The sequence below is a fragment of the Lathyrus oleraceus genome, chromosome 7 (assembly GCF_024323335.1).
Source record: "Lathyrus oleraceus cultivar Zhongwan6 chromosome 7, CAAS_Psat_ZW6_1.0, whole genome shotgun sequence".
NCBI lineage: Eukaryota > Viridiplantae > Streptophyta > Magnoliopsida > Fabales > Fabaceae > Lathyrus > Lathyrus oleraceus.
The window spans coordinates 68,737,910-68,809,998 of NC_066585.1; positions in this window are offsets into that span (position 1 = coordinate 68,737,910).

A 72,089-nucleotide genomic window follows, 5' to 3' on the forward strand; every position below is an offset into this window, starting at 1 on the left:
CTCTCAAGAAGAAAGTGTGTCTGAAGGTCATGAAAGAAGAACTTGAGCTTCTGAAGAGATTTGAGCTATTGAATTGTAAGGTTGTTGTCACATCTGCAGAAATAAATCACAAATTAAATTCTGATTCTGAAGATGATGATGTAGATGCCATAACTTTCAAGCAGTTGGTTGGCTCTATGAGGTATTTGTGTAATACCAGATCTGATATTTGTTATGCAGTTGGAATGGTTAGTAGGTTCATGAGTAAACCGAAGTGGTCTCATTATCAAATTGTTGTAAGGATTCAGAGGTATATAAAGGGGACTTTGAAATATGGCATTTTTCTCTCTTCTGGTGAAAAGGCTAATTCAGAGCTGGTGTGTTACTCATTCTCTGATTGGTGTGGAGACAGTATTGACAAAAGAAGTACTTATGGATATTTGTTTAAGTATCCAGGAAGTCTTATTTCTTGGTGTTCCAAGAAGCAACCAGTTGTTGCTTTGTCAATCTGTGAAGCTGAATATATTGCAGGTGTTGTAGATGCATGTCAAGTTGTTTGACTTCTGAATTTACTATAGGATCTGAAGATCAAGGTAAACAAGCCTCTGAAGTTGATGATTGATAACAAGTCTGCAATCAATCTTGCCAAGAAGCATGTACTGCATGGGAGAAGCAAGCATATTGAGACTAAGTATCATTTTCTGAGAAGTCAGTTTCAAAATGGGGTGCTAGAAGTTATGCAATGTAACATCCAGAAGCAGCTAGCAGATGAACTGGTCAATTTCTCCACTTAAGGGATGAAATTGGTTATTAGTTTTGATCAATTAAATCTTGAATTAAGGGATAATGATGAAGGGTAATTTAGTATTTTGGTATTTCGTCTGCGTGATATTATTATTTGTGTATATATAGTACTGTAACTATCAATAGTTGTATCCACTTAGTATTGTAGTGCAGTGTATGTGCAATCATTTTGTTGGAACCATTTTAACATAGTAGTAAAAGTTTGTTCTTCTATCTTCTCTCTTCTTCCATCTTCATCTTCTTCTACACCAAAATATAATCCATTTTAAATGTGTAAACATGATTCTAATATATTTTTCTTATTTCGGACAGAATTGATTTTATTTTTATAATTAAATTTTAAATATAATTCTTTTTTAATAAAAATATATTCAAACATAAATCTCTTTAAAATAAATTCACTTTTAGTTAGAATTATTTTGAAATAATAAATCACTCAAAACTAACTGCTATCATTGCAACACCAATAATACACTATTTATATGTATTGAATAATATAAAAATAACAAATGATAACATTGATTACCGACAAATTTATAAAATTAACGTGACAAATATATTTAGTAATACATTAAAAAAAGCCACGATACAAATATTAATCATTTATATAGACAAAAATAAAAAATGTAGGACAAATATTTAAACCAAACAATCAAATCAACTTCAAATTTACAAAATTCAATTTTAAGAATTTAGTGTAATTATTCAAAATCAACTTGTGAGAAACATAATATATCATTTCATTTCAACTTGTCTAACTATTCAAAGAAAATATTGTTTTCTCATAGAATTTGCAACTAAACCTAACTTTTCATTACAAAACTTATTTATAATATAATTATTGTCTTCACTTATAAACCTAATTTTTAACACTTTCATCATTCCTAATATTATTAGAATTGATTCATTGGATATAACTTGATAGTAAATAATCAATCAAATCTTAAACAAGCCCCTACTATATCATCTTATATTTTGTGGTTGATCTTATCTCCACTTTAAAAAAATGAATTGATAAAGTATAAATTACCCTCACTTATAAATATATAAATATAGGTTTAGACTATGATGTCTGAGGTGAGACTCTAATATCTTCTACTACATTTTTTTAAATTCAGCTATATATGTTTAATTTTATGTTATATTTTCTTTAATTTATCAAATACATTACTAATTCTATATTACAATCTCTTAACATTAAATGAGTATGTCGTTCACTTTAGTTTGTCCTATAATCTTTAAAATTAAAAAAAAAAAATAGATGTGGATTAACCGAAGTAGAATTTTTTACCCAAATATCTTATTTTTTAAAAAAAAAAAACAAAATTCAGTTTTCAATTTTTTTTCAAACTATCCCAATTTCAAAATAAAATAAAACACATAAGGCATAAGCGTCAGATTAATTGGCGATTACCCTTAAATTTTAACTGGGGGCGCCAATTGGATTGGCTACAGCACATGATGCTGCCAATCCAATATGCGTCCATGTGTAATTTGGAAGAGGAGACGTCAATTGGTCTGCCGCCTCAGTGTAATATGATTTTTTTTTATAAATAGATGTGTTGTGTGATTCATTTTTCCACATCTCATTTCGTCATATTGCAAACATGTTTGGTGTTCGTCGCCGCTATGGAGAAGTGATTTATTCGAGAGACAAACCTCAGATTTTGATGCTCTTCTGGAACATTTGTGGTTTCGATCAATTGAAGAGGGAGTTGGTTCGTTGATTAGATGGAAAAATATCCGAAGGGAAAAAATTAGAAGTCTTGAGAGACTTGATAGTATATTTGGTTGGGTGCGAGTAAAAACTGATAAGGATGCTAGGGAAATGATGTTTGGACGAGATGACATCAGTTTGATTGTTGTAATCAGTTACAAATGTTTTGTTTTAAGTTTTCTTATGTTGTAGTGATGTTTGTTGTTAACCTTGTTGTAACAAAAAGATAGTGATATATAAAATGCAAAGTTACAAAAATTGAAAGGAGATACTAAATTATGATGCAGATGTTGCTCCTATATTGGGATATTTTTTCTTATTGTGTTCTGGTTGACGACATATACTACATAATATTATCATTTTATCAGTCGTATCCATTTCTGTTCTAATACGCGTGCTGTTTGGCCGTCATTTTTTCTTTCTTCGTATCTCATTGTTGTGCCAAACTATGTCGCCTTCATATGGAGGTCAGTATTCCTCCATTGGTAGCACTGAAAAGCTTTTGTTATACACATTCATGACGGTAATAGCCTTGTAAACATCAGATAGATGGCTATAAGCGTCCTGGTGAGTATGTGCGCATGCCGCAATGACATGGGAGCAAGGAATACGGAAGGCCTGGAACTTTTCATAATCGCACCAACTTTTTTTTAGTTTGACATGATAGGATAAATTTGGCCTCCCCTCATTGTGGTCCAGTGTTTCCTGTACACTAAAATTTTGCCTATGACGGTCAAAGACTGTAACCGCGTGTGTGCTAGCTTTGATACTTTCCTCTTTCATAACTTTCATACAATATTCACTGGATATTTGACCCGACATTAACACTGCACTCTATCTTTCACCTCTGGTTGTGAAGGTAGAAGCCAACCTAAAATAGGTTGTTCTGACCAATGCGGTTAGTAGCGAGAAATTCATGATCATCAAGCTATTGACAAGGTAGATATCAATTAACAAGAGTCGCCACCGCGCTTTTATTATTTCCAAGGGAAAAGGGAAAAAGTACGAACAAAACCCAAAAAGTAAGAATTTTTCAAATAAAAACTAATAAAAGTCAGAGATCAAAGGTAAGGGGGTTGGTTACACAAAGGGAAGGTGTAAGCACCCAAAGTCTCCTAGGTACTCCTAGGGAGCCTTTTTTGTGTGCATATGTATTTTGTACAAAGTGATGTTTACAAACAAATAGAATGGGGGGATGAGAAAAGAATTCATTAATTATATTTTTGTGTTTGACAAGACCTTCGGACTTGTGCCTACGTACCAACATAAAAATGAGGGATCAAAACCTCGTAGTTCGTGATACAAATCTCAAAATGGATGCATTGCTTTTAAAAAAATTTAAGTTTGAAAGGCACAAAGGCCTAAAATGATTTGAATGAGTTAATTCTTTTTGGCTTTTTGAAAGTTTAAGTCAAGTATAATTAAGTTTATTTACAAGTTTGATTTAAGAAAAGAAGTTTGAAAATGCAATGGCATAAGGCCAGAGTTTCTATCTTTTTGCAAAAATGGTCAATGTTTAGAACAAAAATAGTTCATACAAAGAAGATTTTGAAAATGGAGGGAGAGATTTTGAAATTAAAGAAATGGGGAGAAGATGAAGAGACTACCCTATGTGCAAAATTTAAAAGTTTAAAGTTGAAAAGATCTGACCAAATGGGTAGCAATCCAATAGACAAAAATGTCAATAGAAACCCAGAATTCCCTTGGACTTTTAGAATCAAGCAACACACAAATGCATAATTATATTCTCTTGAAGAGCAAGGCATCAAATAAAGATGGCCTCATCCAAGCTTATCCATTCCATGATCTTCTTCAAAATAACCCATGTAACAGATGAATTCCACAAGTCACAGGTTCAAAATAACAGTTTCACAATGATCATGTTGTAGATGAATCCTAGAGAGGTCTTCAAAGATGTATCAGATGAAGTTCAAATTGCAAGCACTTGGTTCTTCAACAAATTGGCATTGGCCAAGTCCATTAGCATAGGAAGGTTGCCTAGATTCTAAGTCCATTTGCTCAAGATCAAGCCAACAGTCCACTCAAAAGTTTTTTAGGGTTTTTTATGATTATTATGGACATTAATGGTTAAATACCACACAAACAAGCAAAATATACACAAATAAAATATATCACACAATATGGTCCAAATGGACAAAGTGAAAATTGCATTAATATAAACAATTAAAATGATATGAACAATGGCAAATGAAATAAAGTGCTAAAAGTAAATTGCATTAAAGTAAAAGCTTGAAATTAAAAGTTAATATTTAGTAAGTTAGAGGTTAGTTTTGTTTTACTTTTCAAGACATTCTTTGGAGAACATTCAACCCATTTATCACGAGCATGGATCCTTGAACCAAAACAGCTTCCAAAGGAAGGAAAGAAGGCCAAGTTTCCACACAATACCATGAAAGAGGGGAGATTTACAATCTCACTAACTAGAATGCTTATGCCTTTTATTTCACAAATTTAGCGCTATGTTAAGCAATCGTAATTGGACTTATGTAGAAGTCACAACTATTTGAGGTCGGGCAATAGAATTTTGGTGTTAATGCATGTTAGAGACATAGTATAATGGACTATGCTCATAAAACATACCACACACAAAAAAGAACATGCAAAAGGTGTGATCTAGTCTCATCCATACTCATGTCAATTTTTCAATTAACTATTATTAGGACTTTGAGATGTCATAGGCCAAATGAAATGAATGAATTAAGAAGAGAAACGAAATGAAGTGGGAAGGGGATGAATGAGATCACAAATTGGTCAAAGGAGGACTTTTATTAAATTAATATCATTCATTCATTTTGGGAGATGGAATGTACATTCCATCAATCCCCTAAATCCAATGATATTAATTTGACAAAGTCAAATAAACCTTGACCAAGGCCTAACAACAATAAGCAAACCCAAGTAAGTCAATACAAATGGTCAACAAAATTTAATTGGCATTTATTCAATTAAAAATAATAAAATAATGCATTTAAATCAAATATGTTTTGTCCAATTCCTAAATTCTCATCAAAACACCAAAGAAATGGCCATGAGATTTATCATAGGTCAAACAAGGTCAAAGGACCTTGGAGAAAAAATTTCATAATTTTTGGATATTTAAAAATATTTTTAAACAATTAAAAACAAATGCAAAATCAATTAATTCATGAAAAATATAAATAATGATCTAAAAAATAATTTTAATTCAGAATGTGAAAGAGAAAAATATTTGAATTTTTTTTGTGAAAGTCCCATATTTTTTGGATCAATATTGAATTTAATATGAATTATTGAAGAAAATGCAATTAAAATAAAAATTCAGAAAATCTAAATTACGTGGACCATCAGATCTCCCTCATTAATTAAGATGGCAGATCAGATGGCCCCTAGCGCGCTATCCACCATAGACCTTAGTCAGCGCGTGGCAAATGTGGTATTCAAAAGGGACGCACGAGATTAAAACAAAACATATGGATCATGTGGTTCTCAGCCTTGCCAAGTCATCGCCGGAGCCAGGGCTCCGGTCATCTTCTCCGGTGGACCTCACCGGGCTGGTCCACCATGAACCATCACCATAATGAAAAACAAGGACATGATCTTGAAGAAAAAAATGGCCCTGAGCTCGAATCTGACCTCCATTTACTCCAACTCCAAATATATTGAGAGATATGTGGAGTTGAAATTTGAGGTACATGAACTGAGTTGCTTCGATTTGACCTCAAAGCAACTCAATCTTCTTGCCTACATTGGTAGGACTTCAGACAACCAAAGAATCAATAGAATTGAGCAAGAATTTGAATGAATCGAAGAGTTCAAAATTTCTGAAAAATACCTTCAATGGAGGTCTGGATTCACTTGATCTTGATCTTGCTTGTGCTTGAACTCACTCCACTTGCTTGCAGGAAGAGGATTGAATGGTTAAAAAGCTATGGATTCCTGGAGAATTGAATTCCAAAACAGTGGAGATTCAAGCTCAAATTCAAGAGAATTTTTCAGGCTTATTCTTTGAGAATTGAGGGTTTGAAGTGGGGGATCAAAGCTGGCGTGATTGTGTATAAATTTCTGAGCAATTGAAGCTCTATTTATAGCTGAATTGGTTAATAATTACACACTCTCTTTCACTTTCCAATTTTGGCAAATGGTGATGTAATGGTGCATGGGCGTGCATAGGCCCATGAAATGATTTCTAGGGGTCCAAAAATGCACATCAGATGTTCTAAGTAAGCTTGGGTTGCAAGGCAAATTCACATTGATGTTTGAAGTTTGATGCATGCCAAGTGATGTCACCCTGTTTAAGCCATGCGCACCCTATTCATTTCTCATCCAAAATGAATGAATTTTAGCTCTTTGGAAAGGTGAGATCAAGAGGAACAACTTTAATCTTCAACAATTTTTAATTTGGATCTTAGAACTTGGAGAAATTTGAGGTGGAAGTTTGGAAATTTTTGACATATCAAAATTTTTCTAAGTGTCAAGCCATATGTCTCAATATTCCGCCTTGCTTAACTTTTTATAGGAGCTTCAAATGAGAAACGTGTCTTAATCAAAGTTGTATCTCTCTCAAATAGCTTCAAAATGGTCACCAATTTCATTTCATTTGGATTTGAAATGATAGAGTTATGTATTTTTGAAGTTTGGAAAAATCACTTGATCAATGGTATATAGGTCAAAAGTGACCTATAATGTAGCCTCATATCACATGCTCAAAAATGTTGAATTAACTTCCACTACAAACATCAAAGTTGAATTAGACACATTTAACTTGATTGTAAAACTTGGAAATCTTTCATCTCATAAAAAATGAGAAAGTTATGGCCTTGGGAAGTTGACTTTCAAATTAGGGTTTAGACAAAATGACCTATAATGTTTCAACATAGAAAATGATTTTCCAAGGAAAACTAGCTCTAGGTATCAACATGAAAGTTGTTTGGAATGTCATTTAGAGTAAGTTTTCTCTTGGAATAATTTTCATTTGGTGAAAATTGTAGGAGATAGGGTCTAGGGAGACCCAGTTTTGATCAGATGAATTCATCTGGCCAACCACCATCAACCAACTTGCTAACTTCCAATTCTCTTGACTTTATTGGCTCATGGTATATAACATATGCATAAGACGATGAATTTTGAAGTGTCCCTTGAGAAATTTGATCAATTGATGAGATAGCTTGTTGGAGAAGTTACTTAAGATACCTAGTCAAATTAGGGTTTCCAAGGCAAATCACCCTCAAACTCTTGAAGAAAGCTTGATCAAAATAACATGTAGAGAACATTGGGACTCATATATGATGTTCATAAGCATTCTTGAATCAATTCTTGGTTGTGCTTTTTATTCATGAGGGTCTCAAACCCTAGATATGAACTTGATGAATCAATGAGATCATGCCCTTCCTACAAAAGAGTTAGGTAAATGCAAAGACATATTTTTGGTATTTTAGTTAGTAAAATGATAATATACAAGTATGATATAATCACAAAGTGCTTGGTGATCTCTCCTAAAACAAACTCAATGAAAAAAAGGGTAAGGAGGATGCCAAGACATGATCCCAATGCTAATGCTTATGATGGAATTACATGAGGGATCTTAGGATCAAAATTGGGGTCTTACACGGTTATTGGTAGATTTCTAATGCCTTTGAATACGCCATTCATGCATTCCACAAGGTTTGTTGTAATGTGACCCCATCGACAGCCTCTGTCAAATGCCCTTGTCCACTGCTCTACTAGTATGTTATCCACTGCTCTACTAGTATGTTATCCACCTATCTTCCTACATCTATATTAGACAATCTATCTTCATCACGGTAATGTTGAAATGACGGCTGAGTTAGAGCATACCCTGCATTCATCGCTTTTTTGCGAAGGTTCTTGTCTTTGATTGCACGCATAAGGTTTTGTGCGATATGTATAATGCAATAGACATGGATAGAAGAAGGATCATGCCATATGTTATCATGGTTATTGTAAGCACTCTCAATGGCAGCATGTCTATCTGAAATCAAACAGAGATTAGCCTGTGGAGCGACATGTGTTCTGAGATGTCGAAGGAAGAAAACCCAACCACCAGCGGTTTCACCTTCAACCAGAGCAAAGGCAATGGGAAAGACATTATTGTTGTCATCTTATGCAACAGTCATAAGCCAAGTACCCTTGTATTTTTCGTATAACCATGTTCCATCAATTTGAATAATAGGTTTAAAGAGTGCAAAACCTTTGATGCACGGTTCAAACTCCCAAAAGAGGCGGTGAAAGATTCTATTTCCAGCAACACAGGTTCCGTTTGGCGTAAATGCTGGCAATGTCTCCATAATTGCAACAGTTCCTGGTACGTATGTTTTTAGTGCCAGTAAAAACCATTGCAATTCTTTGTATGAACCCTCCCGGTTTTCGAATACCTGTTCAACAACCCTTGTCCTTGCAATCCATGCTTTCTTGTAAGATGGAGTATAATTATATCTTGTGACGATATGAGATATTATAATGCTCACCTTCACTGATGGGTCTTTCTTAACAAGCGGAAAAATATCTTGACATATTAATGCAACGCTTAATTTACGGTGATCTTGTTCAACATTAGTTGCAATGCAACTGTGAGGTGGGTCTATAGAATCTATCTCCCAAGAGTCGCTTCTCTTTTTGTGAGACGCAGCCAACCGAAACTTGCAAAGGATATTACGACATTCGATGACATACCTTCTCGAATCAGTGCCTTTCATAGTGAAATCAGCACAGTTATTCATGTGAAATTTTTGGATAGCTCGCACACATTCTTATTTAGTGCGGAACATGTCTCCCACTTTTAACTCACCCTCTGATCGTGGATACGTGTTATAAAAAACACTGTTGGATGTTTCATCGTCATGCAGATCCATGTTTTTCATATGTTGAGGCATATTATATACATGACTTAGAGGTAATGGCATTGGATGATCGTCATCTTTAATGTTGTTGTTCAACATATGATCGACCTGTGTCTCGGTCTCTTCTTCTTCATCATCAACGATGTTGACTTCTGCTTCTGCTTCTGGGTCGGCCTCATCTGAGTTTTCTGAATCAAATTCATCAGATTCAACTTGATTAGTTATTTGAGATTGTTGAGATGGTATACTTGGTTGAAGATTAATATATAACTCAATAGAGTTGCAACCAGAATGTTCGTGACTAACAAACATATATTCAACATCTTCATCGTCCCATACCTTTAGCGGGAAAATTTTGCATTGACTGTTCTCGAAAAAAAATGGATTTTGATACGTGATTTGTGACACAAGACCATATCCTATGCAGGATTCAATTCATTTTTTCAAATGCAAGAAATCCAAATTTCTCTTGATCGTAAGTCGGATAGTATCAGTGTTTCAAAAACAAAACTCGTATAGATCACACTCATATGTCTCACCGTTGCAGTGAGCATTGATAGTATATTTTGGTGCAGATGACATTGTAATATTTTTTGTGCAAATGAAAAGTAATATTTTTTTGGTGCAGATGAATTTGTGTTGATTGTAGGATGTAGATAGTAAGACACTTAAATAGACAAGTGATGTGGCAAGCATGCAAGCCCTAGTTTCATTCCAATTAGCGATATCATGTACTCCTTGTACATGGGCGACAGTCCATGTGGCGCCTTACATACCTCGTAACTCAGCATGCAGATAGCCATGCAAGCGTCAGGCTATGTGAAGACCACACATGTATGCAAGCCTAGGAGGCGCTAGTTTGATTAGTTCTAGCATGCAACATTTGCATGCGTAAGCCAAACCATTTGGCGCTATCATGCAAGCACTATTATCCATGCATTCAAACTTTGCATGTGTTTGCATGTCACTCATTATAAAGAGCCATGCAAGTCTCACATTTTTTCCTCACCAACAATCACTTCTTCCTCTACAACAACAACACTTTCATCTACAACAACCATTGTTTCAAATATTTACTCCGACAAGATGTCTCTCTTCACTATGGGCGAATCGCACAGAGGCACAGTTTCAAACATAGCAACTTATGTAAGCGTTTAATTCTTGTATTATTTTTCTAGAATAATTTTTAATAACGATACTTAATTTGTTGTTTATCTTTTATAAAGTAACGTATTTTGTTGTTTCTATTTTAGGATGTTTCTAGGTTTTGAACTCGGGTCCACGAATTTATACACATGGACCCGATGATTCAACTGTATGTCGAACTCGTCGGTTTTGGACATATAAGAAAAATAATGTCTTGGTCGGTGGATAATAAATTTATTCTTGCATTATGTGAAAGATCACGTCTCGAGACACACACATTCTGGTTTCCAACCGGTGAATGTACCGTGACGTTAGAAGACGTCTACATGTTATTGGGACTGCCTATCGAAGGTAAGGCGGTAAATGGTAAAACCAACTATACGAATTCAATTTGCATGGACCTCTTGGATGCTGATTTGTTAGATGATAACTCGATAGGTCAAGGTATACTCCTTTCACGCCTTAAGGCATATTATAACAGTTTACAATTAGATGAGAATTCTACCGAAGAGGCTCGAATAATAAAAACTAGGTGTTACATTATGTTTTTAATTGGTTTACTTTTATTTCCCGAAGGTAGTGGTTCTAGTATGCATGTTATGTATTTACCTTTACTAAGACATGTAGATAGAATAGGAAGTTACAGTTGGGGGTCCGCTTGTTTGGCTTATCTTTATAGCTCTTTGTGTAAAAATGTACACAAAGACAGATCTACATTTTCTGGATGTTCTATTTTGCTCTAAGCATGGGGTTGGTCCAGACTACCGTCCCTAGCACCCGTCAACAACAACCCATTCACATTCCCGTACGCACAAAAGTAAGTTCTTAAAAATGGACTATATTTACTTACTTTACCGATTATTATCTCTAAATAATATTTTTACTTTTATGGTGCAGATGGTCGGCACGTGGTATGAGTTATAACAGATATCCTTGACACTGTATTACCCAATACTGCAACCTCTTGGATCACCTTCGATCGACTGATGTATTGCCATTAACCTAATTATTTCGTAAAAATTTGTTAATTTCTTCTACCAAATTTATAATCTAATATATGTCCAGATTCAGTTCATTTGGCGTCCATATCTAAATTTGGGTCATGACCATGAAATCAACGAACAAGACGCAGTCGTTTGGACTGCATGCGCCCGATCATAAGATTCGCCAATGTGGAGATGCACAATAGTGATTGTGTTAAATTATAGTTCGGTATGCTTCAACACATCCCAGATCCCCCGACAAACCTAGGAGAATGGCATCTACGCAAAGTTAACGACCAATGGAACTTTAACCCATGGCAAAGCTTCGCTAGATCTGAGTGTCGAAAATGGAAGCACCGCCAAGACCATGTCTTAACTGACGTTGTGATGCCAACTGAAGAAAAACCAAGTTGTAATTATATGGCTTGGTACATATCGGTTGGATTTGAGTTCATCGCCGAGGATATGTACCTATACGACCCACGCCAGACAACTTACACACCAGAAGACTCAATATCTAACCCCCAACAACATTGTCAGACCGGCAACTCACAACCCCATATCCATCAAAATTTCTGATCCACAAACACACAAACCTACAACCCTAACATGCCAAACACTCAACCACAATACCAAGAGCATACCCCGTACCACCACCACCAACTAGATCATCATCAAGACATCCAACATCACTATGCACCCAACACATCATCCTATCATAGCCGCCTTAGCCAAAACACTCAACGATCATTTAACACCAATCGTCCCTCCTCCTACCATATCCAAGAAGCCCAAACATCTCAAAACCAAAACCTTCAACAACCATATGTCTACCAAACACCACAACAATCACTTAAATCTTTCCTCGACGCATCATTCACACCACTGTCTCCCTTCAATTGTCCCGGTCTCCCTCCAACAACTCAAACACAACCCAACTACTCTGGCGTGGGTCATGAACTCAACTATGGCGGTACCCCTTCGATGCATACACAAGACTAGCTGATTTGTGTGACTATCTCAGAAAATCTCCTGCAGTTGGTGGTGATATTATTGGGCCCTTAGATACTCAAACACCTAGGGTGAATCATCAACGTGGATTAGGGCCACGAGTTCGGGTAGCTAGGGGATGTGGGACCGGAGGTCAGTTAGGTGATCCCGATCATCGACACTAGTCTTTTTTTAGTAAACGAGTATTAATATTAATATGAATTGGTCTGATTTCGACTTTATCTATCATGTACAATGTTTTTCAAAAAAAATTACGAAACACACACAGGTGTCAGACCAATTGGCGGCTCCTTTAAAATTTAACACACAAACGCCAATTGGATTGGCAACACAAGGTGCAATAGTCAATTCAATTGGCACCTCCTCTCTAAGTTTAAGAGCAGGCGCCAATTTATCTGACGCCTCCTCTTCAAAGTGGGGTATTTTGAGAAATAATCTGAAAAATGAGTTATTTTGAGAATCTTTTTGAAAAATTGGATTATTTGGGTAAAAATTTCACCGGAGTATCCGTGAGAAAAAAGATGATTGTGAATTCTTTTAACTAACTCATATAAAACACTAAAGATATTAGATGTTCAATCATACGGATATATAGGAGAAAAATATATATGTATAGGTTTAATATGTGTTTTTTCACTAGTAAGACCGAGGATGAGAGGTTTTAAAGTGAGATAGACAATTCTCAAATTCACTTCAAATAAAATGGTCAAATATGATATAACGTGTTCTCTTTGAGATAACAATGTTGTATAACTCTCATATCAAAATAGATGTAATTAAAAAAAATTGACTTTATCATTTAAAAACAAGTAGCAGTTCAGCTTGTTGGTTTGACTTATATTTTAATATAAATTGTATTATATATGACTATTATTTTATATAAATTTTTTAATTTTCATCAAATTATATTAAAATAATTTCAATCCAACTTATTTTCAAACTTATATGAATTGATAAGGTATTTATGGGTGAAATAAAATTTATTTAGAATGGGACAAACAACCCTTAATAAAAAACAATTGTGGATTTTTTAATTAACTCACATGAAGAAAATCGACACATGAAAGATCAACCCTTAAGACATTAGATATTCTATTGTACGGATGTAGAAGAGAAAAATATATATGTCTAAATTTGATATGCATTTCTTCACTTGGTGAGATTGAAGACTCAAAGTTTTAGGATGACACAAACCGCCTTTAAAATCGCTTCAAATAAAATGGTCAAATATGAGACAATGTATCCTCACAATCAACATGTTCTATTTATCTTTGATATTATTATTTCCTAATATCATAAGCATTAGATCTTTTAAAAAAAAAATTCAAATTAACCATGTTGTATATCTCTTAGATCAATAAATAGATGTAAATTTAAATAAAATTGAATATATTATTTAAAAATAAGTATCGTTTGACTTCTATTTCAATATAAACTTTATTATACATGACTATTATTTTATATAAAAAAAAATTAATTTTCATCAAATTGTATTAAAATTCAATCCAACTTATTTTCAAACTTATATGAATGGATAAGGTATTTATGGTCGAAATAATTCTTTTTTATAAAAATTTGCATAAATGTTAAGATGCAAAGTCATTATTGTACTTAGAGCATATCATAAGAAAATAAGAGCTACCACTTTACTTAGAAAGTAGGAAAATAATAACATGTCAAGAACATGTGGCTGCTGTACCTACTTGGCATTAACCAAATATTTCAAATTGTGATAACCTTTTCCAAGAACTGACAGTACCTTGTTATGGAATCATTGTAAGGGGAGGCCCATAACAAAGTTCAAAAGAAAAAGAAAAGACATTTATTAATAATGTACTACAAAAACAAAGAAAATACTTTCAAAATTTTAATTTATCCCAAAAAAATAAAGACAGACAGTTATACACGGATTTAAAAATTTTAATTTATCCCGAAAAAATAAAGACATATAGTCATACGCGGATTTAAAAATTTTAATAAATAAAGACAGACAGTCATATAATTTTACATTTTTAAAAAAGTGAAAAATTATAAAAGTTAATGTTAAAGTACACACTTGCAAAAGCTAAAAAAATATGATAGAAATGCGAGTGTAAAATCTTGATTCTTAAAAAAAGATGCATAGATATGTTTGACAAACCGAATCCGTTTTAGAACTTCTTGATAGATTTATATTACTTTTAATAACAGTAAATATCCATTTAGGTCAAAAATTCAGAATTACTAAATGATCAAGGAAAAAAAAAGATGAACAAGAAAATCATATGATTACAGAAGAGTTAGAATTAGGACCATTATGGTTGAGTACATGTACATGAATATATGATATCTCTATGTTTAATGTCACATGGTTTGATCAGAAAAAGTTTGTACTTTCAAACAAAAAATGAGAAATGAGAGATAAATCATACTGTGACTCTGAGTGGGGTGTGTCTTTGTGGGGCAATCTTAATTATATTCCATTACAAGAAAAACTTTGAATCACCACCAAACAAAGGGAGATACAATCATCAATTATTTAGTGTCACATGTCTTATCAGAATTTGGTTGGATGAGATTAATGATATTGCCAAGGCAACTGGGAGCTTACAGAGTGATAATTGATTATTGGAAAATTGCTTTTATTAATTGCTTATTTTTTGTTTGGTTGGAATAAATTTCATTGCTTTTATTGATTACACTTTTTGAATAAATGGTGGATTTTAAATGGTCTTCTTCATTTTTTTGTTGACAACTTGGTAAAGCTGGTGGATGTTTAAGTTTTTTTTGGTATGCAATTAGTAAAGAAGAAACACTTTAAAATTTAATATAAAGTTGAAGTAACACATATCTATATGGAAAATTTCTTCTGATAAATAGAACTCTTTTTTCTTAAAAATAAATAATATTATGCATTTTGTTTTATCTCTTTTTGGTTTAGTTGCAACTTTTCTCCTTCTATTTTTTTTTTCTTTCTAATTTTAAAAATTTTGATTTTGATTTTTTTTAATTTTATATTAAATTTTAAATAGAGAATTAAAATTGCAATTAAGCTTTTTTTTATTAACAATATTTTATTTTATTTTTTAATAAAAAATAGAACTCTACATTTGTTGATAGAAATGATTCATAGAGATTTGGATCAGGGGAATCCTACAGGCATTCACTATTCTTAAGTCATTGGATTGTATTTTAAAGGTTCAGATTTAATGATGAACAAATAAATTAAAAATATAATAATTTAATGTTAGGATATGCTGCCGTCACTATTTGACGGTAAGGAATTCATCTTTTATTTATAGGAGGAGTTAAACCTGATACTCCTAATTTTTTAATATTTTTAAAATACTCTTATTAATATTTATATTTTATATTTTACTTTTCTTCAATAATTTTTATTTTTTAAAATTTATTAAAACGAAATTTTTGATTGTTAATTTGAAATACATTCATATCGGAAATTTGAAAAAATCCGATAAAAAATTATGGAAATTTCAAAAAATTCGAATACTGAAAATTCTTGAAATTTCCGTGGACAAACAACAAATATTATAAATTTCCAAATTTTTACTATACCAAAAATTTTGAGTATATTTGAAATTTTCGGTAACAGAGGAGAAATTTCAAAAAATGTTTTATTTATGTGGTGCAGAGTCGGCAGAGTCATCTACAGATTCGTATAGCGATTGTACGCAATTCTTCACCACATACAAAATATATTTTTCCATGTAATAAGTTTAAATTAAATATTTTCTCGTCCTTATATGGTATTGATAGTATACTTTTTTTGTGGTGTAAATGACAGATATTTGAGTCTCGGTCTGAAGTATTAGTTTGAGCACAAAATATTGACAAACAACATGGTATTATAGTTGTGATTGTTCATTCTGATACTGCAAATAACCAGCGAGGTAGGAAAGATAAATTGATTTTGGGTTGCGAGAGAAAAAGGTAATTATAAAAAGAAGAATACATTTGAAAGCAGTACATCAAAGGACACTTATAGTATGAAAGTGAAATGTCCTTTTAGGCTGAGATCTGCATCGAGTGGTATTGGTTAGAAGGTGATGGTTAGGTATGGGTTTCACAATCATAAACTATCTGAGGATTTATATGACCATGACATATTGGATCGTCTAAAAGCTCATGAGAGACAGTTTGTGAATGACATGACGAAGTACAATATGGCTCCACGGTACATTATTTCTGCCTTGAAAGACAAAGATCCAGGAAACCTCACTAGCGTTACCCAAGTGTATAAAGCTAGAACTACATGCAATGGGAGCAAGAGAGGTTCATTGACGAAAATGCAAATGTTGTTGAGTCTTATTCATAGAGAGAAATATATGTGCTGGACAAGAAATAGGGAAGACTCAAATACTGTTGCTGATATCTTCTGGGCATATCCTGATTCAGTGAAGTTGTTGAATATGTTTCATTTGATATTGATTTTTTATTGTACATACAAGACAAATAGGTAATGTGAATAGTGGTCATGCCTTGATATCATTTCAACATACTTTGATTTATCAGACTTTTGATTATTTGCATCGTAATCATACAGGTACCGGCTACCACTGCTTGGGATTGTTGGTGTTACGTCAACAAAATTGACGTTTTCGGCAGACTTTGCCTATTTGGAGCATGAAAGGGAGGAAAACTTCAAATGGACACTGGAGAAGCTCAAAGAGTTGTTCTCTTCAGAGAAATTTCTACCAAATGTTGTCGTGACGAATCGAGAACTTGTATTGATGAATGCAATTGAAGTTGTGTTTCCAAACTCAAATCATCTGTTATGTTCGTTCCATATTTCAAAAAATGTTAGCATGAAATGTAAAGAGTATATTAAATCATAAAGACATGAGTATGTCATGGATCGATGGAACAACATCATGTATGCTAATAGAGAAACTGGGTTTGTCGCACACTTGGAGCACTTTGAGACTGTTTGTGTTGATATTCCATTGTTTGTTAAGTATGTGATTGAAACATGGTTGACATCTTATAAAGAAAGGTTTGTTGCACCTTGGACTAACAAAGTCACTCATTTAGGTAACACAATAACGAACAGGGTGGATTATGCTTATTGGATACTAAAAAACATGTTGACTACAAGTTAGGGAGATTTATGCCAAAGTTGGGATGCTGTGAACACGATGTTGAAGTTGCAACTTGGTTCAATCAGGGTCTCGTTCCAAAAAGTATTGCCAACATTGACAATCGTTATAACACTCTATTCTATACGAACTTGTACAGTTTTGTTTCAAGGCAATGTATACATCATATAGGGAAGGAACTAGAAAAGGTAAAATTTGTTGGTACAAGCAAAGACGTTTGTGGTTACTTCACTAGAACAACACATAAGTTACCTTATGCGTGTCAACTTGTTGGTTTCCAAATACAAGGAAAACCTGATCCTTTAGACCCAATTCATGTTTTTTTGGAAGAAATTACACATTGAAGAGCATGGTGTCAATCATGAAGATACTGGTACAAAGTTGGATTTAGAGGTAGAGTGTGAAGAGTTGAAGACATATTTCAATTATTTGGATATTGTAGGCCAGAGTGTGTTGAAGAAAAAGGTTAGGGAACTAACACATCCATCCACAACTTTGATGTGTCCATAACCGGTGAAGTACAAGCCAAAAAAGGGAGTTAAGAAGAGCAAAAAGGGTGAAGACAATGATGTGCATCGTGATCCTTCACAATGGGAGTATGGAAAAGGCTCGCAGAGGAGTCAAACTACAGAGAGATCATGCACGAAACCAACAGGAAGTCAACCTTCAAGTCTTCCAGGTCAAAGTCAACCTTCAAGTCTGACAAGTTAAAGTCAACCGGCCACTGCATCTTCGAGACATCTTTACTTGTCTCAATTTCCTAGTTTCTTGCATCCATACATTGATGACATTATTGATTTGGGTGATGATGGAAATTATGGTTTTTGGGTTATTGCAGCTTTACTTGGATGGGGAGAAGAGTCATGGTCGTTGGTTTGGACATAATTATATACTCAAGTTCATCAACACCCTAATATGTTTTCCAGATTGTTCTATGACACGGTCTCTGAAGTTAGAAATGCCTTAAAAGTAGAACACTTAGGTGTGCGGGGTTGATAAAAATGGATGATGATTCCTTATATGGGTTACCCTATTACTAGTAGGTACAATGTCTTATTTGTCTCCCTGCCAAAGAGACTTAACATTATCGTTCCCCCTCTTACATTGGCTCCACTTAGGTATACGAGCAGACACAAAATCATTGTTGTTGGTTTTGTCAATGACAATCATTGTGCTCGGGTAAAATTGAAACTTGATAGTCCATTGCCACACGTCACTGACTGTTGGAGACAGAACTGTATTGAAGATGCAAAAGCATGGGAATCGGCATATGTAGGACGAATTAGGCACTGGGAAGATGAAGTTAGGAAATCATCCTAAAAGTATTGTAATCTTGTACGTAGAACAACTTTTATGGTAAATATATATCTATTATATGTGATGACATTTTTAATCGAACCATTTATGGAGGTCGTTGCACCAAAAAAATTGAAATTTCATATTTTTGAGAATTCTAGGAGTATTACCGAAAATTTGGCATAATTTGAAATTTATGGTATACCGGAAATTTAAAATTTCTGGGACTTTTAACCATTTTACACAAAAGTCATGATTTTCGGTATAACTCTTCCGAAATTTTTTAAAATTTTGATACATGCCTTTCGGAAATTTGAAATTTCCGATACATGTCTTACAACAGTGGTAAAAACATGTAAACTCACAAAATTTCTGGTATCCGCTTAAAATTTCCGGTACGAAGCTCGAAATTTCAAATTTTCCGGAATTTTTACAAGGGTACCATGGTCATTTTGCTCCAAATGGGGGGGGGAGGGGGTGTCAGGTTTAATTGGGGGGGGGGGGGTGTCAAGTTAAATGCTTTCATAGGAGGTAGCAATATTGAATTATGAAAAACATAACATGAGGCAAAATCAACATGTATGGAAGAAATTGATTGGATAAAGAAGAAGGAAAAGGTTGTGAGATGGATACATCTCCGTCTATTAAACAAGATGATGTATTATATTATGAATTTGTAATTGTTGAAAGAGGTTTATGATATATTGGAGAGTCGGTATATGTTTAAGATGATAACAAATAGCTTGTTCGGGAAGAAATGAATATACATGTAGAAGATGCAAGAAGGGTTTGACTTGCAGCAACATATCAACACCTTCAACAAAATAATCATTTATCCAATGAAGCTTGGGATTTGATAATTTTGATACACTCTTGTATCCATCATAAGGGAGACAAAGTTTATAGGAATGATGTATGAGAAGACATGTATATAAAAGAGATTCAAAATCGTGTGAGGAGCAAAGGTAAAGAAAGTTATAACAAGAAGACATTTAAATCCAAGAACAAGTAAACTATTGAGTGATTTAATTGAAAACAAATAGTGTGAAATATGCAAATAGTATCTAGAGTGCAAGCGGAACCAGACTCTATTACTAAAACAGATCATTAACATAAAAACTCATGTATAATACATGATTATTCTTTTGTACATGATAGAGTGTGTCTTTAGATCACACCACCTAAAAGATATGGGTATGAAGACTTGACATGACAACATATGCATTTCTTACTAGTTTTAGAGATATGTCCACCTTTCGTAAGGCTATACCTAGTCATACAAAAAATCAGTAGATGGATACTAGGGTGGAGATGGTTGATAGTAGCTTCTGATGTAGTGGAGTGGGTTGGGGGGGGGGGGGGGGGGGGAGGGGGGGAGTTGGGACCTGCAAAATTAGCACTCTAACGCTCAAGTTAATATGTGAGAAAGAATAATGAAATGAATTTGAATTTGAAAGCTCATACCTCAATTTGACTCCTCTTATATATATATATATATATATATATATATATATATATATATATATATATATATATATATATATATATATATATATATATATATATATATATATATATATATATATATATATATATATATATATATATATATATAGGTGATGTCGATGTATAGATAGGTGATGGCTTGATACTTCTGCCTGGGATGTCGACCACTCCTTGATCATTTTTGGGACAAGCAAAGGAGAAACATTTGATTTCTTTTTAGGGAACCATGCAATTAATGCACCATATTTCAAACGTATTTTTAGTGGTATCATTACGGCTCTTAGGAAATTAAAATACTTGAGTGTTACATGCAAATTATTAGACTTATTTGGAAAAGTATCTTTGTGCACTAGTTTACAGTCTCCTTTAATAGGGTAAGTCTCATTTCCTTCTCAATCATTCTTTTATCAAGTATATCAGTTACCTTCTTCTGTAGCATTTCATATTCCTGCAACCGTAACGTTAGTGCAACATGGGCAAAAAATTAGATAAAAGTATTCTTGAGTTCCATAAGGATACTCCACCTTCTTGGGTGGATCTTATCTATTCTTTTATTGTGTCTAGTTTTCCTAAGAGGGTGGTCTTGACAAATCTTTTATGGAAGTTGGTCCGTCTTTCGATTGGGGAATATTTAGTCCTTATGAGGATGAAAGAATATGTGACATGTATGGCGCTTCGCCATTCCTTTCTATGAATGCGCTTTTTCCACCATGGGCCTTTATCCCCCCCCCCCCTTCACTGTTTTTGATATAGAGGTTCTGAAATACTTGGTCATGGATCCTTCGCAACTTCATTCTACTACTGGGCATATACAAAATTGTACCATTATTGGTGAGAATATTTTAATGGAGATCCTTTTGTGGTCTTTTTCTTTCATCTCTTCAGATGTTTTCGTGACCCAACGACCCGGACGAAGGGTAGCAGATTAGTGTACTCATAGTCGACTATCCATGACTTTGGACCCCTTCTAAAGCATCAATACTTTAAGGACCGATTCTTTTTTATAAACCCAGTTAGCCCTGAAACTTATGCTACTATTTGCAACATCGACATCGGAGTGAAGGGAAGATGTGCCGATTTATTCTCTAAGTATTGGACTGAGGGCCACTTTCTACTTAAGAACCATATTTACGTAAATAAGGAAAGGGGTTTCCCCAATGAGGCTTGATATCAGACGGGTCGGTTAATGAAATTTATCAACAATATGGGATATATAGAAGGAGGTACTTTGGTGGAGGAGGTTGATAAGAAATGCTTGAAGCGTCTTATTGACGTCCAATTACTTATAGAAGATCTCTCTTGAGAAGAGAGAAAAACCATCTTTGGTAAGCTACGGAACCTTCGGTATTTTAAAATTTTTGATCTGCATATCTTTGATGTATTTACTTTACCCATAATTGTATTAGATTATATGGATAATGAAGTACAACATTGGATTGTACGACACGGAATACAGTCGGTCAAAGTGACGTTGTTGCGGAGGTTATGCCGACTTTACCGAAAGTTCTGGATTGACTACCTGCCCACTATTAACGAGATCTCTCTCGCTCTGCTAAGGGTCATCAACCTCCTACTTTGGATGATGATTGCTCTTACTTGGGGGAGACGTATATTCTTAGTGGGATTAAATCTTATAAATATGGTGGAATTAGTGTACATAGTAATAATTAAAGGAAACAATTGAAAAATCATAATCATTTCTACATTGAAAAGTGAGAATGACTCTAGATGAAGAACTGATTGCTCTAGATCGATATACCCAGTGTGCCTAGGGTCTTGGTGCATCCGGTCACTAGGAGGCTTTTTGGACCGACTGACACCATGTTGAAAAGTAATCGATGAAGAATTGGATTCACGACCTGAAGCTCTAGGGGGATATGTACTTGAATGAAGTAAATAAAAATTCTACCTCTCTTTCCGGGGTGAAGGAATAAATCGAGTTTCCTAAAGCTCATTGGCTCTCTCTCCGACCATGCTGATTGTCTGGTAAATATCATGGCGATGAAGGACCAAACTTTGTCTACTGTTTGAGGCAGTTTGGAATATGCTAAAGAAGAATTAGAGTTATTTCGTCCTTAGAATGCTTTATTAGCCCAACTGTTGGCTGACTGTATGAGTTCTACCCTTGAGGCGGTTTCACATTCATTTGATAATGCTTTGCAGCAAGTGGATCACTTCCACCGCCCTTTGACGCCTTCTAAGGAGTAAATCAAGTAGGATCAAGTAGTCAAAGATGGGGAAGTCATTTCTCTACAAAAGTAGACATGTTGTGGTCCTTTGTTCCTTTATTTCTTTTTTATGTTTGCTTGTATAACACCTTGTAATAGAAGAGTATGTGGAAATACTTCTTTATGGAATGAAATGATTTTTGTTACCTGTTTGAGGTTTTTTTTAGGATCCTGAGTGCATAGCTCCGGATCTTTGTGAACTTACGGGGTCGTCCCTCGAAGTTACTTGACGTCACTAGGGCCTCTCCCGGCCAAAGTTTGGTTCCCCTTCCCCTACCAAATGAAAACTCGGTATGAGGTAGACGTGTGGCCAACCCACCATGACATTTGGAGTGGCTAGCTGCTAGACGAGGGTGGGTTGTTATTACTTGTGGGGAATTGATTGTTGTGGCTGGACGTGCAAAGCGTCTCCGGTAGCACCCGTAAACTTAGGTGGGGAATTAATTGTTGTGGTTGGACATGCAAAGCGTCTGCAGTGACACCCCTAAAATTAGGTGGGGAATTGATTACTTTAGTCAGATATGAAAAACATCTCCAACAACACCTTTGAATTTAGGTGGGGAATTGATTGTTGTAGCCAGACGTGCAAAGTGTCTTCAACAACACCCCTGACTTTAGGTGGGGAATTGATTATTTTATTCGGATGTGCAAAGCATCTCCGACAACACCACTGACTTTATTATAGCATTGTGAATTGATATCATATATCGTATCCCAGACTTCCTGTCACTATGCATAGTGTCGCGGCGCGAAAAATACCCAAGCGTAAGGAACGCTCGAAATATAAACAAAATAGAGTCGCCACCAATCTTTATTTATTCCCAAAGAGGGAAAGGGGAAATATCGATAAAACCCACGAAAAACAAAAAGAAATGGTCGTCACAACCAAATCGGGTTCGGGAGTCGGTTATGCAAGGGGAAGGTATTAGCACCCCTCACATCCATCGTACTCGATGGGACCCATTTAGTTAGTTTCGTGTTAGAGTGTTAGCGTGATATCGTTTGTGAACTTCTAGTTATCGAGCGAGAAAAAAGAGAGAAAGAAAGGAAAAACTTAAGGTTTTTTAATATTAATGTGCCTGACAAGATTTCGCAATCCTGCTCCTACGTATCTCCAGGTGCTATGAAGAACTCAAGGCATACGTAGTTCTACCTAAAGAGAACTACTGGGTAGATCGCTTTTAAAGAGAGTGATGCTTGGATCACATTTGAGCGATTAAACCTTTACTTGCTGCTCACTCTTGGAGGCTGAAGTCTTTGTTTGTTTCGCATCAAAATAGATGTTGCATACTCTTTTCTGAAAATGTTTTCGGAGTCGCACAAGGGCAGAAAACAAGTTTGATGAGTTTTGAGTTGATTTTAAGCGGAGACAAGCATCCAAGCAGGGAGCTCTACTGCAGTACCAGAATGCCTGAAAAGGAAGAGGCCTAAGCCTAATCACTCTCTTTTCATCCAAAAGTTTATTTATGAAAATGTGTGGCAAATTAGGTCAAAGTTTATTAACAGAAGACGATTAATCAGACAGAGAGCTCTACAGCGGTGTCCAAATAATCGGGAAAGAGAAGGTCGATACCCAATCAATCTTTTTCTTCTATAAGAGAAATGACCTAATTCTAGTAATTACTGTATGTTAATATGGAAGACGAATGTTTGGACATTGAGCTCTACAGCAGTATCCTAACATTCGAAACAGAGAAAGTCTAAACTTAATCAGTTTCTTCCATTTTTATTGTGAAAAGATTTTAAAAACAGGGGGACGACTTGACGTTGGATCAAGTGTCTCAAGTTGACTTATGAAAATAATTTGGATGTGGCGGGGGTTAAAAGTTCTTTTTTAACATATGACAATTACTCGAATGGCCGAGTAAGGCTACTCGTATCCAAGTAATTGAGGAGAGGAATCGAAGGCTCAAGACCATCTCCTCTTTCATCCATTTTAAAATAATTTTTAAATATGATTATGTATTTTGGATTTGATTAAGGAAAATGCACTCGATGTTTGATCAAGGTTCATATCATTTGCGTTTGAAACGAAAGACATGAATTATGAAAGTGGTTTTGAATAGGAATGAGATGGAATTGGCTTGGTTTGAAAAATATTGTGAAATGATAGTGAAATTAGTCAATCAACTTTTTTGTTAACAACATTAATTGACTGAAAATAGATTAATTAAGTTAATTAAGATTAATTATCAAAATTATTTGATTAAGTCAAATAATTAAGTTAATTAAAATTGATTACTGAATTTAAACGACATAAAATTTTCGAATCCACAGATGACAAACTTGACTTATCGCAATGAAATAAATAATAGAAACATATTATTGTATATTATATCACCAATTACGCTATCTTACGAGTCTCCACCCAAAAGTTCAGCGAAACTGGAAAAAATAAGATTAATTGCTATAGTATGTTGCACCAAAATATGAATCAATGCTAAAAAAAACTTAAGTTTTATTTGATCAATACTTCAAACCTGTATTTTAAAAATAAATAAATAAATATGATATATATAATATTTAACCACTAAACTCAACCAACAATTACATTACTATAACAAAACGAAAAATCTAAATAATAGTAGAAAATATTCTATAAACTAATCAATGCTAACAATATTAGTGGATAATAAATTGTAATTTTAAGATCTCAATACAACAACAATTATATTATTATAACAAAAACAAATCTAAATAAATAATAGAACACATACTACTAACTAATCAATGCTAACAATATAAGTTGATAATAAAAAGTAAATGAGTTGTAATTTCAATATTTCAATACAGTAGCAACTATCTTACTAAAACAAAACAAGTCTATATAATAGTAGAACACATACCACTAAGTAATTAATCCTAACAATATCAGTTGATAATAAAAAGCATATGAGTTGTAATTTCAAGATCTCAATACAGCAACAACTCACAACTTAATATGCACAAACAATATCAAAAGTTAAATGACAAAACTGAAACAATCCGAAATCAAACCGAAAACTAAATGCGACAAACAAACTTAGATTCTAACATCAACACAGAAAGCACAATCCAGAATGTAAAAATTGACCACCGATGGATCTAAAACTCGGAATTGAATTATAACATAATTGGAAACTAAATCAAGCTAGCAAACAAACAAGAACATAACCAAATTGAAATGATACACAACTCAAACAGGATGAAATTCGGATAGAAATATACCGAACACTATGCGAGTGAAACCGTCAATGGAAGCTGCAAGTTGTTGCTGTTGTTTTGAAATCTCCTTTATTGTTAAGCCTGAATCTCTTCCTGATAAAACCTGACTGAGTTGATTCAAATGATACTTAATGTCTTTATGTTACTAACCGTGGAAGTGAAATCGTGTTGCTTCAACATGTGCGGTCATATGAAGCATGGTCGTTGTGTTATGCGTGTCTAAGGTCGGTCGGACATGGTGTTGGTTCATGTATGACAGATAAGGGTGGATTTCACTGTGGTTGAAGAATGGAGAGGTTATGGGTGGGTGGTTGAGAAGGCAGAAAAGGAAGTCATGATGATGAAGGCGGCGTGGCAGAGCCAAGGAGAAGAGGAAGATGGAGTGTGGCACGGTTGTTTATGTGAAAGAACAAAGATGCAGTCAGATTTTTGATTTTTTCATGATGAGTTGAAGGTATCAATTTTGAAGAGAGAGGTCTATGTGATTAGATTTAAGAGAGAAAAAAAACAGTGTCCTTTGCTTGCTGATGGGAATCGAATATATGAAGGAAATTTCATGTCAGCAAAGTTGTGTTATCTTATCAACCAAAAAGACAAAATTAATTTTCCTTTGCCAGCTCATCTGATCATTACTAATGAGGAGGAGATATTTTGTTTTCTTAATTTTTTTATTTTAAAAAACTTAATTTCTAAAAAAAATAAAATCAAAGTCTAAAATAAATAAAAATTTATAAAACAAAATAAAATTACATTTATGAATATAATTGATTCTAATTAATTAGACTAATTAAAATGGCTAAAAATAAAATAAAAATAATTGGATAAAAAGTAAATAAAACTCGGATCCAAAAGTGTCTCAAAAAATAAACTGAATGCGTCTAAATTATCAGTGTGAAACAAACTTCTCGGAAACATACAGATTTTGGTCAAATTTTGAAATAAAAATTGACCGGTCAAAACACTCAAACTGATCAGAACGCGGTTGAAAAAGTAGTCGAAAAAAATAAAATGAGCACCCCAGGTTGAACTATGTGAACTGTAGATAAATAAAACTGACGTCTGAAAGCCCAATATTTAAATTTTTCATCCGCTAATTCGACATACAATTGAGAAACGATTCGACCGGTCTTTCTGTAGATTCAAAAAATTATTCCAAGCGACATTTTAAGTGTTTATGCAAAACAAAAATTCATGTTGTGATGAGTATACAAATGCAAACATCTTGTAAATGCACCGAAATGTTAACTAAATAAACGTAAACAGACAATCAGATGTAAATGAATCGCTCTTGGACTATTTGCTGTTGATTTTCAAACACAAACAAAACCTATAAAGATTCAGACGATGACAACACTCTGGATTATCATCTTCTGAACCTCTGAAACAAGATGCAACATAATGAATGATGCATGGAGATTTGAGAAATCAAGTTGTTTTTTTTTTATTTCTTAATCAACAGATGACTGAATGAGTGTCATCAAGACCAGATAAAATGCCAGAATTCATGATTTTTCATCTAAACTCTGATAAATGCTTTTAACTTATGAAATGCGTGACAAAATGGATCAATTTTACTATAAGGATGCAAGTGAAAACTCAGGGTAAAATTTAGGGTATGACACATAGTCATAAAGAAAAGAATATTTCAAAAATGATCAAAGAGTAAGAAACATAAACAGACAGGCCAACCGACGCTTATTCTTTCGTTCTTTTTGGCCAGTTTAACTCCATTCATGTTTTTATTTAATTATTTAGTATGTGGTGCGCTTTTAATTAAATATATTATGAATTGTATGTGTATGTGGGGTATGATGGAGTGTAGTGAGAATATTCGAGGGTGGATAGAATGATTAAAATAAATTAAGCATAATTAGAATTAATAATCATTTTTAATTAATTAAAATAAATAGAAATAGAGGTTTGGGTGGAAAATAAGGACTAAGAAGGAATAAGGAAAGTGGTGATAATTACAAGAAGAGTTGGGCCTAAGTGTAATTAACAAAAGATTAAATTAGGTTTTTATAAATAAAAAGGGATTAATGGAGATTTTGAAGGAATAATATGTAAAGTAGAATTTTGGAGAAAAAGAGGCAAGGGCTTGAAGAGAGAAGAACTCAAACCACCAACCTTAATCAAAAATTTAAAATTTCTGCTAGGAATCCGAGGTAAGAGGGAGAAACTACTTCATATATTGGTGTAATTAATGAAGGATAGTGAGGACTCCTTAATCCTCCTCTAGGTTTTCTCTTATTTTTCCATTGTTGGTTGTATGTAAATTATCGATAATGAATTGATAACTTCTCAACAAATGTATTGATAGTGTTGCAGTAATAAAAAGATCGAATCCACATGGACTTCTTTTTAATAAGACAAAATGCATGCAATGTATAGAAAATAGTAAAATGAGAGGGGGGGGGGGGGGGGGGGGGCTCGAGTTTGCAATGCGAAAAGTAAATAAGTGTTTCAACATAATTACGAAAGCGGTCAGGTTGTATTTAGAATCCCCTATTTCTCTATTGTTGATGTTTGATGCCTTATATGAATGATATTATCACTATAACCCCACGTCGAATTAACAAAGCCATTATAACTGATCCCTCGAGAAATAACTCATTAATCACTACTGAGAACTTCTTATCCCTAGTCCATCAATGTAAGCAGGATTAGGCGATGCACATAATGTTAATTCCCTACGCCACTTCTCAAGGTCTCCTATTCGTATTCAACCAGCGCAAGTACAAAAATTGCCTTAGGTATAACACATAGAATAATGGTAAATATTTCTTATATGCCCACAATCAATTTAGAAGAGTAAATCACCCAACAATATTGAAATAAGTACATCATAACACAACCTAACCTAGAGGAGCTTAGCTACTCATAATTCAGATTACAATACCAAAATCGATAAATGTAAATATCATATGAATTCCTTTGAAGTAATGGCCTCTAATGACTTCTAATGCCCTAAAAATCACCCTTGCTGCTGTAAAAATCATGCCTTGCTCTCAAAAATTCGTAACCTTTATCAAAGTTTAGAATTTCCTCTTAAAAAGAGCTCATAATGGATCAGACGCGTCAGAAAAAGCTCAGAAAAAAGGGCATCGCGCACGCGATGTCTTGCATAACACATGTGATGCAACTTTTATGGCATTATCGCACGCGTGATGGTGCGTGTGATTTTTCCCAAAGTCGCACTCTTTTGCTCCCTTTTCACCCAAAATTTCACTAAGTCCAATTTCTTCACACTTAGCTATTTTTTCCTCATTCTTTGGTCTTTCTTCTTCATTTTGGCTCATCTTTCACTTGTTTTGATCTGATTCTTTGACTAAATTCATGCAATGATGGACTTTCATCACAACCCCAAACTTGAATCATTTCTTGTCCTTAAGCAACTCGCATGCAACTGCATATTTCAACAGAAAACAAGTTGCATAATAACAATCAAACATCACCAAATTGAATTTTTCTTTTACCTGACCATCATTCTAGCTTCCAACTTCTATCATGTAAATTCAGAAAACATCCTCAATCATTAACGAGTACTTAACCTATCTCTCAGCTCACTTTGACTCACTCAATGGATAGGGTTATCTCTAAATCAACATGTAAAATCAATTATGCTTAGCTTGACCATGTTCTAATATAGTCCATCACAGAAATCACAACACACACATTAAAGGTCTTTTCAGGTTGTCACTTAGCTTATGTTTGGGTAGGGTATTTTTAAGGAAGTAGGTTTAAACCTTTAGAGTTAGATGCCTAATTCTCCTTCTATCATCACATCTCTTTGTCCCTTTTTTACGGTACTAGATTTCTTTGGTCATTCTTATACTTACATTCTTTTTCTTTTCTCTTTTTTTTAAGAAGTATCTTTTTCCACTTCTTATTTCCCTATAATTTTGGAAAATCTGCGCAATTTTCTCTAGTACCCTAACCCCAAACTTAAAACTTTGCTCACTTCCAAGAGTAACCTCAAACTTAATCTTTTTCATACACTTTCTACCTAACTCCAAAGAGAGGGTGGAAAGAAAAGATCTTTCAAGTCATATGGCTAAGAATTTTAGGCTACGTCACCGAAAGAAAGTCTAAGCTCAAAGTGGTTAGCAATGGATATCCCTATTACTACATGGTGGTTTAAAAAGGCTCAAAGTTATAAAAAAAAACTGCCTCAGTGTGTGTCGTTCAAACCAGCCGAACTTAATCGGAAATAGATCAAACCAGATAAAATAATAATACATGAATACACTAAAAAAGAAAGAAAAGTGAACAATGAAATTTATTTGGCTCAAACCTTACTAGATGAGGTATCTGTAGGTTGATTACAAGTCTGTTGATTCTTTTCTCATCCTTTGTCTTCAAGTTGCAAGTTTATATTCTGATGATCAAGTTTCTTTTGGATCATTTGTTCAATGCTAAAGTGCTAAACTTGCAAATCTGAAAAGAAAGAAAAACACAACCATAAACTTGTTCATCAAAGACAATATAAATAGTCATGGAAGGGCATGCTCGAGTAGCTAATTCCCCTCTTGGAAGGCCTCTAATAATATAATGTAAATTCTGTAAAACAAAACTAAAACTGGTTATAACTTATGGGTTGCCTCCCATTCAATGCTTCTTTTTCGTCATTAGGTTGACGTCCCAAGCTTAAAACACGTCAGGCGCAAGGGATACCCTCACGCCGATCAAAGCTCTTGTTGTCATTCTTTTGTGAACCTTACTACCTTTTTCTTCTAATTGGTATCATATCTCTAGATCCTCCATATATGGTGTCCATTCATATGCATTAAACACCACCTTTGCTTTGTTGAACTTCAAAACAAGTTCACCTGTTTCGACATCTATTTTTTCCTTCCCGGTTGCCAAGAATGGGATACCGAGAATAACTGACCCTCCCGAATCTTCTTTCATGTTAATCACCATAAAATATGTAGGGAAGGTCAAACCATCGACATGAACTAACATGTTTTGCATAATACCAAGCGAATATGTAATAGATGAATCGACTAAAGTGAGAGTCATATTGCTTGGTGCGATCTCTCCTATATTTAATTCCTTAAAGTTTTTCAGTGGCATGCCATTGATGCTCAACCCAAAATCACATAGAGCATGTGCGATCTTTTCCCCACCAATGGTACAAGCAATGTTGAACTTTCCTAGATCCATCATTTTTGGTGGTAATGCTTGAGGTTCTGCCATCTCCTCTTTGTTTGTCATGTTCACCTGTTCTTTTGTCAACTTTTGCTTTGTTCCATTTAGAAATGCCTGCATAAACTTAGAAAACTTAGGAATTAATTCTAAAACCTAATGAAGCGAGATACTTACCTGACGTGTGTAAGACCCCAATTTTGACCCTAAGATCCCTCATGGCATCATAACATTGCATTTGCATTGCCTCAAGGATCTTTAGCATCTTGGTTCCCTTTGCCTTTGGGTGGGACTCCTTGTGATTGGTTTGAGATCACCAAGCATGCTTGAATTATACATCATTGTTTCTCTTACTTTTGTTTACTAACCAAAAGCACAAAAATGTGTCACTAACATCTTTTGTTTGAAGCTTGAGTATCATCCAAGACACTTTGTGGGTTCTACTTAGATGATCAGTCAACACAAGGGAATGGCTTGAGATGCTTCTAACAGGTTTAAATGGGGTCTATTCGTCAGTAAAAACGTTAATCTTGAAGGAGCAAAAGTTTGTTCATGAGCTGTCATGCTCGCTAGGCGAGCAGAATGTGTCGCTTAGCGAGTCCCAAGAAAAGCCACCAGAATCACCTACGCTCAGAGGAATTTCTTGAACTGTCATGCTCGCTAGGCGAAGCCCACGTGTTTAAAAAAAAGCGAAAAACGAAAAGAAAAAAAAACGAAATAAAAATGAAATAAATAAAATATAACAGAATTTTTTTTGACTTGGGCCTCTCTCATTTGAGCCCACAGGTCCACAAAAATCAGGTTATAAATTCAGAGTTTCAGTGAAACAAAAGGCAATTCTATTCCTATTACCCTGGCAGGGAAAAAGATAGTGAGAGAAGAACTAACAGAGCTCAGAGCAACCTCCAGAGACTGAAGGGAACTCATCGGCAAAGAATCAATTCCCTTTCATATAAACCCTCAGATTGCTTTGCAAACCCAACCAGGCAATTCAATTTCATTCGATCTCTCCAGTCAGGTTTGCCTTATTCCCATTACTTTATGCTTTTAATTTGAATGCTCTGAATGTATGAGGTATTATGGGTGAATTTGATACCCTTTTGATGCATGTGTTTGACAAGAGGTTTAGGCCCCCTACCCTTGGTTGATTTTTGTGAGCTTTTTGTGAATTTTAATGGCATGATTCATGTGGTTACATTTTGATTTGGGGGAAACTCTTGATTACCCTACCCTATTTGCTCTAACCTGTTTTGTGTTTGTTATGGCATTGTTTTCTCCTAATTCCGACATATTACTCTAACCTGTTTGTTGAGTTTTTGTGAGGGCTCACATACTCTTGCAGGGATAGCTTGCTTGGTGTTCCACTTTATTTGTGGGGTACCACCTGGAGGTCTATTCCGATTACCTGTACTGACTCACTTTCTTTGATGGTGCTAGCTTGAGAGATCTCTGGGTTTCTTATCTCTTTAATTGTTGTTACTTCAGATCTTTATCCGTATGGTAGATCTCTCGATCCCTTTACTTTTCCCTCATGTTACCAATTTTTTAGGTTTCGTATAGCCTCTCGTGGCATGTCATTTAAGGTAGCGCGGTTCCTTCATCTAGGACTGCCTTTTTGCATGAGCATCCCTAAACACCCCAAACTCATTGATTTTTCTTCTTCTAAGAACACATTATCTCCTTCTACTACAGGCGAGTAAGTCTCCAAAGGTCGAGCATCCGGTAGATTGCGTAGTAACGTCGTTCACCCCAAAACACAACCCTTACCCCATAGGTGGTCGACCTACGTTTTGCTCTGATTTTCATCCCAGATGAGATACGTAGGCATAAGACGCGATGTCTTAGCGAGCACACTCCTCTTTAACCCATAGGTAGCTGAGCTACGAAGACTCTGATTCTTAGATTCAGATGAGATACATATGCAGTGGATGCGACATCCGTGCGAGTCATTTTCTTTTGACCCTTCTTTTAGTAAGTAGTACATTAGATAAACATACACGCTTTTCTCATCCCTTCAATCATGTTTGCACAAATAAATTTTCAAAAAAAAAACAACAACCTTTGCAACAAATGTGGAAAGGGCTCCCTAGGAGTACCTAGGATGCTTTGGGTGCCTAATACCTTCCCATTGCATAACCAACCCCCTTACCTAGATCTCTGACATTTTTACTAGTTTTTGATTCGATAAAACTTTTAGGTTTTTGTTCGCTTTCTAACCATTCCTTTGGATAAATAGAAGTGCGGTGGCGACTCGACTTGTATGATTTACCTTGGATTTAGTCAATATCTCTAATGGTAACGAATACCCCGCTACAGAAAAATGGCGACTCTGCTGGGGACCGAAACATCCTAGTGGGTTTTGCCTACTTTTCATATTTGTTGTATTGTATTGTATATTTTTTTTTGTGACATATTTTTGTGCAATTTGGGATTACTGTATTATATGTAATGATTGAATTGTTTGAATATTAATTCCTTGTATGCTTGGTAATCTTTGTGAGATGAGTTCTATACTCGGACTCGAGTGCACTTAGAATAGGAGAATGGCATAGTCTTGTCGACTTGTGTGGAGTTATTCCTTAGCAAGTTGACTTGCAAGTCCATTCACTTGGTGGAGGTTATGTTGGGATCAATAATGTCACACAAGTAAGTTGTGGTTAGACATTACTCTTTCCAATATAGACCTTAGAAGCCAAGGACCTTAGTTTATCAAGCCCATCTTGGCATATTCTTAGGATGTAGTGCGAAAGTCGTTCAAGTGTAAGATTTGATACGATTGTTACGCGATACTACACTCATAAGAGTCTCTCTTGAGAATATTTTCGGAATACGAGTAGTTGTTTCTCCAATAATATCCGAAAGATGGGATGATGACTATGGGAACCTCTTGTAGAACATGTTTGGCAAGTTTAAACCCTAGTACACTCCCTTTTGGGTGGTTCTTAACCTAACTCCATGCTCGTGACTTACAACAAACCCTTGATTCCTGGTTGATCCGTTCATGAATCCTTAATATCAATGGAACTTGGGTGTTGATAAGGTGTAAACCATAATCCACCAAAATGGATGATTGATATTAAGGATAACATGATCCATCCCATGACCTTTGTTTGGTGTGCTTTGCTTGATCCTTGAGTGTGATTGTTGCATTCATGCATTCATGCACCCATTTGCATCCATATCATCAATAAATAAGAAAATTTTCAAGGAACTTAAGGGGTTTATTTGCAAAATTTTCAGACATGGAAAGACAAAGAAGGAATACAAAGAAGTACAACTTCAAGCAACCAGATTTGAAAGAGTTAAGAAATCTGACATCCTATGTATTAGATCCTTTGGGTTTCAAGGCTCATTTTGGGAAGCTTCTTCCTCTTCTGACTACTCAGGTGGATGAAGGATTGGTGAGTGTATAGGTGCAGTTTTATGATCCTCTGTATCGTTGCTTCACGTTTCCGGATTTTCAGCTTTTGCCTACACTTGAGGAGTATGATTATCTTGTGGGTATACCTGTTCTGGACCAGTTGTCGTTCAGTGGCTTGAAGAGTATTCCTACTTCTCAAGAGATAGCTGACATGTTACACATAGATGAATCTCTGGTTGGTGCTCGTATGACTACCAAAGGAGGAATTCAAGGTCTCCCTTCTGAGTTCCTCATTGCTCAAGCTACTATGTATGGGAAGGCAATGAGTGAGGACGCCTTTGAGGCCATATTTGTACTTCTCATCTATGGGCTAGTATTATTCCCCAACATCGACAAGTTTGTGGATGTGAACACTACTAGGATCTTCTCTACTCTTAATCCCGTTCCGACTCTGTTAGGCGATACCTGCTTCTCTTTGCATATGAGGAATACAAAGGGTGGTGGTACCATTGTGTGTTGTTTGCCTCTGTTGTATAAGTGGTTTATTTCTCACTTACCTCAGACGGTCGCTTTCAAGGAGAACAAGGAATGTCTACGGTGGTCCACGAGACTTATGTCTCTCACTAATGATGATATCTCTTGGTATAACCATGTGTATGATGGTGTGCAGATTATTGACTCTTGTGGCGAATTCTCCAATGTACCTCTTCTTGGTATATGTGGTGGGATTAACTACAATCCTGTTTTGGCACGTCGGCAGCTTGGGTTCCCCTTAAAGGATAAACCCAATAACATTCTGTTAGAGGGTGTATTCTTTCAGGATGGTAAAGATCCCCAAGGCTTGAAATCTAGGATGGTCTGCGCTTGGCACAAGATTCATAGGAAAGGAAGGAAAGAGTTGGGTCCTAAGAATTGCATCGCTTTGGAGCCTTACACTGTTTGGGTTAGGAAGAGGGCGTCTGAGTATCTCATGCCTTACGAGTATCCGAGACCTACACCTATGATTATGGCTGGGCCTTCAACCCTCCCTAATCAAGGAGCAGAGGAGTTGAGAGACGAAGACCGTTCACGTGCCTGGATCCGTGAACGTGAAGAGTTGCTTCAGCAGATTAAGGAGAAGGATGCGTTGATTGAGTTTCTTGAGCATCAGGTTATTGATGACCCTGATGATGTATGGACTTCTCTACTTCCTCAGTCTTCTAAGTTCTGGAAGAGGAGGTATGATCGACTCGCCAAAGAGAAGGCCGATATGGAGGCAGCCTACGAGAGGGAGGTGAAGAGGCTTCGCTCCTCTTATCTTCCTGTGTCCCGAGCTTTAGATGATTGTTTCTAGGGATCCATAAGACGATTATTTTCCTTTTCTCTTGTATATGATTGACGATTCTGCACTTCTTTTCCCTGATATTATTTGATGAGATATTTCCATATGTGATAAAATGCTTAATATTTCCAAAATTTGCAAATAAAACTCTAAAGTTCCTTTGAAATAAAAAACAAATCATATGCACAAGCATTGCATGCATCATATGCATAAGCAGGTTTTGTTTCCGGTCCCTTGCCCTGTGGTCTAACTCTGTGTCCTTCATTTATTTTGAAGATAAGCTGACTCACCGGTACTACACTAGAGCCAATATTTATCAAGGGCCTCCCATGAGGAAGAGTGGAGTAGTTGTGAAGGCTTTCGATGGGTCTCGCAAAACTGTGAATGGGAAGTTGATCTCCCAGTCAAGATCGGACCAAGTGATTTCCAGATTACCTTCCAGGTTATGGACATTCACCCATCGTATAGTTGTCTCTTAGGCAGACCATGGATTCACGAAGCAGGCGCCGTAACGTCCACCCTACACCAGAAATTGAAATTCGTGAAAAACAAGAAGCTGGTGGTGGTAGGGGGAGAAAGGGCTCTCCTGGTTAGCCATTTGTCTTCTTTCTCTTATATAGATGTTGAGGTTGAAGTTGGAACTCCTTTCCAAGCTTTATCTATTGTTGAGCCTATTGAGAAGAGAACTCCTTCATTTGCTTCCTACAAAGTTGCAAAGCTGGCCATTGAGCATGGTGCAACCACTAGTTTAGGAAAAATGATTGAGTTAGAAGACAACGAGTCCGGGGCTGGCATAGGTTTTTCTTCTGGTACTTTCAACATGCAAGGGTTATTCAAGAGTGGAGGTTTCATCCACAGTGGTCTAGATGAGGAGGCTGCCGCCGTTTTAGAAGAAGATACAAAGGATTCTGGCAACTTCATCATCCCTGGTGGGGTCTGCAACAATTGGGTCGCTGTGGATATTCCAACAGTTGTCCATAAGTCAACGTAATGATCACTTTGTTTAAAAACCCTTCTCCCATGCCAAAAGGAGGAGTGATAACATTGTTGGCAACATAAATACAATGATATTTTCATTCAATAAATTCATGTTAAATGTTTGTTTTTCCCATTTATTTTCCCTTTTTGTTTTTGCATGAAATTGGTGATCACATAAAACCCTAAAAAATAAAATAAAATCAATCTTTTCATCTGCATAATGATTTGCCTTGTATGAATTCTAAATCTTTTCATATCCAAAATCATTATGCAGGTTGATTTCTAAACCCATTGAACATAATGACCCAACACCATCTCCCAATTTTGAATTCCCTGTATTTGAGGTGGAAGAAGATGATGTTGAAGAGATTCCTGATGAGATCACCCGTGAAATTCTGGTATCAGATATAAGATGTCGAAGGTAATGTCACGACATTGATATCTGGTTATAAACAATGGATAAACAGAAACAGAATGGTAAAGCAAATAACACAAGCAATTGTTAATCCAGTTCGGTGCAACTCACCTACGTCTAGGGGCTACCAAGCCAGGAAGGAAATTCACTATAATAGAATTAGTTCAAAGACTATCCGTACACTTCACCAAGTTACAGTCTTTCTCACCTAATCTCTACCCGTGCAATTTCTACCTAAGCACTCTTAGATATGAGAACCCACTCACTTCCCTTACAATCACACACCCGTGATTTTGAATAACAATCCCTTGTGAAAAGAAAATACTTTTCAATTACAATATTCTTGATTTTACTTCACAGTTTCAATCAAGAAGACACACTCTTGATCTTGCTTCAAAGCTTTGATCAAGAAGACAAATCAATCCAATTCAATCATCTACGGATGACTTGAATGACCTACAGACACAAACCCTAGCTCTCTCTCTAAAATTCGCTCAGTATTGGTTGTGTGTTCAATCAGGTTTTCTAAGTCCCTTTTTATAGAAACATTGGACAACTTGAAAACCCTAAATATATTTTCCAATCAAATCTTTTCATATCAGCTATAAAGATCTCCTTGGAAAATAAACAAATCTGGTTGATATCCCTGATAGAATGCGCCAGCTAGCCATATCTTTAATCAACCAATGATTGCCACCAATTGTGCAATCACAAAACACCAGACATTCATACTGAATGTTCTGTGTACAGAATGTCATGACATCGGGTCTGACATCTGGAAAAATCCTGCATAATCCAGTTTCCTTTTATAGCAGGTACAGCCATATCAGTTACCATGACAATGAGTATGTCAACTGAAACAATCCTGCAGCATATGTCTTCCAATTTAGCTCCAGCAGGTACATCCAATATCAGAAGCCTTAGCATTGTAAGTGGCATTCTGAAACAATCCTGCTTGCATATGTTCTTCAAATCCAACAGGTACATAGGATATCTCATGTTAAGACATCACACATGACATCTTGTGAACACTCTTTGTTTTACCAAAATTGCTGCCAACACTTAGAATCAACAACCTGGCTACTTGAGCATGAAGAGAAGATCATTCAGCCGCATCTAGAGAATCTGGAAACAGTCAACTTGGGGTCTGAAGATTGTGTGCGAGAGGTAAAGATTGGGGCACTTCTGGAAGAATCTGTTAACAAGGGGTTGATTAAGTTGCTACGAGAATATGTCGACGTCTTTGCTTGGTCGTATGAAGACATGCCAGGTCTAGATACTGATATTGTGCAACATTTCCTACCTTTAAAGCCTGAGTGTGTTCCTGTGAAGCAGAAACTCAGAAGAACTCATCCTGATATGGCAGTGAAGATCAAGGAAGAAGTTCAGAAGCAAATTGATGCGGGGTTTCTGGTGACTTCTATATATCCTCAATGGGTGGCCAATATTGTGCCCGTGCCTAAGAAATATGGAAAAGTCCGGATGTGTGTGGACTATAGAGACTTGAATAAAGCTAGTCCGAAAGATGAGTTCCCTCTACCACATATTGATATGTTGGTAGACAATACAGATAAATTCAATGTCTTCTCGTTTATGGACGGATTTTCCGGACATAATCAGATTAAGATGGCACCCGAGGATATGGAGAAGACAACATTCATCACACATTGGGGAACATTCTGTTATCGAGTGATGCCCTTCGGTTTGAAGAACGCCGGAGCCACGTACCAACGAGCTATGACCACCTTGTTTCATGATATGATGCACAAGGAGATTGAGGTATATATTGGCGATATGATTGCTAAGTCAAGAACGGAAGTTGAACATGTAGAGCATTTGTTGAAGCTTTTCCAGCGTTTGAGGAAATATAAGCTTCGTCTGAATCCCAACAAGTGTACATTTGGAGTCCGTTCTAGCAAGTTATTGGGCTTCATTGTTAGTGAAAGAGGTATTGAGGTTGATCCTGCAAAGGTCAAAGCAATACAAGAGATGCCTGCGCCCAAAACTGAGAAGCAAGTCCGAGGTTTTCTTGGCCGCTTGAATTATATCTCCAGATTCATATCCCATATGACTGCCACATGTGCGCCTATATTCAAGCTCCTCCGGAAAGATCAGTCCCATGATTGGACCGAGGATTGCCAGAAAGCTTTCGACAGTATTAAAGTATATCTGTCTGAGCCTCCGATTCTGTCTCCGCCTGTAGAGGGAAGACCTTTGATCATGTATTTGACTGTTCTTGAAGACTCAATGGGTTGTGTCCTTGGTCAGCAAGACGAATCAGGGAAGAAGGAGTATGCTATTTACTACCTGAGTAAGAAGTTCACTGATTGTGAGTCTCGATACTCAATGCTTGAAAAGACATGATGTGCTTTGGCTTGGGCTGCTAAGCGCTTATGCCATTATATGATAAATCATACGACTTGGTTGATATCCAGAATGGATCCAATCAAGTACATATTCGAGAAGCCTGCTTTAACAGGGAGAATTGCCCGTTGGCAGATGTTGTTATCTGAGTATGATATTGAGTATCGAGTTCAGAAGGCTATTAAAGGTAGTATCTTGGCTGACCATTTGGCACATCAGCCTATTGAAGATTATCAGTCAGTTCAGTATGACTTCCCGGATGAGGAAATTTTGTATTTGAAAGTGAAAGATTGCGATGAGCCTACACTTGATGATGGGCCAGAGCCTGGTTCCAGATGGAGTATGGTGTTTGATGGCGCTGTAAATCAGTATGTAAATGGTATTGGGGCCGTGATTATTACTCCTCAGGGCGCGCATATGCCTTTTACAGCAAGGCTAACTTTCAAATGCAAGAATAATATGGCTGAGTATGAGGTCTGTATTATGGGATTGGAGGAATGTATTGATCTAAGGATCAAGCATCTTGATGTATATGGTGATTCGACCCTCGTTGTTAATCAGATTAAGGGTGAATGGGAAACGAATCAGCCTGGCCTCATTCCATACAGAGATTATGCGAGGAGGATTTCAACGTTCTTTACTGAGGTTGACTTCCATCATATTTCTCGAGATGAGAATCAGATGGCAGATGCTCTTGCTACACTTGCTTCAATGATTGTGGTTAAATTGTGGAATGAAGTCCCCAATATCACCGTGATGCGCTTGGACAGACCAGCTCATGTATTTGTAGTAGAAGAAGTAAAAAATGATAAGCCGTGGTATTATGATATCAAGTGTATCCTTCAGAGCCAGATTTACCCGCCTGGGGCATCTGTAAAAGATAGGAAGACTTTGAGGAGATTGTCAGGCAGTTTCTACCTCAATGGCGAAGTGCTTTACAAAAGAAATTTTGACATGGTTCTGCTCAGATGCGTGGATAGACACGAAGCAGGCCTGTTGATGACTGAGGTCCATGAGGGTTCATTTGGTACTCATTCCAATGGACATGCCATGGCAAGAAAGATGTTGAGAGCAGGCTACTATTGGCTGACAATGAAGTCTGACTGCTGCAAATTTGTGAAGAAATGCCACAAATGCCAGATTTATGCTGATAAGATTCATATTCCCTCGACACTTTTGAATGTGGTCTCATCACCATGGCCTTTCTCCATGTGGGGAATTGACATGATTGGCATGATAGAGCCGAAAGCGTCAAATGGACACAGATTTATTCTCGTAGCAATTGATTACTTCACCAAGTGGGTTGAAGCGGCGTCGTATGCAAATGTGACCAGGCAGGTGGTCGTGAAGTTTAACAAGAATCAACTCATATGCCGATATGGTGTGCCAGATAAGATCATTACTAATAATGGATCTAACTTGAATAACAAGATGATGAAAGAGATGTGTAGTGAATTCAAGATTGCACATCATAATTCTTCTCCGTACAGACCCAAGATGAATGGGGCTGTTGAAGCTGCTAACAAGAATATCCAGAAAATTATCCAGAAGATGGTTGTTACGTACAAAGATTGGCATGAGATGTTGCCATTCACTTTGCATGGCTATCGTACATCTGTCCGCACTTCAACAGGGGCAACCCCTTTCTCTCTTGTTTATGGCATGAAGGCGGTACTCCCAGTAGAGGTGGAGATACCATCAATGAGAGTCTTGATGGAGGCCAAGTTGACTGATGCTGAATGGATTCAGAGTCGTTATGACCAGCTGAAATTTATAGAAGAAAAGAGATTGACTGCCATGTGCCACGGTCAGTTATATCAGCAGAGGATGAAGAAAGCTTTTGATAAGAAGGTCAAGCCTCGTGTGTTCCGAGAAGGTGACCTTGTGCTCAAGGAAGTTTTGTCTTTCGCGCCCGATTCTAGGGGCAAGTGGACTCCACACTATGAGGGTCCGTATGTTGTTAAGAGAGCCTTTTCAGGCAGTGCTTTGATACTTACAACTATGGATGGGGAGGATTTCACTCGTCCTGTGAATTCAGATGCAGTCAAGAAATACTTCGCCTAAAAAATAAAAACTGAATAGCTCGCTAAGTTGAAAACCCGAAAGGGCGGCTTAGGCAAAAATGAGCGTCTCGGTGGATTGAAAACCCGAAAGGGCGATCCAGGCAAAAGTTAGAGACATGAAAAATGAATATAGGTATCCCGCTAGATTGAGTACCTCATCCTGGGGCAATCTAGGCAAAAATTAGGGATTTGGCAAGTAACTGCATCCTGACAAGACTTTGTTCTACAACTGTCGTCCGTCAGAGATCCTTGCTCATTATCAGCCAAAGCTTCAAATACATCGGATTCAGAATTGGTGGAGAAATGGTCATTATGTTCAATGTAGCCCTTTTCCAATATATATCACCAATTTCAAATTTGTAAAGATCTACGGAGTCTTGCCATTCGCAGACTACCATTCTATCAAATAAATTTGAGCCTTTTATCCAATTATTGGCACTCGTATCTGTTTCTATTCAACAAATGTTTTGCATGTTTTGATTAAGAAAATATCATTGTTTTAAACGATCAAATTTTTTATAATTTGTTTTTAAACAAAGTGAACATTCACAATGACGAAAGGATACTTAGGAGATCCTCGGTGCTCTCCCAAGGGTGGTACGATCCCCAACAGGGTAAGATTTTTGTCCATATTCCTGGCATGATTGTATCTCCTCCCTCCGGAACCCCTTGTGGTTTATCCTACCAAGTGGATTGCTTGTTGAGAGTCACCTCTCTTCCCTTCAGCAGAGTAGCAATCCTTCTTCCTCAGCAACTTGGATCTCTTTGGGCAAGAGCGATATTTGGTGGTTGATCCCGATAAATCCTTTATCTCCTCGGATAGATTCCCCAGTAGAGTTATTGGTGTGGTGGACCTTGTCTGTGATAACTCTCGTCCCCAGCTGGAATGATTGATGATTCATCCCTTGCAGAGTTCTTTGCTTCCTGGTATCTCGGATCCCCAGCAGATTGGATACTCTCCGGTGGACTTGGCTTTCTCTCTTGAGATGTAGTACCGGGTGGTTGATTCCTGGACCTGGTTGTGTTAAATATGTCTGTTTGTCAACATACATCATACATAAACCACGCGCATACATGCATAATTATAACATTCAGATATTCATGTTGCATTCTTTGCCATATATCGTTGTTTGTTGTCTCCTGCTATTTGGTGATATACTTCCCCAAGCAGACGTGTGTGTCTGATCTCTCCATATAGAGTCAACTCTATAAGCAGAAAGCGTCTATCCTTTCTTCCATATTCCCCACCGGGTTATATCCTCGTGGATGTTGATTGTTTTTGTTCCTTCCTAACATATATACTGGGACGGTTTTCCCCATTGAGTTATATCCTCACCGGGACAAGTCTTGATTTGGTGTGCCTATCTAGTTTGATCCTAGATCGGTCTCTTGAGACTCTTTTCCTGGTTCCCCGTGGTAAATGAATAATTGCTCAATAATTAGTAATTATTATCCCCGGCGGAGTCTGTGTTTCTCTACCCTCATACCGGTAGTTGTAAAGCCTATTTCTTCCCTTTTTGCAGAGTAACTATTTTTGCTCATCTTTAATTGGTGACAGTTATCTTCATCCAATATTCGGTGATGATATCCCCTCATCTGCTTGGATAATTGCCCTGATTACGCAATTTATCCCCAGCGGGTCATCTCTCGTCTACCTTGTTGTTGTTGGTAACGATTGTTTCTCCCCTGAATTGGTCATCATTATATACCTAGTTTCGGTATCCCGATGCCTTTTCTTTTCGGTCGATTTATCCTTTATTAACCCAGTAACCGGTTGTGGATAATCGTCCATGCGAGTATATTATCTACGTTCTGACGGTAATAGATAGTATATCTCATGCACTCTCGGGTCTGAAGCCTTTTGTTCTTCCCCAGTTGAGTAAGATTCGTATCCCCTTTATGGAGTCGAATATCCATCCTGTAATCGAGTTTGCTTTTAGCCCTCTTTTGGATGATGAGTGTTTTGGGAATATTCCCCAATTCACGCCTTGGTTGGTCACCTATTATATGCTCAGTAACCGGTATCCCTGGTGTTCCTTCCTCTCTGCTCCCTATTATGACTTTTTGTCCCCTGTGGAGTCAGAATCCCTGAGTTGAAGTATACCTTTTAGGTTTTCCTCAGACGTTTTGAAGTTTTGATATCTCTCACCCTTATACCGATCTTGGATATTCATCTCTTCCTGAGCATGTTGTATCTCTCACCCTCATACCTGGCGTTCAGATCACATGTATCCTTGAGCTTATTACCCGGTAACCAGTAATACCTCGTCCCGCTGCTTCCCCAGGAGTGTCCTTGTGGACATCCCCAGCGAAGTCCCTTAGTGGATTGTTTTCATTCGGATTTTATCCGAAGTATCCGTTGTGGATAGTTTTTTTGCTGTATTGGCATATTCCCCAATACATGCATCTTCGAGTCAGCTCGAGTCTTTCCATTGGATCTTTTCCCTTTGGAATTCTGTTCCCCACGCTTTGAGTCGTGACCTGCTCGCGCATTTTTATCCCTTTTCTCTCCCCAGGAGAGTCCCCAGGGTCTTGGTCCCATGGAGTGAATTGCTCATATGGATTATCAGTGGCTTCTGATTTCTTTGCTTTTGTGGACACATATCTCCACAGAGTGCTACCATTTTTCATACCTACATTTGCATCATGAGGTCTCTTAGGGACCAAAATTCGTCTCTTTGTTATTATTTAAGCTCATTCTACCCCGTCGAGACGAAGATTTTAACCTTCACTTCTCCGGCTAGAATGACCTTAAATAGGGGCATCTGTAAGACCCTAATTTTGACCCTAAGATCCCTCATGGCATCATAACATTGCATTTGCATTGCCTCAAGGATCTTTAGCATCTTGGTTCCCTTTGCCTTTGGGTGGGACTCCTTGTGATTGGTTTGAGATCACCAAGCATGCTTGAATTATACATCATTGTTTCTCTTACTTTTGTTTACTAACCAAAAGCACAAAAATGTGTCACTAACATCTTTTGTTTGAAGCTTGAGTATCATCCAAGACACTTTGTGGGTTCTATTTAGATGATCAGTCAACACAAGGGAATGGCTTGAGATGCTTCCAACAGGTTTAAATGGGGTCTATTCGTCAGTCAAAACGTTAATCTTGAAGGAGCAAAAGTTTGTTCATGAGCTGTCATGCTCGCTAGGCGAGCAAAATGGGTTGCTTAGCGAGTCCCAAGAAAAGCCACCAGAATCACCTACGCTCAGAGGAATTTCTTGAACTGTCATGCTCGCTAGGTGAAGCCCACGTGTTTAAAAAAAAGCGAAAATAGAAAAGAAAAATAAAACGAAATAAAAACGAAATAAATAAAATAAAATAAATAAATAAAATATAACAGAAAATTTTTGGACTTGGGCCTCTCTCATTTGAGCCCACAGGTCCACAAAAATCAGGTTATAAATTCAGAGTTTTAGTGAAACAAAAGGCAATTCTATTCCTATTACCCTGGAAGGGAAAAAGATAGTGAGAGAAGAACTAACAGAGCTCAGAGCAACCTCCAGAGACTGAAGGGAGCTCATCGGCAAAGAACCAATTCCCTTTCATATAAACCCTCAGATTGCTTTGCAAACCCAACCGGGCAATTCAATTTCATTCGATCTCTCCAGTCAGGTTTGCCTTATTCCCATTACTTTATGCTTTTAATTTGAATGCTCTGAATGTATGAGGTATTATGGGTGAATTTGATACCCTTTTGATGCATGTGTTTGACAAGAGGTTTAGGCCTCCTACCCTTGGTTGATTTTTGTGAGCTTTTTGTGAATTTTAATGGCATGATTCATGTGGTTACATTTTGATTTGGGGGAAACTCTTGATTACCCTACCCTGTTTGCACTAACATGTTTTGTGTTTGTTATGGCATTGTTTTCTCCTAATTCCGACATATTACTCTAACCTGTTTGTTGAGTTTTTGTGAGGGCTCACATACTCTTGCAGGGATAGCTTGCTTGGTGTTCCACTTTATTTGTGGGGTACCACCTGGAGGTCTATTCCGATTACCTGTACTGACTCACTTTCTTTGATGGTGCTAGCTTGAGAGATCTCTGGGTTTCTTATCTCTTTAATTGTTGTTACTTCAGATCTTTATCCGTACGATAGATCTCTCGATCCCTTTACTTTTCCCGCATGTTACCGATTTCTTAGGTTTCGTATAGCCTCTCGTGGCATGTCATTTAAGGTAGCGCGGTTCTTTCATCTAGGACTGCCTTTTTGCATGAGCATCCCTAAACACCCCAAACTCATTGATTTTTCTTCTCCTAAGAACACGTTATCTCCTTCTACTACAGGCGAGTAAGTCTCCAAAGGTCGAGCATCCGGTAGATTGCGCAGTAACGTCGTTCACCCCAAAACACAACCCTTACCCCATAGGTGGTCGAACTACGTTTTGCTCTGATTTTCATCCCATATGAGATACGTAGGCATAAGACGCGATGTCTTAGCGAGCACACTCCTCTTTAACCCATAGGTAGCCGAGCTACGAAGACTCTGATTCTCAGATTCAGATGAGATACACGCTTTTCTCATCCCTTCAATCATGTTTGCACAAATAAATTTTCCAAAAAAAAAACAACAACCTTTGCAACAAATGTGAAAAGGGCTCCCTAGGAGTACCTAGGATGCTTTGGGTGCCTAATACCTTCCCATTGCATAACCAACCGCCTTACCCAGATCTCTGACATTTTTACTAGTTTTTGATTCGATAAAACTTTTAGGTTTTTGTTCGCTTTCTAACCATTCCTTTGGATAAATAGAAGTGCGGTGGCGACTCGACTTGTATGATTTACCTTGGATTGAGTCAATATCTCTAATGGTAACGAATACCCCGCTACAACGTGTTGTCAATATTTCTTTAAATTTTTCAAACATTCTTGCCTCATCTTCATGTACCATTTTCTTCTTAATTATAGGGTAGAATGGTTTTATATAATTCGGTAATTCTACATTTAGATCACTCAAGATCGACTTCTTTGTTCTCCTTCAATGAGAGCTTTTATCTATTAATTGATCAATGGTGACTCCTTTTTCTTCTTCGTCACCTTGATTTCCACTCTCCTCTTTTTAATCACATATTCTACTTTCTCAATCACATCCTTGTAGCGGGGTATTCTTCACCATTAGAGATATTGACTAAATCCAAGGTAAATCATACAAGTCGAGTCGCCACCGCACTTCTATTTATCCAAAGGAATGGTTAGAAAGCGAACAAAAACCTAAAAGTTTTAACAAAAACTAGTAAAAAAGAGTCAGAGATCTGGGTAAGGGGGTTGGTTATGCAATGGGAAGGTGTTAGGCACCCAAAACATCCTAGGTACTCCTAGGGAGCCCTTTTCACATTTGTTGTAAGGTTAGTGTTTTGTGAAAGTTGGTTTGTGCAAACATGATTGAAGGGATGAGAAGAGAATATACAAGTTTATTTACATTTTGTGTTTGGATGGATAAACCCATTGCCTACGTACCATCTTAAAAAAGATTAGGATCAAAACCTCGTAGTTCGGGGTAAAAATCTCAAAAAAACAAGTTGGTGAATTGATTAGTCCAAAAGCCTTAAGGTCTTTTATTATCAAAGGGAGAAAACTCAACCTAAAACCACAAATCCACCATGTGAGGATAACTTCAACATGTTAGTGAGGGGTTAACCCTATAGTAAGCATGGAAGACTCATTGTCCATCACTAAGGATATAGGTGAGTATTACATCTACCTCAAGGATAACTCAAACCTAATAGCTAAAGGTTATGGAAAATTTGATTAAGAAAGTGACCATTGAAACCACAAAAAGACATTTGAATGGGTTATATTTACCAATTAGAAGTATATACAAAATGGTCAAAGTTGACTTAAAGATTCAATTCAAAATAAGTGTTATGAAAAGAAAGTTTGAAAATCAAAAGCATAAGGCTTAGGTTTCTAATGTTGAAAACAAATGTTAAATGTTTGCACAAAAGTTTTGGCTAGGGTTAGAGTGGAGAGAAGAAGAAGAATGGCTAAGATCCTAAGCATACAAGAGGTAAAGGAAGAGAGAACAAAACCACACAAGGAGTTCCTCTCTTGAGATCATATTGATGATCCAAGTAGCTCCCATCCTTTGGAATAAGCAATCACAAGCATAAACTCAAGCAATCAACAATTAATGAATTTTGAGATAAGGTTCTTCAAGGCATCTTGGATCTCTCTCTTTGAAGCTCATGGTAATGGTTTCTCAATTAGGCTCAAGTTGGAATCCCTAGCACAAAGAAAACACAAATCAAAAAGTTCTATAACACAATCAAAGAATGGACAAGAGGGAGTTTAGAATATGGTCCTTTCAATGTTTATCCTTAAGCTTTAAGCATTCTAAAGACATGAGGCCTAGTTTCTCTTTGACATTTAAGCACTCTAAAGGCATGAGGCCTAGTTGCTCTTCAAATTCCTTTTGCTTGGGTAAGGTCCTAAATTCTAAGTCCATTTTGTCCAATTCTTTGCATTTGGGTTCACAACAAACAGACAAACACAAACACAAAAGATATATACACAATTATACACCCAAGTGGGCAAAAGGCAAATGGCATTAGCATAAACATGTGCTCCAATGAGCAAAGGAAAAAGCAAATGAATAATATGTGCAAGAATAGTAAATTGCATAAAAGTAAAGTGCATAAAATAAATGTTAATTGTTAGTGGTTAATAGTTAGTGTGCCATAAGGCAAATTTAGCGCTATGTTAAGCAATCGTAATTGGACTTATGTAGAAGTCACAACTATCCGAGGCCGGTCAATAATAATGTAGGCAACAACACAAGTTAGAAGTCTTGATTAGTGAACCAAGTTCCAACAACTTGCCATGCCAAAAAGAAGAAGAGAATTGATCTTGTATTGGTTTAAGCCTTTTGCATGATTTAGGAAACAACCTATCCTTAATACAAAGCCATTCACTTGATCAATTGATCAAGATGAATTAGGTTTGGATCAAGGAAGATTAAGTCTCCCTAATCAATGTTAACTTATCAACCTTCAACTCATTGATCAAAAGGAAAAAGAAGAAGAAGAAGGAGATGAATAAGAGAAATGGAAATGGCAAAACTAAAGTGCATTAAATGAAATAACATGTACCAACCCACATATGTTGACCAATGACATTGAAAGTCAAAGTCAAACAATCAAAAACAGAAGTGAGATGAAGATTGGAAGTCAAGAAATGAACAAAATATTTTTGCATTTTTTAATATTTAAAATTAACTTGAATTAAAATATTAAAGAAAGGTCAAACTTCAAAATCACTTCAAATCAACTTTGAAAAGTCCAAGTGATTTATCCTAAGTTCAACAAGGTCAAACAAAGTTTGACAAAAAATTTCAGCAGTTTTAAAAGTCAGAAACTATTTTTAATCAATTAAAAATGAATAAAAATAACCTAATTGAACTAAAATCTCAAATAAATCTCAAATAAATTTAAAAATTGATGAGAATATTTTTCATAGATCCATCATCATTCAAATAGGTTAGGAAAATATTTTTGTATTTTTTGAATATCAAAAACTATTTAAAATGAATTAAAAATAACCAGAAAAGAGAAAATTCACAAAAAAATATTAAATGACAAAATAAAAAATATTAAAAATCAGAAATAGAAAATAGAAATTATTTGGAGACTAATGCAATTGGTCCCATAATTTTTGGATTAAAAATGAGAGAGATATTGATTTTTTGAAATAAAATGGAATTAAAGAAAATAAAATCAGAAATTAAAAATAAGAAAAATCCACAGCGCTTGGATCCCACTTCATTAATTTACGTGGTTGATCACAAGGCTGGGAGACGCGCGCGCATGGTAGACCCTGGTCAATGCAACCACACACAGATTAAATAAAAGTCATAACAATCAAAGGCCAAGTTCAAATCTGGAAAATGAATCCAAGGGTCCATAATGCATCTGGAAATAAGACAGCCACCGGAGCCACCGTCTTCTCCGGTGAGCTTGGATTTTCCGGCCAAAATTGCAGAGATCCAAACCTTAATGAAAATACACGATCTATACATCAAATTAAAGCTGGGGTGATGTACATCACCCCTGTAACCTTGAATCACACTCAAGATTCCTATAGGTTAAGAAATCTGAGGTGGAAGATTCTGGTATGAAAAATGCAGATCAAAGAAAAACGAAATTGAAGTTACCACTAGCTTGCCTCTCAAGTGAGGACTTCAGAAAACACAAGATCCAAGCAAATAGGTCAATGGATGATGAGATTCGAAGAAAATACCAGTTGAAGAGTAAGCTTGATTTCTGGAAACTTGAGCTCGATTCCTGGCTTTCTTTGTCAAAACAGAAGATCAATGAGATGAATGATGAAGGTTTAGAAGCTTTAGATCCAAGGATTCAACCAGATGTAGTTGAATTTTGGATCTGAAAAATTTAGAGAAAAATGAACTAGCTTCTTTGGTAATGGTTATGGAGAGATTTGTGCAGCATAACAGGTTGAATTAGGGATGAATTTTGAATGAAATAGGGTCTCTATTTATAGAGGGAATGACAAGGGAATGATGATCCAATCCGTGTGCATGAACATGGGCATTCCTTGCATGGGCTTGCATGATCATGCACAAGGCCCAAAAATAATGCCAAATGCAAGCTGAGCTCAGTCTGGAATGAAATGGTCGTGCAATTTGCTTTGAGTTTGCTTGTGTATCAAGATTTCATGTGCATTCCATAATTTGACCTAAACATTCACCTCTTCGAAAGTCTCATTTGGAAAGTCCAAACATGATCATGTGAGTAATGGTTGGAAAGGTCTTGATGTAAGGAACAATTTTTATGTTGGGAAAAAATCCATTTGAAGTGTGGAAATTTATGAAATTTGAGTTTAAAGTGCAAGGTATATGACATGTCAAAGCAAGGTTTCTAAATTTGGCCAATTTTCAAGCCCCTCTATTTTGATGATGCAAGCTCCAAATGGACAAACCTTCAACATAAAAGTTGTAGATCTTTTCAAGAAAATCAAAATGAACTTAAATTTTGCATCATTTGGATTTTTTATGAAAGCGTTATGGGCACTTGAAGTTGGACTTTTTTGCTTTTTAATGCCTTTGGTCCAAAAGGACCTATAATGTCTTGCATTATCACATGTATTTCCTTTGAGATTTTGAAATTTTGCTCAACATAACATTTGAAGTAGACATCTTAAGATTTCTAATGCATTTGATCCCACCTCAAAATCATAAAAAATGAATGAGTTGTGTCCTTGGGAAGTTGACCCAAGATTAGGGTTTAAGTCAAAATGACCTATAATGTCTTGGAATAAATGATGACTTTCCAAGCTTCAAATTAATTTTTGATGAACATTAAAGTTGTTCATATTGTCCTTAAGAACATTTTTTGTTTTGGAATAATCTCCATTTGACCAACACATCAAAAGTTAGGTCTCAGTGCATTTAAAAATAGTCAGAGGAATTGACTGATCAACTTCTCAAGTCCACAACTCATACCTTGATGAATTGATGATTGAGGATGCTCAAATAAGTTCAAATATGCATGAAATGATAAATTAAATAACTTCCCTTGATTGTATTTGATCATGGGCTGAGGTTGCTTCATGAGCAAGGCATTGTTGTGCACAAATGAATTAGGGTTTCCATGAAGAACAAGACCTCAAACCCTTTGACTTGATTTGATCCAAAATGATGAATTGGGATGCTAGGGAGGCATATTTTATGGATGAGAGTTTTGGGAACCATTACCATGCTTGCTTTCATCTTCTCTTGGCCATGTCATTGCACAAAGGATCTCCTAGAAGCTTTTGACCTTGTGATTGCTCAAGCTACAAACAAAAAACGTTAGTGACATATTTTTGTGCTTTTGGTTAGTAAAAATAAGAAAAGCAATAATATATAATTCAAGCATGCTTGGTGATCTCAAACCAACTCACAAGAAGTCCCACCCACAGGCAAAGGGAACCAAGATGCTCATGATCCTTGAGGCTTTGCAAAAATGCAATGTTGTGATGCCATGAGGGATCTTAGGGACAAAATTGGGGTCTTACAATCCTCTTTAACTATTTCATCTTCACCCTTTTCGGTAATCACCCCAAAACTTATTTCCACAACCTCGCATGATTCATTCTTAAGATTATCTACAATGATACCTGGAAATCCTCCACTCGAGTTTGGCAAAGGAACTATTTGTTTGTATAACTGATCAATCTGCATCTCCAAATTTTTGATCGACGCATCATGGTTTCTACTCATTGTTTCATTATTACTATTTACCTGATCAAAGCTACTTTGAGTGACTTTAATGAAATTTTGCAATGTCTCTTCCAATTGTGAAGGTTTCCTTTGAAATGGAGCTTGCTGGTTTTGTTGCATACCTTGATTAACATTTGAATGTTGATTATTGCTCCAACATAAATTTGGATGATCTTTTCAACTCTAATTGTAGGTGTTGGAATAAGGGTTGTTCTTCCGAAAATTAGCAAATTGGACTTCTTCACTTGACCCTTCCAAGGAGCACCTTCCGTTTGCATGTTCTCCTCCACAAAAAACAAACATGAGTGCTTGTACCTGGCTCACGTTAGCTTTACCTAAGCTTCTTCCAGTTAACTTTTTATTTAACCATTCAATCTGAGCTAAAAGTGCAATATGGGTATCAACAACTAACATACCTTTGGGCTTGCCCACAATTTCGATTTTTATCGACCTTTCGCTTTTTAAAAGGTACTTATTCAAACACTTCTTCTCAATAAGGTCTTTCTCTTGTGATTCAGTCATTGATCGGATAATGCCTCCCGCTGAAGCATCTAACAACATATATGTTTGACTCTTGAGACCTTTAATGAAATTTTGCATCTGCTCCGTATTATTCATATTGTGATTCGGGCATTTGCGTAACAAAACTTTGAATCTTTCCCATGAGTCATAAAGCGACTCAATTTCCTGCTGCTCAAAATTCACAATCTCTGCTCTACGCTCTGTAAACTGAGTAGTGGTGAAGAATCTTTCTAGGAATTTATCCTCCAATTCCTTCCAAGTTCGAATTGTTCCATTTGGAAGGCAAAGTAATCGGTCCTTAGCCCTTCCAATTAGTGAGAACTCAAACAACCTGAACTTAAATTTATCTTCCGTAACATAGGTTGGTTTGAACATCCAAGTTGTTTCGTAGAAGCCTGCAAGATGCTCCCACTGCCGGTACAGACCCTCTTGAAATCTGTCATTCAATAGTTATTTTTTTGTGCTTTTTATTGGGCTTGGCCCATTGACTTTTACTAGCTTATTACTATCCTTTTATTAATTGTACCCTTCCCCTTTTATTATTTTTCTTCCTCTTTTTTGTTATACTGATTTAATTTTTCTTAGTTAAATAATTAAGTGGTAAATAAAAAATGATATTTCAAAAGAATTAAAAACCTTGATCCAAAGTCAAGTATTTTTCGCGTCTCTCATTTTTTCCCCACCATTTCACCATCATTTTAAACCATTTCCAACGTAAATCAAACACTTGATCCTATCAAGTTCTTTTCAAAATTAACCGTTTTGAAACCTCTTTTTGGCAATAAATAAATGGTTGAAAAAAGATTGGGCGAACATAATATCTTCTATTTTCCCTGAGTATTCGAGTGCTAGTTATTATTAGAAGAATAAGGATTGGGGTGGACGTAATATCTTCTCTTTTCCCCGAGTATTTTCGAGTCCACTTATCTATGGTTTGAATACTCGTCTTCCAGTAAAAACTTATGACTCTATTTGCGTCACAAATTTCATAAATAATGTGGATGAAAAAGGATTAGGGCGTATGTAATATCTTCTCTCTTCCCTGACTATTTGAGTGCTAGCCGTAATTAGCTCTTGTTGAAATACTCGTCATCCACCTAAAAAAAATTCAACGAACCAAACTCTTTTTCCGCCTTAGCGCGATGTCAAAACCTTTTTTTCAAATGAAAGATGCTTCATCCGTTCTGAGACGATGCAAACAAAGCTTTGTTCCTATCATACACGAGAAGTAAGAACGATTTCTACTCGAATATGATGAAAATATAACTCTGTGAGATTCCAAATTATCTTGTCCATTATGATGCAACTCACAACGTTCCCTACTTTCATGATTGGGTAGCAAGCAATGTTTTCCGCAAGAATGCGAACTAAGCATTTTTCGCTAAAATCGACTAATTCAGAAACATTTGCTACCCAGAACTGCATAATTTTAAATTCCTCATCGCACAAGAGGATACGTAGAAGCGAGATTCAATGTCTCGTCAAACACTATAACAAAAAACCCAAAAATAATTTTTTCTTACCTAGAACTACGTACCTTTGAATTCCTCATCGCACCTAAGGATATGTAGGAGCAAGATTCACAATCTTGTCATGCACCCTAATAAAATACTTTTTTGTGCTCGTTTCTTTTTCCTTTTAAACTTTTAATTACTAGAAGAAAGCAAATATATGAAAGCTAACACTCTATTCGTAAATATAACTAAATGGTTCCCGTTGAGTACAACAGATGTAAGGGGTATTAATACATTCCCCTTTGAATAACCGAATATCAAACCCGAGTTTGGTTACAACGACCATTTACTTTTTTCTGAAACATTTTATGAGTTGATATGTTGTTGTTGTTAATGATAAAAGTTGTATGTTGTATGTAGTCTATGCTATGTTGTTGATGATTTTGTTGTTGTTAATGAGAGTTATTTGTTTTATCTTGTATGTTGTTTAAGGTTTGTTGATGAATGTTGTTGTTAATAAGAGTTGTTTATTTTATCTTGTATGTTGTTTAAGATTTATTGTTGATGAATGTTGTTGTTAAAGTTTGTTTAGAAGAAGAGTTTATTATATCTTATGTGGTTTGAGTGTTTTTCAAACCCCTTACCGGATATATAACTTTTTGTATTACATTATAAAATTATAATATGATATATAAAGTTAGATAAGAAAACAAGTTACACCGCTCAATGCTAGACAACAATTCTTCAGCTCATTGTCTGTATTTCGCTCTTTAACGGTTAAGACTTGGTTTAATTCTTCTAGTTCTTCAACTGTCCCTTTCTCCACCTCTAATTTTGTTTGTAAAGTAAATGATATTTTTTAAAATGAACTAGAGGTGAAAGAATGGAAAGTTGAAGAACAAGGAGCATTGAAACAAAATATAACTGTTAAAGAGAAAAATACGGATAATGGGATGAAGTATTCTTGTCTAGCATTGAAAGGTGTAACTAGCTCTTCTAATATAGCTTTACTTATTATATTATAATGTTCTAGATCAGATTGAAAGATTATATGTATAGTGAGCACCATGGAAATAAGCATTCTATATAATATATAATAAACTCAGTGTATATACCACAACGTTTGTTTATCACAACCGTTGTTAAATGATATGTGTTAAGAATATTACAATGGTTGTTTAAATTAACTGTTGTGATAGGTAGTGCACTACCTAGTTTGTAATAACGGTCGCACGATCATGGTGGAAAACAACATACTTACAACCACTCCTACCTCACAACGGTTGGTCAGACGTGGTTGTATCCCTTTTCCAACCGTTATGAAATAGCTTTTACGTAGTAGTGAAGATTTAGATACTATATTAATGACTCCGCGGTACTCGGCTTCTGCACTGGACTGATAGAGGGTGTGCTGGAGGTTGGCAGACCATGGGATTAAATTGTCACTAAGATAGACATAGTAACCAGAGGTGGATTTCCTGGTGTTTGGACAACTAACCCAATCTGCATCAATGTAACAAACCAATTTGCTAACAGAGGAGAGATACAAGTGAATACCGAAATTAATAGTGTCGTGAATATACCAAATTATACGCTTCAATGCTTACATATATTGCATTTTAGGGTCATGCATGAATATGCATACCTGCTATACTGCATAAGAGATATCAGGTCTTGTGAAAGTTAAATATTGCAATGCTCCAGCAAGACTCTAATATTCAGTTGGGTCATGATAGGGATTCCTAGAAGATCCACTGAGTTTTGTCTTGGTGTCGAATGGGGTCGGTGATGGCTTACAAGAGGACATGCTTGCTCGTTCTATAATTTCCTCTACATATTTCCTTTGAGACAAGAAAAGACCAGCTGTATGTTTAGTGATAAATATTCTCAAAAAATAACTCAAAGGACCCAAATTCTTCATGACAAATTCAGATCTAAGCTTAGCATAATAGAGTCGCAAAGAGCAATACCAGAGGAAGCAGTGAGAATTATGTCATCCACATATAGAAACATATAAGCAGATTTCATTCATGTAACAAGGGTTTGTAATTTTTATTAGTGTTCTCTATAGAACTCGAGTATGCAAGTCACTGAGATAAAAGAGTTTGTGAGAAAACATGTATGTATCTGCGCCCCTCTTTTAATTCTTTAATTAGAGCATTTTATTTCATTACTTTTATTATTTTTCTTTGTTTTACTTTAGTTCTTAGACCACTTCTGCATTGTTCCTATCAGGATTTCTACCCAATCTCTTTACATTCAAATATCAGATACCCAAACACAAACATACTTTCTCAAATCTTTTGCATAAATTGTCCAGACAATATTTTTGAGTTTAATCTTTTAAATAAACGAAAATTTGTGATTTAATTTACTAAAAACAACGGTAAACATTATCATGAAATTCATGGTGGATTTCCTTAATTAACTAGAAACTAGTTTCTCTTGCAATCATGACAAATAATTAATTTATGAATTGCTTCTTCGAAATCATTGCTCTGCTTCTTGTTTCATATTTCTTGTTGTTGGTGTAAAAGGATGTTTTTGTTTTATGCGGAGAACATCGGTGACACTAAAGAATAAGCTTATTCTTGCAAATTATCCTCCACCACTTTCGAAAACTCTGCTAAGTAAAGTGGTTCGAGCTGTTCAAATTGGAGTTGTAGGTGTTGTAGTTGCATGCGAACAAATTTTTTCAATGTTGGGTATTATTGCACATCCTTTTTGATATTTTAACTTTATGGAGATACATCTCCAAGATCCGAAGATGTATTTTCGGAATCCAGAGATGTATCTCCAAACATTTTGTTTAGGCCAAATAGAGGTGTCTCACCTACAATATCTTTGTTAGTGTAATTTTAGGCGCGTTCAGAGATGTATCTCCGAATTTAAAAGAAGTATTTTAGAATTTTTAGACGTGTGGTGGACACCCTTAACAGTGGTGGAAATAGCATTTCTGGCCCATTTAGAAATTATTATGGTGGTTGTTTTCTTAAGTGGGCCGTGAGAAAATGTCTTGGCCGATTTGATTTAAAGGGCTTGATAACAGTACAGTGCAGACAAAATCTTATGGAAGAAATTTTTGATAAATTTTTTAGAAAAATTAAATTTCACACCCCTTCACTTGGACCTATGCCTCCCCAAAATTCTGTTATCTCCAAAGTACTTTCCATTTTACCCAAAAATCAAGTCTCGTTATTTATTTCTTCTTAAAAAGACATATTAGGCCAAAAAAATACTGCAAGTTTAAACTAGCTCGAAACATTGAAGCTATAAATTTAAAAAATTAAAGATACAATTTGAATATTAAAACTATACCCCCTCTAGTTTGAATATTCCAACTTGTTTTCATACTATAGATTGAAGCTCTATTGATATGGGCTAGAGAGGTGGATATGTACAGTTATGCCCTTGTACATGTAACAAGTAAATTCCTCAATCAGTCTAGGTAACAACAAACACCTAGGTTGTTAGCGTCAGTTTTCGACACCCTCAAATACTTAAACAGTCAAATCAACCTTCATATATTGCTCTAGAATATCTAGCCTCGTACAGGTATGTCCACAAGGCATGCAACATCAACTAGGTTATTAGTCCTTTCACCAAATGAGAGGTGAAGTCAACTAGTCTTTCAGCCTATATCTCAACAAACGTTAATACCAAGTTCACGTCAACCTACCTGAATTTATAAGCAATTAAATAAACTATCAAAGTTATAGAAACAAACACTTATCTAAACTACTGAATAAAATAATCTAAATAAAAAAATAAAAAAATATATAAATAAAATAAATAAATAAACAACACACATTAAAAATAGAAAAAAAAATATTTAAACAACTAAATTACCTCTTTGAATCAAATCCTCCCAACAATATCTTCCATATGGTTGAAATCTAGTAACAAGAAGAAATCTAGTAACCAGAACGGGAGAACTAAGCCGTTTCGAACGTTAAATTGTTGGTTTCATCATCTAGAATCCATACCCTTTGTGGAAATGGAGTGGAACTCCTTCGAAGTGGTGGGAACTCATACTTATAAAGTTAAAGAGAAATTTAAGCTATTGAGAGAAAAATTGAGATGGTGGAATAGAGAGGTGTTTGGGTGGATATGTATGAAGATTGAGTCGGCTGTTTCAGATTTGAATAAGGCAAACAATCTCATTGAAGGTGTAAACAACCAAGAGTTTGGGATTGTACTTAAGAAGAAAAAGGAGGTGTGTAACTCCTTTTGGTGCAACTTGCATATTAAGGAAAGTCTATGACACAAAAATCTAAGCAAACTTGGTTGAAGGAATAGGATCCCAACACTAGGTGTATTCATGTTATGTTAAAATCTAGAAGGAAGAAGAGAGATTGTTTACGTATTAAGGTTGATTTCAAAAAGACTTATGATAACGTGAGTTGAAGCTTTCTCTCTAGTATGATGCGAAAAATGGGGTTTAGTGACATTTGGATGAAGTATATGGAGGTTTAACATCCCGAATTCGATTAATTTATTTAATTGAAATTTTTGCTTTTATTTAATTATTAAATAATTTAAAATATTTTTAATTATTTATTTTGGTGATAATATGTGTTATATGACTATTTGGCAATAATGAGTATTTTTGGGAGATTTATAGAGAGTGGTAGGAATTAATTAGAATTATTAGTTAATTTTAAGTGACTAAAATAATAAAATAATAATAAAATAAGAGAAATTGTGAGTTGTGGGGTGGAAAGTAGTAAATTAATGAATTGGTGGGCTAAGGTTAGAGTTAGTAAGAATTGAGAGAAAGTTAGGAATTAAACATATTTATATTAGGTTAAATATATATATATAATGTGAGGGATAGAGATGAATCCTCACACTTCTCTAGGTTTTATTCACCATTGTTGTGCTTTAAGAGTTTTGATGATGACTGTGTAGCAAGCAATGTTTTCTGCACGAATGTGAACTAAGCATTTTTCGTTAAAATCGACCAATTCACAAACATTTCTATCCAAAACTATGCAGTTTTAAATTCCTCATCGCACAAGAGGATACGTAGAAGCGAGATTTAATGTCTCGTTGTTTACCTTGAAAATCGGTAAACAACCGTTGATCTTCCAAATTTCTAAATTTGGTTACTTGCAGGATCGATCAGATTGATCCTAGGACATGTGCTAATTGTTTTGAAAATGAGTTTTGGTAATAACGAACACTCCAATAGTAAGTGTAAAATTAGAGTTTGAAAACTAATAAAAGGCTGATATGAATGAGAGAAATTGTAAATGACTTGTAGCAATAAATAACTGACAAAAGTAAATGTTGAAAGCAAGGAAAATCTTAAGACTGTAAATGACGAAGTAAAAGAAGAGTGTTTGGAATGAAGAAGTAAAGAAGTGTATTTCTGGAAAAAAAGTAAAGATAAATTTGTATTGCTGTGAAGTAACTAACAATGGTGTAAACAAACGTACATTATGTGATTTACGATTCTTCTTCACACGAGTACGTGGTAAATTTACAGGTTTTTGTACATACTTTGACACACATTTTTTCTAACACTAAGACCCTATATTTATATTGGATTGAGATAACCGTTTATGATGGTTCTTCAATCACATTGAGACACATGGCGCCTTGCATGTATGAAACTATCCATTATGCTCCACGTGTACTCTCAATGGTTTCCTATAAGGGCAAAGTTCCCTCCCTTATTTGAATTTTGAATCTTTGATTGAAAACTGTTTTCAACAGTTTTTAAGAGATCTTTCTGGAGTCTCAACTGTATGTGATCCTTATTACCCTTGTCCAGTCGAATCACCCCCAGCTGGTCGAATATCACCTCCTGGTCGAAAAACAGCTATACATATGATTTCCTTTTTTGGTAATTCTTAATGGGCGTCGAAAATATGAGCTAACACTCGTCAAACACTATAACAAAAAATCCAAAAGTATATTTTTCTTACCCAGAACTACGTAGCTTTGAATTCCTCATCACACCTAAGGATACATAGCAGCAAGACTCACAATCTTGTCAAGCACCCTAATAAAAATATTTTTTTCGCTTGTTTCTTTTTCCTTTTAAACTTTTAATGACTCGAAGAAAGCAAATATACGAAAGCTAACATTCTATACGTAAATATAACAAAATGGTTTCTGTTGAGTACAACGGATGCGAGGGGTGTTAATACCTTCCCCTTCACATAACTGACTATCGTACCTGGATTTGGTTACGACGATCATTTACTTTTTTCTTTTAAGGGTTTTGTTGGTTCTATGCGTTGGCAGCAATTTTGGTAAAACCTAGAGTGTTCGCAAGTTGTCACAAGTGTTGTCTGGACATGAGATAACATGTACCTGCAGGGTGTTTAAAATGTGAATATGCAGGATTTTACTGAGATGTCAGACCCGATGTCATGACATTTTGTCGCAACCTGAAAAATACAGTGTGCGAAAAAACAACCGGCGAAAGAGAATGACAGAAGAGTCGCCACCGTGCGTTATTCATCCCAAAGGAGGGAAAGGAAACGCTCGAAGTAAACCTGAAAAAGGAAAGGACAAGACGGGGTCTCGCAACCAAATCTTGGGTTCGGGAGTCGGTTATGCGAAGGGAAGGTATTAGCACCCCTACGCATCCATAGTACTCTACGGGATCCACTTTTGTAGTTCTTGTCTAAAGGGTGTGAGTTTATCTTGTGCTATTTACTAAAAAGGTTGAGAGAAATGACTCGCGCGGATGTCGCATCCACTGCATACGTATCTCATCTGAATATGAGAATCAGAGTCTTCGTAGCTCGGCTGACCTATGGGTTGGGGGTAATTGTGCTCGCTAAGACATCGCGTCTTATGCCTACGTATCTCATCTGGAATGAGAATCAGAGCAAGACGTAGTTCGACTAACTACGGGGTTATGGATTATGTTACGGGGTGAACAACGTTACTACGCAATCTACCGGATGCTCGACCTTTGGAGACTTACTCGCCTGTAGTAGAAGGAGTAAACGTGTTGCTTTGGGTTTTAGGTTTTGTTTGCGTTGTAGGAACGCGCATGCAAAGAGGAAGTCCTAGGCGGAGGAACAGTGCTACCTAAATTGGCATGCAAACGGGAGACTATGCGAAGCCTCGCATCCTATGGGGAAACAATCACATCACACAAAACATATATCTTGAAATAGAAAAAATGCCACCAAGGGGCTCAAACATTGCCTCCTATCGAGGTCTTCCAGCTAAGAAACAGTAGAAATAAAAGGGAAGAAGTAAAATACCACACGGATCAAGATCCGAAGTTACAGCAATTAAAGGATAAGCGACCCTGAGATTCTCCCAAGCTGATGCCATCAAAGAAAACCAATAAGTACGGGAAATCGGAATAAACCTCCGGAGGGTATCCCTGCGAGAATATGTGAGCCCTCACAAAAACTCAACAAAAGGGGTTAGGCAAACAGGATGAAATCAAAAGATAACAAGGCCATGGCAACACAAATGGTTAGAACAAAACGGAATAAAGCAGATACTGTCACATTCGCGACTGCTTCGCCTAGCGAAAGCCTAGCGAAGCGGCTAGCGAGCACCTGCGGGATTTGGATTTCCCATTGGTACCTGCACGATGTTAAAGATTCCAGATCCTATGGCATTCACCTCATAAACGAAATTGTTAAACAGTCAAGGCATAAATCACATATTCATACACAAATATAACCCTGTGGGCCAAGCCTGAGGTTACCTCATATATTCAGTATTCAACCCGAGGCATAGAGTAATAGGAACAGAGGCATACCTGATGAGAGACCTGTTAAAATTGGAAGGCAAGGCCGGATTGGCGAAGTATCGTTTAGGGTTTGCGCGAGGCGGAATGAACTTCTCAGGGCTGCCCGAAGGTTGCTGCAGAGTAGTTCCTAGGTTTGAAACTCCACGTGAACTCCAAGTCTATTTCTCAGGGAATTTCCAAGTGTCTGAAACCCTACTGAAACTCTTATATTTATAGCTGATTTTCGTGGACTTGTGGGCTTGGAATGAGGGAGACCCAAAATTTGTTATATTTTAATTATTTATTTTAATTTTTTTTTTTTGGAAAAAATGAAGGGTAAATTTTGGGGTATTACAGCTGCCCCTATTCAATCAACTGGAGACCCGGAAGGAAGATGACAGTTGCTTTCGTGCTTTCGAGGTATCAAGGGATTGAATACAATAAAAGCCCAAAAATTTGCACTGAAGTGAAATGAAGTAACAATGTCTGTCAGAATCGGCAAAGAGGTGGTCTTGAAAGAAGAATCCGTCTGGTACGGTGAGAGTCAGTCTGAATAAAGAATGTTAACTTGCATACCAAAATAGATGGTAACACAGAAATAACCATGGCCTGAATGCCGCTCATCAGTCTGAATACTGGAAAGGATTTCGATCTGATCATCGGAAAATGGGCCTGAATGCCACAAGTCGCATCGACCTGAACGTCGGAAACTTCTTCGATCTGAACATCGGAAAATTGGCCTGAATGCCACTTCGATCTGGATACCGGAAAACTGGCCTGAATGCCACTTCGGTCTGGATACCGGAAAACTGGCCTGAATGCCACAAGTTGCATCGACCTGAACGTCGAAAACTTCTTCGATCTGAACATCGGAACACTGGCCTGAATGCCACTTCGGTCTGGATACCGGAAAACTGGCCTGAATGCCACAAGTTGCATCGACCTGAACGTCGAAAACTTCTTCGATCTGAACATCGGAACACTGGCCTGAATGCCACTTCGGTCTGGATACCGGAAAACTGGCCTGAATGCCACTTCGGTCTGGATACCGGAAAACTGGCCTGAATGCCACTTCGGTCTGGATACCGGAAAACTGGCCTGAATGCCACTTCGGTCTGGATACCGGAAAACTGGCCTGAATGCCACTTCGGTCTGGATACCGGGAAAACTGGCCTGAACGCCACTTCGGTCTGGATACCGGGAAAACTTCATGCCTGTCAGCATTGGCAGAAATAGGGAATGATAATAGAGGCGGCGCATGGGCCAATGACACTTGCTGGGGATAACAAAGGTAAGTCATGAACAATCTTCAGTCTGAGTACTGGAAACAACTTTTAGCTTATCACTTGGGATACCGAGAATGTTTTATGCTTACATGCGTATGTTTGAATTTTTCAATGGCGTAATGCTCCATGAAAATGGAAATGCTACGCGATTTGGAATGATGCAATGCAATATGATTCTACATGCAGGGATGCGAAATGCTGGGTAGAATGCCAAGTCGAGGCAAGGGGATCTGCTGGGGAAATGATTACCATCCTCTGGGCTCTGGCCAGGCTGCTGGAGATACACACCACAATGAACTCTGTGGGGAGATGACTAGCCATGCGGTGTTCTGGCCATACCGAGACTCTGAATGGGGAAAGAATGGCATTGGAAGCCTGCTGCTGAGGAAAGCTACAATGGTTCTGGCAACCACGATTTGCGAGAGATGACTCAGCAGGGGGAGCAAACACTGATACGGTACCGAGGTTCTGCTTCAAGAAAAGAAACCATGGATCTGGCATTGGGATTATCGATCTGGCATCGAACTTTAATGAGCAGCCACTTCTGCTGGGAAGGTACAGTCTGGCACTGTCAACTCCGCTGGGGAGTGTATGTCCTGAAACAAACGCTTGGGGAAGTACAGTGGTGAGAACCTGCTGGGGATTGAAGAATCCAACACTCTGATCAGCTCTGCAGGGATAAGACGCCGAAGTCTGTTGGTGACTTCTGGGGAAGATATTCATGATCATCTGCAAGGGGATTTTAAAGAAATGCCCCGAGGGTATCTGTTCTGAATAGACGATCCAAGGCACTCAAAATTTACAGCAATTTTAAATGTTTACTGAGCATGTACCTGTAAAGCCCTTATGTGTCATGATGCAATGTTTATCAAAAATTCGGACGTCATTTTTGCAAACAAAACAGTAAAATGAAAATGAAAACAGAGATATACTGAATAACATGATTTTATTGATTGAATGGCCTCTGAATAGGCATTTACATTAAGAAGCAATCCCTAGAAAGAGGTAATCGCACAAAAGATAAAAACAGAAATTAATCTAATGGCAATGTGAAATGGATTTCTATTGGGTTCCAATTCTGCTATGACTTGCCCGTCTTCAAGATCCTCCAGATGATCAGCTTTCTGAAAGAGTGATTGGACTGTTTCCTATCCTTCAAAAAGTTCCAGTCATTGGCACGAGATGAGATTCAGAGCTACTCAGAACGCAGTCCTTCGCTTAATCCCTAACTTTTGCCTGGATCGCCCTTTTCGGGTTTTCGATCCACCGGGATACCCATTTTTGCCTAAGTTGCCTTTTCAGGTTTTCAACTTACCGGGTGTACAATCTTTTTTTTATTTTTTGATCCCTAATTTTTGCCCGAACCTTTTCATTTTCTTGGTTCGTCGGGATGCCCATTTTTGCCTGGACTATTCTTTTTACTGTCCAGCGGGTCTATTTTATGCGAAGTATTTTTTAACTGCGTCTGAGTTCACAGGGGAAGTGAAGTTTTCACCATCCATAGTTGCAAGCATTAAAGCCCCACCATCAAAAACCTTGGTGACAATATACGGTCCCTCATAGTTAGGAGTCCATTTGCCCCTGTGATCTGTCTGAGGAGGAAGGATCCTTTTCAAAACTAAATCTCCGCCTTGGAAACAACGAGGACGCACTTTCTGATCAAAGGCTCTCTTCATCCGACTCTGATACAACTGCCCATGACAAATGGCTGCCATTCGCTTCTCTTCGATAAGACTCAACTCATTGAACCTTGTCCGAATCCATTCAGCTTCGTCTAGCTTGATATCCAACAAGACTCTTAGAGAAGGGATCTCCACTTCAACAGGTAGGACTGCTTCCATACCATACACAAGGGAGTAAGGGGTTGCCCCGGTCGATGTACGTACTGAAGTACGGTACCCATGCAAGGCGAAAGGTAGCATCTCATGCCAATCTCTGTACGTGACGACCATCTTCTGCACAATCTTCTTTATGTTCTTATTTGCCGCCTCAACAGCGCCGTTCATCTTTGGCCGGTACGGAGAAGAGTTATGGTGTTTTATTTTGAACTGCGTGCAGAGTTCAACAATCATCTTGTTGTTCTTCCGGAGAGAGCAGGTTTCTCAGATGTATATTTGATAGGATCCATCTTAGAAATCAATAAAGTGGTATGATTCAACATATACTGTCTTAGTCGGCGAGCAGCCTAAGCCAAAGCATAGCAAGCTTTCTCGAACTGGGAGTATCTTGTTTCACAGTCGGTACCTTGTGCTAAGGTAGTATATTGCATACTCTTTTCGACCAGACTCGTCATGTTGCCCCAACACACACCCTATTGAATTTTCTAACACGGTCAAATACATGATTAGATCTTCCTTCAACTGGTGGCATCGGATTTATAGGTTCTTGGAGATACTTCTTGATTTTGTCAAAAACTTCTTGACATTCATCATTCATATCATCTCTTGATTTTTCCAGCGAAAACCTCTACATAGTCACGTAACATCCGACTCAATCTTTCTTTGACACTGTTTTCCAAGCCTGCTCCTATTTTGACTTCTTTCTTGGCGTCTTCGGTGCCGAGATTAATCACTTCAACAGACTCTTGATGCGGTTGAATAACCCTTTCCTCTTGTTTCAATAACCTGGTAAGTTCTTCAGGGAGTTCACAATCTTCATCACCCTCTTTTTCAGCTTGAAAGATTGGATTTTCAAAGTCGAAGCGAGCCATAACAGAACCGTTATCAATAGGATCCGGTGATGTGCATCACACGAGTGATGGTATGTGCTTATGAGTGTGAACAAGAAGTGAAAACTAAACAAAACATTGCCATTTTTTTTTATTTTGAAAAACTGCAAAAATAGAAAGACAGGGAACGAAATATTTGAATACAAAGAGACGTCCTTTATTTATGATAAAAATGCAATTGTCACATAGATGGGCCCTACAATGAGTCATTACGCCCTGGGCGGAACGTAAGACTTGGATATGCATGAATAAACAAAGAAAATTACTCTTCAAGAAGAGTGACTTGGACAATCTCCTCAGAAGACCAATGGTTGATGACTTCACCTGGGATCTTCGGACGCACCCAGTTGTCAATGTCACAATCACTATCCCCATCTTCTTCGTTGACTGCAGAGACTTGACCATACTGAATGATGCCAGCACTAGAGAAAGTGATCGGCCCCTGAAGTGTTGAAGTTGTAGAAGTCAGAGCTGGCTGGTATCCAATCCCGAACTTATCTTCCTTAACTGGTAATTCCAACAGACGTCCCCAACCGGGAGCAACACCTGAATCCACCACGGCCTGTGCCTGCTTAAAGGATGAGATAGAGGCACCCGCTTTAACCTCTTCCACCGGAGCTGCATCCTTGATTTGAACTGACTCAAAAGCCTGACATAGAGTCTCATGAATTTCACCTCCTACTTCTACATACTTGAATGTAGACAGGTTACTGACCAGGATGTCCTCCTCACCACAGACGGTGATAATTCGTCCGTTGACCGGAAACTTAACCTTCTGATGTAGAGTTGAAGAGACTGCCCCAGCATTATGGATCCAAGGCCGACCCAGCAGGCAACTGTAGGAAGGACTGATATCCATCACGTAGAAGACAGTGTTGAAGGTTTGTGATCCAATCAGAATTGGCAATTCCACCTCTCCAAACACCGATCTCTTAGAACCATCGAAGGCTCTCACCATAAGATCTGAAGGTTTCAAGACCAAACCCTCTACTTCTAACCTCGACAGGGCCCTCTTGGGTAGCACATTGAGAGAGGAACCTGTATCCACCAGAACATGAGATAACATGGTGTCTCTGCATTCCAATGAGATGTGCAGAGCCTTGTTATGATTGCGTCCAGCTGGTGTTAAGTCAGAATCAGTAAAACCCAACCCGTTGCTTGTATGGACATTGGCAACGATCCCTTCTAGTTGGTTCACTGAGATCTCCTGAGGTACATATGCAGCATTAAGAACCTTCAGAAGTGCCTCCCTGTGTGCCTCCGAACACAATAGGAGTGAGAGAATGGATATCTTGGACGGAGTCTGAATCAACTGATCGACTACCTTGTAATCGCTTTTCTTTATGATTCTTAGAAACTCGTCCACGTCCTTTGCAAAAGTGGGCTCAGAACCATCTTGGGGTGCAGAGGTACCCTCATTCACGACTTGCTTGCCTTTGGTTTTCGCCACAGCATCAGCATTATCAGCTTGGGTAACCGGTGGTGAGAGCAATCTACCACTCCTGGTGAATCGCCAGATTCCACCAACATTATCCACTGCGGGACCTTCAAGTTCAGGCTTCTGACCCTCTTCTACTTTCAGTGGCCGTTCCACCTTATGATCGTGCGTATACACGCTCCCCCCATAATGCCACGGAATGGCCCTTTCACTGGTGAAGGGTAAAGGACCAGGGGTTGTGATGGTCATAGTAGGTCGTCGTACTGGTGGCGCGGGTTGCGCTTCTGGCACACTGATCTGATTAGTTGGATAGAAAATAGTTATAGTTGCAATGTCACAGTCGTACTCAGAAACCTCATTTGTTGGAGCATGAACATCCGAAACATCGGAATCAAGTTCAAATACAAAAGAGTCAACCGTATTGGAAAGAGTAAATACATCATCATGGACTGCAGAATCAGCAGGAACAACATCTAGGAACTCAGTAGCACCTTCAAACCCTTCTTCCTCGACCCCTCGGACAGACAAATCTTCAACCTGGAGGATACCCTTGTCGAGCAAGGCCTGAATACCTTGCTGTAGTTTCAAACAACCCTTCTCCTGTGCAGCACAATCCAAACAAACTTTCCCACAACCGGGGAAAACATCGGCCTTCAGCAAGCATCCTTTGATATCCAACAATGGAGTCTTCAACTTCAACACATCCTTAATGGACTTGGCTTCTCCCTCTACCAAATTAACGTTCGCACCACCATGCTGGGGCATGGGATTGTTGACGACATTCGGAGCCGGTGCAAGGTCGATGGCCTTTGAATCTATGAGGTCCTGAACTACGTTCTTAAAAGCTTTGCAGTTCTCAATATTGTGGCCAGGTGCCCCAGAGTGGAAGCTACACCTAGCGTTGGCGTCGTAACCCACCGGAAGTCTACCAACAGGAGGAGCCAGAGTGCGCAGTTGCACAAGTTGTAGTTGTTGAAGACTAGAAAGCATCTGAGCGTACGACATTGGAAGGGTGTCGAAATGCCGGTCCATCATCCTTTGCCTCTGTTGATAAGCGGGTCTGTTACCCGGTTGTTGCTGCTGTTGATACTGAGCTGATTGACGTTGTGATTGTTGTTGTTGTAGTGGTGCTGCAGCTGGAATGGTCACAGTCGCAACATACGGTTGCTGATGATAATTCTGAAAATTATTCCTCTGGTTATCCCTGTTCTGATAAGAAGATATGGCATTTGCATCCCCTTCTCTCCTCTCTTGTCCCTGAATGAACGGCTTCTTCACCCCTGATGAGGATCCACCTCCACTCTGGCCCTTATAGGTCTTTAGGTAATTCTCCACCCTTTCTCCGGTAGAGACCACATCAGCAAAGTTGGAAGCATTGCACCCCACCAGACGCTCCAAGTAAGGTCCGGGCAGAGTATTCATGAACATGTTGGCCATTTCCTTTTCCAACATAGGAGGCTGAACACGGGAAGCTGTATCCCTCCAGCGTTGAGCGTATTCCCTGAAGCACTCATTACTTTTAAGAGACAGATTCTGAAGTTGAGTTCTGTCCGGAGCCATGTCTGCATTATACTGATACTGCTTCACGAAAGCCTCTACCAAATCCCTCCAGCAACGGATGTGGGCTCTGTCCAGCCTCATATACCATTCCAAGGATGCCCCAGCCAGGCTGTCCTGGAAGAAGTACATAAGTAGCTTCTCGTCATCAGAGTATGCAACCATTTTACGGAAATAGGCTTGCACGTGAGTCTTGGGGCAAGAGTTGCCCTTGTACTTGTCAAAGACCGGGACTTTGAATTTCGGTGGCACTCTCACACCTGGGACCAGCCCTAAGTCAGCAACGTCTACTCCCAAAGGATTCTGTCCTTCCACTGCCTTCAACCTCTCTTCCAATCTCCTGAACATGGGGTCTACGCCATGACCCATGCCAAAGTCTTCCTGAAGTGGGGGAAACTGATCGTCCTGATCATCATGAACGGGCTGTTGACCGGGGTTGGCGTGCGGGATCGGGATAGGCCCTGGTCCACTGGGTCCGTTAACCTCTCCAGCTGGAAGATCAGTCACTGTCTCTGGTTGAGCAGGGGGATTCCCCTGTATTATCTGCCTGAGCTCTTGTTGTCCCTGAGCCACCCCTTGAACCACATCCATGAATTGGGTCATGCGGGTCCTCATCTCGGCGAGCTCTGCTTGTACGCCTTCCATTGCTCTCTGTTGATTCCTGCGAGTACCGTACCGGTGAATGCCTGAGTCAGCTATCCTGCTAGTGGAACACCAAACAATATGAGAACACCGCAGCTGTACCTGTTATGCAAGATATGACAATGAATATGTAAATGTAATGACATGTTTATCCATTCCAAAAGGTATTCTGCCCCCTTGATTCCAGTCTCACATCAAGTGGGTAGTGCAAGAAGGCCGAGTCATGGATAAACTTCTGAGATCAAGATGTAATAAAGGGAAACCATCATACAAATGAGTTCAAGGAAAGGGCCTTAGCCAAAAATACATCAAAGGAGGATCTCCACAACAAGCCTGTGGATCATCACTACATAACACCAAAGCAGTAAGTAAAGAGAGGAACAAGCAAATCAGAAATCAGCCTCCTGTATGCAACCCATAAGGACCGTTCCTCACTTCATCCAGTAGCGCCACCGTGTCAGGATGCTCTGGAGATTCTGTCAAACGCCGGATAAGCAGATTCCTCTTGCGAATGATCCTATCCAGTTCGTTGATGTGTTCTCTGTAGTAATTCCCATCATCTTCTCCAAATACCTCTTCAAGTCTGGATTTCTTCAAACTTGCCAGCGTCTTGAGTTCTTCGATATATCCTTGAGCCTCATTGAGTTGATCTGTGATATAACCATTAGTTGATCGGGTACACAGCAGCTCATGGTTCTTCCCCTTCAGCAAAGTCTTCAATTTCTCTATCTGACCAGTCAGTTCAGCCACCGTCTCTTCCTCCTTTGTCTTCCGAGAAGTTGAAAATGCATCCCATCGCTCTTGCCACCCAGCTAATTTACCACGAGCATCCATTAACTGCTGCTTGACTCGCCTCAACTCAGAACTGGATGATCTCAAGGCTTCGTCTGTCTTCCTGAAGAAATTCACCTCCACAGCAAATTTCCTTTCGGCTTCCTCTTGCAATTTGACGGCTTCCTCCTTCTGATATTCTGACTCATGGAATCGATGCATACAGTCTTGAAATTTCTCCCTTAACTCCGAGTTCTCGATTTGAAGTCCTTCCGTGGTGTTCTTCAACTTGTCATACTCCTCTCGGCTCACCGTTGCTGACTGCTCGAGAGTAGGTGAATACAAGGGTTCTTCAATAGGAAACGGTAGACCAAACTCTTCGATTCTTCCTTGAAGCCATTCTCCATACTGAGGGTAAGCTCTACAATCTCCTTTCCCAAGAACAATTCTTCCTTTCTTGATCACCTTGAGCCAGGCCTCAGCTGCCTTACGGGATACCGTCAAATCAGGCGAAGAATGGAAAACAGAGACTCTTCCACATCCTTTTCCACCGGCGGAGTTCTTAAGGCATATCCAAACTGTCTAACTGCCAGAGAAGGATTATAGTTGATTCCTCCTTTTCTTCCTACCAACGGAACATTCGGGAAGTTCCCACAACTGTGAATAATATCTGCCCGAAGCAAACTCCGGTCAGACCACCAAGAAATATCTTCAGCTCTCAACCCCATCAATCTCTTTGACCAACTCAACGAGTCCTTGACATCAATGAATGCTCCTGACTTGGGTAGGTGAGAACTGAACCACTTATAGAACAAAGGCGCACAACAATTCAACAATCCTCCTTTTCTATTCTTATTCTTGTGGTGCACTGAATGAAAGAAATCTCCCAGCAAGGTCGGCACTGGATTTCCCAACACGAAGAGGCGTATGGCATCTACGTCTATAAATTTGGCGACATTAGGGAACAAGACAATCCCATACACACAAAGAGCCAACACAGCATTGAAACCCCTCTGGTCACCATCTTCAAGCTTCTTCTTTGCTTCTCCCAATAAGAAACTCAGATGAAAACCGTTAACTTCTCCCTTCTGACACATATTAGCCTTCAAAACTGATTCCCTCAAATATGTGGTTGAAGCAACCATGCTGAGATCGGGCAGACACTCCGAGCTGTAGAATAGCAACTGTGACTTGATGGGAATTCTGAGAAAACTGGCAATCTCCTCCAAAGTAGGGACCAAAACATAATCCGGGAATGTGAAGCACCTCAATGGAGGGTCATAGAACTGCAGTAGTGTGAAGAGAGCATCCTGTTGATCTTTGGAAAGAACCGCGACGAAACTTAGAATTAAACCGTAATCCTCTCGGAATCCTTCTAGAGAACCAGGATCCATTAACTTCATCAGTTGTTGGATGGGCTCCAAACAGACCACCGGAAACTTGTAGGCGACGAGTCTCTTTCTGCCAATATCCATCTTAAGAGAACCAGGAAAAACCCCGACCGGAATCAAGAAGAAGATGTAAACCCCCTAGAAATGGATAAACATGTGTTAAATGATATGAATGCAAATGATGTGATGATGTGAATGCAATGCAGCGGCGTGTCAATCAGGATTGCTGTATCTGCTTGAGCATTTGTCAGGTTGCACTGTCTGAAGAGAAAACCACTGAGGAATATAATACGAGATCAAAGCACTGCTCCAGAAAACCGGGTTGGTCGGAGGTTAAGGTTTCCTGAACTTAGCCCGCCCCTCACTGGTAGGTTCTAAGAACAGAAGTTCGTCAACTTCAGCCCTTCAGTCGCGAATAATACGTTTACCATTGAAGGTTTGGCATTATTACGGAATAAAAGACCTCCACTGACTCCCCTCAACAGGACATCCTAAAGCAAGTTCCCAGTCTCGGGGTCCTCGGATTGATCAGCGAGAATGCGCCCACCAGAGCTAACATAATCACGTCTCGGAGGAGAGGCCTCGACTGAGTTCTCGGGAAATGGTCACCAGAGTCGACAATTTCTAGGGGAATATTATGTCGTTACGGAACATCCGTAGGACATAGTATATCCAAGAGAAACCTCGTCTGGGTGTGGTTCTTCACGAACGACTTAACGCAGCAACATGCCACGCAAGCCTCATGAACATCCACTCTAAAACCTGTGTGTACGCTCAAGCCTGGGTAATGGGCTTATCTCTCGTAGAACATCCCATCCCAACAAACAAACAAACAGCAGCAGATACAGCAAACATATGTACATGAATGCAATTAGGCAAATAAGTAAC